Below are 72,089 nucleotides of genomic sequence, written 5' to 3'. Positions count from 1 at the left end.
GTAGGTGCAGGGTATTATATATCTGGTGTGCGGCTCTGCAGGTGGAGGTAGGTGCAGGGTATTATATATCTAGTGTGCGGCTCTGCAGGAGGAGGTAGGTGCAGGGTATTATATATCTAGTGTGCGGCTCTGCAGGTGGAGGTAGGTGCAGGGTATTATATATCTAGTGTGCGGCTCTGCAGGTGGAGGTAGGTGCAGGGTATTATATATCTAGTGTGCGGCTCTGCAGGTGGAGGTAGGTGCAGGGTATTATATATCTAGTGTGCGGCTCTGCAGGTGGAGGTAGGTGCAGGGTATTATATATCTAGTGTGCGGCTCTGCAGGTGGAGGTAGGTGCAGGTTATTATATATCTAGTGTGCGGCTCTGCAGGTGGAGGTAGGTGCAGGGTATTATATATCTAGTGTGCGGCTCTGCAGGTGGAGGTAGGTGCAGGGTATTGTATATATAGTGTGCGGCTCTGCAGGTGGAGGTAGGTGCAGGGTATTATATATCTAGTGTGCGGCTCTGCAGGTGGAGGTAGGTGCAGGGTATTATATATCTAGTGTGTGGCTCTGCAGGTGGAGGTAGGTGCAGGTTATTATATATCTGGTGTGCGGCTCTGCAGGTGGAGGTAGGTGCAGGGTCTCTGTTATTTTGGGGTCATCATTAACCCCTTCATTTCTCAACTTTAACCAGTTCAGGACCAGTTTCCCGCTATTCCTGACCGGCTCATTTACATTCAGTTTAACCCCTTAAGCACACCTCCCAACCGTCCCGGATACAGCGGGACAGTCCCTCTTTTGAGCCTTTGATCCCGTGGCTCCGCCCACCCACTGTAGCCCCGCCTCGCTGTTTCTCCCTTCTCTTCATTACAGAGTCGAGCGTGCAGCTTGAAACTCCTGTGACTGCTGCTGAGGTATGAATCACCCCCTTCAGCAGACCCACCCCCCCCTGCACCAGAGCTGCCCCCCCCCTGCACCAGAGCCGCCCCCCCTGCACCAGAGCCGCCCCCCCTGCACCAGAGCCGCCCCCCCTGCACCAGAGCCGCCCCCCCTGCACCAGAGCCGCCCCCCCCCTGCACCAGAGCCGCCCCCCCCTGCACCAGAGCCGCCCCCCCCTGCACCAGAGCCGCCCCCCCCTGCACCAGAGCCGCCCCCCCCCTGCACCAGAGCCGCCCCCCCCTGCACCAGAGCCGCCCCCCCCTGCACCAGAGCCGCCCCCCCCTGCACCAGAGCCGCCCCCCCCCTGCACCAGAGCCGCCCCCCCCAGCACCAGAGCCGCCCCCCCCCAGCACCAGAGCCGCCCCCCCCAGCACCAGAGCCGCCCCCCCCCCAGCACCAGAGCCGCCCCCCCCCCAGCACCAGAGCCGCCCCCCCCCAGCACCAGAGCCGCCCCCCCCCCAGCACCAGAGCCGCCCCCCCCCCCAGCACCAGAGCCGCCCCCCCCCAGCACCAGAGCCGCCGCCCCCCCCCAGCACCAGAGCCGCCCCCCCCCGCACCAGAGCCGCCCCCCCCCGCACCAGAGCCGCCCCCCCCCGCACCCGCAGAGCCGCCCCCCCCCCCGCACCAGAGCCGCCCCCCCCAGCACCAGAGCCGCCCCCCCCAGCAGCAGACCCGCCCCCCCCCTGCACCAGAGCCGCCCCCACCCAGCACCAGAGCGGATCCCCTGCACCAGAGCCGCCCCCCCCAGCACCAGAGCCGCCCCCCCCAGCACCAGAGCCGCCCCCCCCAGCACCAGAGCCGCCCCCCCCCCAGCACCAGAGCCGCCCCCCCCCCCAGCACCAGAGCCGCCCCCCCCCAGCACCAGAGCCGCCCCCCCCCCCAGCACCAGAGCCGCCCCCCCCCCCCCAGCACCAGAGCCGCCCCCCCCCCCAGCACCAGAGCCGCCCCCCCAGCCAGCCCCCCCCCCCAGCACCAGAGCCGCCCCCCCCCCCAGCACCAGAGCCGCCCCCCCCAGCACCAGAGCCGCCTTCCCCAGCACCAGAGCCGCCTTCCCCCAGCACCAGAGCCGCCTTCCCCAGCACCAGAGCCGCCCCCCCCAGCACCAGAGCCGCCCCCCCCAGCACCAGAGCCGCCCCCCCAGCACCAGAGCGTATATCCCCAGCCCCGGAACCTGCCTTCTCTGCAGCTATTCTCTCTGATTCTGATTTTGGGGCAGTCATTATCATTAACCCCTTCATTTCTCAACTATTTTTAACTTTAACCAGTTCAGGACCAGTTTCCCGCTATTCCTGACCGGCTCATTTACATTCAGTTTAACCCCTTAAGGACTGAGCCAGTTTTGTACTTCATGACTCGGCCATTTTTGCAATTCTGACCAGTGTCACTTTGACAGGTTTGAGAGGTAACGCCAAAAAGTGGACCCCACAGTTTATTACCCATTTTCTTATGAGCACGGTGATAGCCACATGTGGTCAGAAACCCCTGTTTAGACAAATGGGAGGAGCCGGAACAGAAGGAGCAATAATTGAATTTTGGAAAGGAAATTTGGCTGAAATAGATTGCGGGCACCATGTAGCATTTGTAGGGCCACTAAGGTACCTAAACAGCAGAAACCCCCCACAAGTGACCCCAGTTTAGAAACTAGACCCCTCAAGGATTTTATCTAGATGTTTGGTAAACACCTGGAAACCCCGGAGGCTTCACAGAATTTTATAATATTGAGCCGTGAAAATAAAAAAATACATTGTTACCACAAAAATTGTTACTTTAACCAGGTAGTTTTTATTCACAAGGGCAACAGAAAAAAATGCACCAAACAATTTATTGTGCAGATTCTCCATGAGTACACAGATACCTCATATATGGTGGAAATCAAATGTTTGGGCTTGAAAGGGAAGGAGTGCCATTTGACTGTAAAATTAGCTTGAATCATTAGCGAATGCCATATTGCGTTTAGAGAGGCCCTAACATGCCTAAACAGAGGAGCTCCCCCACAAGTGATCCTATTCTGAAAACTAGACCCCCTCAAAGATTTTATCCAGGGGTATCCAGTATTGAGCATTTTGAACCCACAGGTACTTCACAGAATTTGATAACCTTAGCTCATCATATTGAAAATTTTTAAATTTTTTTTGTTAACAAAAATGTTGCTTTAGCACCAAATTTCTCACTTTTTCAAGAGGAAACACCAGAAAGTGGACACCACAGTTTGTTATACAAATTTGTATGAGCTCAGTGATACCCCACATGTGGCCAAAAAACCCTCTGTTTGGACAAGCGGGATGGCTCGGAACAGAAGGAGCACTATGTGAATTTTGGAAAAGTTGAAATAAATTGCGGGCACCATGTCGCATTTGCAGGACCACTAAGGTACCTATAAAGCAGAAACCCCTACAAGTGACCCCATTTTGGACACTAGACCACTCAAGAATTTTATTCAGGGGTATAGTGAGCAGGTAGATCACAAAAATGTTGCTGTAGTGCCAAATTTCTCACTTTTAGGCTAGGTCCCCACGATTTGTTGACACTGCATCTAGGACACAGTGTCAGCCATTCTGCGCAGATGCCAGTGTTGTCCACACGAGAACACAGCTGCCCGTGCCCACAATCCAGGTTCGGGTCGCTGTGGATTTTATTCTCCCTGTGAAAAACATTCTCATCTCCACACCATAAACTGACATCCTGCGTCTCAGGAAGCCACGCTGTTGGTCAGTTTATGCTGCAGAGAAAAGAAGCACAGTGGGCAGGAGATTTCTAAACATCCCGCCACTGCGCTTGTACTGCATATCATCGCAGTCAAAACACTCTGCGTCCAAACCACTGCAAATCCTGATCGTGGTCACACAGCCTAATAAGCTAGGATGGATGGATGGCTAGATAAATAGATGTCAAACACATATATAATGTCCCATCCCCCTTCATGTTCTAAGCTGGCACCCTTTAGTAACTTTCATGTGGCACTAAATGGTGTTTAACCCTTGTATTTAGCCCAAAAAAAAAAAAAAAAAACACAGCTAGGGTAAAGCAGACAGCTGCAGCCTGTAGACAAGCGCTGGCAGCTTCACCTTGGCTGGTAATCCAAAATGGAGGTGTCTCCATGCTGTTTATTTTTAATTACTTATAAAAAATTAAAAAAAAAGTGGGGTCCCCCCCAAATTGGATTACCAGCCAAGGTTAAGTGGACAGCTGTGGTCTGGTATTCTCAGGGTGGAAAATTGCATGGTTATTTGGCCCTTCCCAGCCTAAAAATAACAGGCCGCAGCCACCCAGAAGTGGCGCATCCGTTAGATGCGTTAGATGCGCTAATCCTGGCGCTTCGCACGGCTCTTCCCGTTGCCCTGGTGTGGTGGCAAATGGAGTAATAAATGGGGTTGTTGGGGTTAGGGTTAATGATGTCAATGGCGTCTCTTTAGATACCCGACAGCACGAACCTAGTCAGTAGTCAAAACAAAAATTATCTCACATTCCCTCCTTCATCAATTTTTTTAAAAGAAAAAAAAATACGGTCCACCGTAATCCATTTTGGATGGTCCCACGACGACTCTGGACCTTCCACAATATGGGGGCACACTCAGAGAACATATCCCCATTTTCTGGAAGCGCAAACCCTCCATGTGAGGAGTGTGGTTGCAGAGATGCTGCACTCACACTCCCGGGTCCACGGCACGGCAGTGTGAGCTGCAGTAAGCTCAGTGTCACTACTAGCAGGGAGTCGGCTGAGAGCTGCTCTGCATATGTGGCCAGGATCTTCTGGAAGGAAGAGGAGAAGGAAGAGGAGGGATCGTGGGGGATCGTCACTGCAGGAGGTAACAGGAGCCCGGGGAATGACAGGGGGTGACCTGGCAGAACCTGGGAGAACTTTGATGTCGCATCTAACATGTCAGATGCGACAGAACTCAGAGGAGGAGGATGAGCGCAGCGTGTACGTCGGCCATTTTAGATTGAGCGGGTGGGACTGGAGGGGCACTTTGGCCACACCGGAGAACCGGGGGAGGTGACTTATCTCCCTACTGACATGATTGACTATGCTAGGTGGAAGATAAATCATTTTTTTCGGTCTCAATCGTGATCTTCAGGGTTTGTGTTATCCCCGGTAGCTGAAACCATGGAGATTTTCCGATGCTGGGGGGCGGTAAACACTTTATTTCTTGCTGCCGTTTTAAAACTGCAGATCAGAATAAGTACCTTTCTCTGCCGCCGTTTTAATCTGTAAGGCTGTCATAAAGGGGTTAAAGATCTGTGAAAATCTTATTCCTTGTTCAGATATTCAAGTAAATGTTGCATCTTTTCTTGTGATTTCCTCGGCTTCATTTTCTGTCATCGTCTTTATTGCTTTTGCTTTCATGACGAGGCTGAAGTCGGTTTCTTATTCGGCAATTTTTTTTTTTTTTATCGTTTTTTAGCAACAAAATAAAAAATGACAACAATATATCCCCTGCAGTGCGGAGCCCGGATGTGAATACACTGAGGAGCAGCAACAACAATGATAAAACTGGCACAAAAAATAGGCATCAAAGTGGCACCGAAGGGTGTTATGGCAAGGGTTAAATGACGTTGGGCCACTGATCTATATAGGTAAAGCCATAATAATGTGAGAATAGACTGAAATCAGAGAACAATGGCGGCTTTCCCTTTGTGATTACAAATTAATGCCAGAAACCCATTTACATCAGCCGGAAGTGAACTTTACAGAACACCAGTTACTCATTCACATGTGAAAATTGGCCTATTTGCCCACTTTGGTGTCAGTTCTGATGCCCAGAACTCATTTGGGCCGGGCTGGAGTGACTGAATCTGATGTGAGACATCACTATATAATGGAGGTGTCAGATTAGTAGCCCAAGGTCATTTAACCCTTTCAAAAATACCCTCCGGTGCCCACTTTGATGCCATTTTTGTGCCCGTTTTATAATTTTTGTTGCTGCTTTTTAGTGTATTCACATCCGGGCTCCTCGCTGTATTCTACTTTATAATTGGGATTATTTTACGTTGTTGTTAAACCTGTAAAAGAAGATTAAGAAAAAAATCCAAATAATAAACCATCTTCAGCCCCGAATAAGAAACTGACCAATAAGAAACTAACTTCAGCATCGAGTTTTTATTGCTGATGTCGAGTGATACTGGTGGGAAAAATAAGGGAAATGTCTGTTATTACCACATATATCCCCTGCCCCCCGCAGTGACTGACAGCCGCTCAGCATTAGAATCTGCTGTCAGTCAGTGGTGAGAGCGTATACAACCACTGATCACTGTATACTGAGCAGTGACTAAAACCACATCAGGGTCATCCCTATGACTGAAAGCCGGACACTGTCATATTATATGTTTATGACCTCATGTAAATATGTCTTAGCTATTTTGTAACACTTATTATTTTGTATATATGGCTGATTTTTACCTGGTCTGGGCTAAAAACAGAGATTTGGATTCACAATGGTATTTTCCTATTTTTCACATATTCCAATGAGGGGGGGTCAGTTACGTATTTAAGTATTTTTAATTTACTTCTTAGCAGTGACCACATGACCTCTGTGTATGGGGAGGAAGCACCGTCAGCTCTTTCCACCTTGAAAATAAGACCTACCCGGAAAATAAGCCTAGTAGGATTTCTGGGGCTTTTTTTGACTATACTGTAATTCAAATATAAACCCTACTCTAAAAATAAGCCTTAAGCTTTACATGTTTCAATTAAACGTGCGATCGCACCCACCCTCATCGTTTGTGCGGTACGGGCAATTGTTGCCTTTGTCGCACAATGCTGTATCCCCCGTCACACGTACTTACCTTCCATACGACCTCTCTGTAGGCGGCGAATATCCACTTCCTAAAGGGGGAGGGACGTTCGGCGTCACAGCGACGTCACACAGCGGCCGTCAAATAGAAGCGGAGGGCGGAGATGAGCAGGATGTAACATCCCGCCCACCTCCTTCCTTCAGCATTGCCAGCGCCGCAGGTAAACTGTGTTCATCGCTCCTGGGGGTGTCACACGGAGCCATGTGTGCTGCCTCGGGAACATTGAACAACCGGACGTTCAAATTTTAGAAAATGAACGACGTGTATGCGATCAACATTTTTGCGTACAATCGCAGTCGCACATAGGTGTCACACGCAACTACAACACTAACTATGCCGGATGTGCGTCACTTACGACGTGACCCCGCCGACACATCGTTAGATATATTGACATCGTTAGATATATTGTAGCGTGTACAGCCCGCTTTAGTAGCGTTTCCATAGGGAAGTGTCCAAGCCTCTAAAAAAGTTAAAGAATACAGCAGGGCTCGTCATCAAAGAAAGCAGACCGACCCCCCAAAACAAAAATCGAACTTACCAGACCCCAAACAATTACAGATGGTAAGTACCGATGGTGGATGGGCTCTCACACAGAGATCTGTGTCGGTGTCAGGTCCCTCCCCATTCCTGCTGCATTGCACCGCAGAGCTGCGTATACAGTGACAGAGAAAGCAGAGGCAGTAATAAACCGTCGGTGCCTTATGTAAAGATGGACGGATTTCCTCTCCTGTGCAAAATGTTTGCGTATAGATGCTCTGCTATGTAATGACATTGTAGAACATCACTGCAGAGTAGGAGTCAGATGATCCCCATGTTTAACCCCTTCACCCCCGGCCGATTTTGTTCGGGGGTTTTTATTGTTTTTTTCGCTCCCCTTCTTCTGAGAGACGTAACTTTTTTATTTTTCAGTCAATTTTGCCATGTGGGGCTTGTTTTTTTGCGGAACAAGTTTTACTCCTGAAACCATGAGTTTTACCATATAATTTACTGGGACACGGCAAAAAAATTCCAAATGCAGAAAAATTACAAAAAAAGCGTGATTGCACGATTGTTTTTGAGATATTTTATTCTCTGTGTGTTCACTACATAGAAAATCTGATGTGTCGCTGTGATGCCTGAGGTCGGTACAAGGTCGTAGACATCAAACATGGATAGGTTTACTTTTATCTAAGGGGTTAAAAAAATCAGAAGTTTCTCTAAAAAAAAAACTGGCGCACATTTTGTGCCATTTTCCGCAACCCATAGCATTCTCAGAATCTATGGCTCAGTGACGGCTTATTTTTTGTGTCTCAAGCAGAAGTTTTTAATGGTACCGTTTTTTGCGCAGATACTACAGTTTGATCGCCTGTTATCGCATTTTGCGCAAAATTTACGGCGACCAAAATATGTAATTTTAGCATTTGGCATTCTTTTGGCATTATGTTGCTTATTAATTAGGTTAATTGATTTTATATTTTGTTAGAGCAGTCATTTCTGAACGCGGCAATACCAAATGTGTGTATATTTTTAATTTTTTTAACCGTTTAATTGTCAATGGGGTGAAAGGAGCGTGATTTCAACTTAAAGGTTTTGGTTTTTTTTTAATTTTTGAAAACTTTTTTTAACTTTTTTTTTTATTTTACTAGTTGCCCTAGGGGGCTATAAGGATCAGCAGTCTGATTGCTTATTTATTTCTCCCGATCAGAGCAGCACCGGTCAGATTGGGAAAAATACTCATCTCCTGTAACCTGCAGTACTCGGCTGCTTGTTACAGGACCTAAGTCATGTGGGCTACAGGAGTCATCATATTACCCTGTACTACCCTGACAACCATCAGATCCACGTGATCAGGTCACATGACTTCCAGTGGAGGCCTATGAGTAAAGTTTTATGGCAATTGCGATTATACTGAGGCTGTCACATTTTGACAGCGCCATTTAAGGGGTTAATAGGCATGGGCAGATCGCGGATCTTCTGGTACCTGCTAGGCACTAGGCACACATCTCAGCTTTAGAAATCAGCTGAGGTGTGCGCCTATCTCTGCCGCCTGCCGGCAGCAGCGAGAGGGAATAAACACTATGACCGCTAGGACATAATTTTACTGCCCGCGGTCATTAAGGGGTTAAAGTCTACGAGCTCCAAAACCAGTTTAGAATATCTAAACTTTGCTATTTACATAATTTTTCTAGTTTAGGAGTGAAATATAATGTGGGCACATTTTGTAATTGGGATCATTTTCACTATTTTGCTGCCTTCATACAAGAAATGGGTGGTAAATTGTGCGTGAGCGAGTGCACAGATCCGTACGCCATGTGTGGGCCCCTCTTCTTCCATTAGAAACAAGAACACATCGAATCTTAATTCCACTGTCCTGTTCTTAACCGAAAAACTGGGAAATGTTTTGTTTTTGCTCTTTTGTATTTTCCTCCTCTTATTCCAGGAGCAATTACTCTTTTATTTTTCCATTCACATTGTCGTATGAAGGATTGTGGGGTTTTTTTTTTATAAAGATACCGTATTTTTCGGACCATAAGACGCACTTTTTTCCCCCCAAATGTTGGGGGAAAGTGGGGGGGGCGTCTTATGGTCTGAATATAGGGCTGCGGGTAATGAGTGGGCTGCGGTGGGAGCGTGTCATCGGGGGCACGAGCAGGCTGTAGCAGCCTGCCATGACCATGTGGACCCGCTCATTAAATATGCACGCCCATCGTCCCGCCCATCATCTCTCAGCGCTGAAGCCGGAGCTGACAGGTAGGCGGGGTGATGGGCGAGGGATAAACAGCCGGCCCGCATGATCACCCCTGGCAACTGCAGCCTGGAGTGATCATGTGCGGCTGTATTCACTGCCCCCGAACATCATCATCAGTGCGGGGGGCAGTGAATCAGTACACATTACTCACTGTTCCTCTGCAGCATCACGATCTGCTCCTGTCTGTGCCGGTCAGCTGACTTGCGTGGAGACTAGCGGCGCGCATAGCGATGACGTCATCGCTGTGCGCACATGTCCACACACAGCCGCTGGCACAGACAGGAGGAGATCGCGATGCTGCAGGGGAACGGGGACGGCTCCACTCAGCGGCGCAGCCGCTGACATAGACGGTAAGAGGAGCGGTGCTGCAGGGAGTGAGGTGAGGTAAGGTCAGTATGAACGTTTATTTTTTTTTTGCCACAGGATGCGGCCATACACCAGAATGATGGGGGTATATGAGCAGGATAGGGGTTTATTATGAGCAGCATGGGGAGTATATGAGCAGCATGGGGAGTATATGAGCAGCATGGGGAGTATATGAGCAGCATGGGGAGTATATGAGCAGCATGGGGAGTATATGAGCAGCATGGGGGAGTATATAAGCAGCATGGGGAGTATATGAGCAGGATAGGGGTTTATTATGAGCAGCATGGGGAGTATATGAGCAGCATGGGGAGTATATGAGCAGCATGGGGAGTATATAAGCAGCATGGGGAGTATATGAGCAGCATGGGGAGTATATGAGCAGCATGGGGAGTATATGAGCAGCATGGGGAGTATATGAGCAGCTTGGGGAGTATATGAGCAGCTTGGGGAGTATATGAGCAGGATGGGGAGTATATGAGCAGGATGGGGAGTATATGAGCAGCATGGGGAGTATATGAGCAGCATGGGGAGTATATGAGCAGCATGGGGAGTATATGAGCAGGATGGGGAGTATATGAGCAGGATGGGGAGTATATGAGCAGGATGGGGAGTATATGAGCAGGATGGGGAGTATATGAGCAGCATGGGGAGTATATGAGCAGCATGGGGAGTATATGAGCAGCATGGGGAGTATATGAGCAGCATGGGGAGATTATGAGCAGGCTGGGGAGTTTATGAGCAGGCTGGGGGGTATATGAGCAGGCTGGGGGGTATATGAGCAGGCTGGGGAGTATATGAGCAGGCTGGGGAGTATATGAGCAGGCTGGGGAGTATATGAGCAGGCTGGGGAGTATATGAGCAGGCTGGGGAGTATATGAGCAGCATGGGGAGTATATGAGCAGCATGGGGAGTATATGAGCAGCATGGGGAGTATATGAGCAGCATGGGGAGTATATGAGCAGCATGGGGAGTTTATGAGCAGCATGGGGAGTATATGAGCAGCATGGGGAGTATATGAGCAGCATGGGGAGTATATGAGCAGCATGGGGAGTATATGAGCAGCATGGGGAGTATATGAGCAGCTTGGGGAGTATATAAGCAGGATGGGGAGTATATGAGCAGCATGGGGAGTATATGAGCAGCATGGGGAGTATATGAGCAGGATGGGAGTATATGAGCAGCATGGGGAGTATATGAGCAGTGTAATGCTGCCACCAGGGGGAGCCAGAGCTCTGTAGCATAATACACTACACAGAGCAATGAGAACCAGGAAGTGAATTCACAGCGTTCTCATGCATTACCTCAAAGCACAGCTGAGAAGCAGAGCTGCAGAGCATGCAAGGTATAGTCACACAGGCTGGGTCAAACACCGTACGGGCAGAAGCAGGACCGGAGGGACGAGCAAAAGCGGAGTCAAAGTCAGGCCGAGGTCAGTACCGTAGGAAGCAACCGAGTGAGGAAATAGGAGAGGGGACAGAGGACAGGAGGGATGACCAGGGGACAGAACACAGACAAGGGCACGGGGGCACAGGAACAGACAGATCAGGATATCACTCACAGGACCAGCAATCACAGGCAAAGCAGTGCTAAGCTTATAGCCGGCACTGATTCACTGGAAATGCCAGCTTTTAAGGCATCCAGGGTCTGGAAGTGAGGCTCGAGAGAAGGCTCCGCCCCCTAGCCATGTGGACAGGGAGGCGAACCATGACAAGCAGTCTGGGGAGTATATGAGCAGGCTGGGGGGTATATGAGCAGCATGGGGAGTATATGAGCAGCATGGGGAGTATATGAGCAGGATGGGAGTATATGAGCAGCATGGGGAGTATATGAGCAGCATGGGGAGTATATGAGCAGCATGGGGAGTATATGAGCAGCATGGGGAGTATATGAGCAGCATGGGGAGTATATGAGCAGCATGGGGAGTTTATGAGCAGCATGGGGAGTTTATGAGCAGCATGGGGAGTTTATGAGCAGCATGGGGAGTTTATGAGCAGCATGGGGAGTTTATGAGCAGCATGGGGAGTTTATGAGCAGCATGGGGAGTTTATGAGCAGCATGGGGAGTATATGAGCAGCTTGGGGAGTATATAAGCAGGATGGGGAGTATATGAGCAGCATCGGGAGTATATGGGGAGTATATGAGCAGGACATTACCCCATAACAGTGTCAGCAGCAGATCCTCGCCCCATAAGTGTGTCATGACCACATTTTTTGCTTGAACTTTTATTTTCCTATTTTCCTCCTCTAAAACCAGGGTGCGTCTTATGGTCCGGTGTGTCTTATAGTCCGAAAAATATGGTTATGTACTACTTTTATCGGTCGGTTTTACTACTTACATATCACATTTCATGTTGAATTTTTTTCCCTACCCAAATGATATCTCACTTCCCTTATTATAATAATAATAATATTTATTCATTTATATCACTTATCTCCATTAATTTTACATATCGGCTCATCTCTTTCCCATTCAGGGCCTTATAATATCGGATCCTCTCAGTGGAGATCTTCTATATAAGAGAATTCTCCTGATTGCCCCGTGAAGGATGGATATGGACAGGGACAAGATGGCGGAGAGGATATTACACCTCACCCTAGAGATCCTCTTCCGGCTTACTGGAGAGGTGAGAGATTCTGATGATGTCACATTACATCATTCTTATCTATGGGAATAACAGATGGACAGAACTGGAGAGGTGAGGACTCTGGAAATGTCTGGAGTGAGATTTATTACTGTGTCTCTCCATAACCAGGATTACACAGTAGTGAAGAAGACCTCTAGTGAGCGCTGTTAGGCCCCTGTGTCTGAGGGATGGGGAAGACCCCTGAGCCCAATCACGGGGCCTCCACCTCACCCCCCGATACATGAGGACATCAATGACCAGAAGATCCTAGAACTCACCTACAAGATGATTGAGCTGCTGACTGGAGAGGTGACACCGCTGGGAATGCTGGGACATTATACAGTAACGCTATGAAGGGATCGGGGGTGACGGTATCATTGTATGTGTCAGGTTCCTATAAGGTGTCAGGACGTCACCGTCTATTTCTCCATGGAGGAGTGGGAGTATTTAGAAGGACACAAAGATCTGTACAAGGACGTCATGATGGAGGATCCCCAGCCCCTCACATCACCAGGTAATAGACAGGACTAAATACACACGGCCTATAATTATCTGTATGTAAGGAATGAATTCAGTCCCTGTATGTGTCTCCTCCAGGTCTATCCAGTAAGAGGACAACACCAGAGAGATGTCCCCGTCCTCTTCTCCCACAGGACTGTAAACAAGAAGATCCCGATGTTCCTCAGGATCATCAGGTAGATGGAGAGAAGGAGCCATGAAATCTCCCTATGATGTGTAGACGGCTGTGAAGGTCTTGTGCTCAGTCTTGTTTTATCCTCCAGTATTATATGTGTTATACTTGTGTAATGAGAGCGGTGGAGATGGCAGGATTAGAGCTGATCATAGATGGGACTTCTCCTCTGTCTTTGACTTTTACAATATTTGTTTCAGGGGGAAGATCTGCCCCATATTAATACTACAGAGACATATGTGAGGGGTGATGAGCGGAGGAAAGAGGAGATTCCTACAGATAACCGCCCAGGTGAGTAGTGACCACTAAATGCAGAGAAGTCACAGATTCTTCTCCGTCACCGGCTGTGGCTGCTTTATCAGGGTTGTAGTCCGGCCATATCAAATGGCCACCATTCTTCTGCTAGACCACCACATGCTCCTCCACCCAAAACTGTCCCCATTAGTTTGGGCATTGGACGTTCTTCTGTTGTAGTGAGATCTGTATCAGCCAGATCTTACAGGTAGGATCCATCCTATCACCTGAAATTAGAAGACATTGACCCTTAGCTGCTCAGATCTCTAATCTGTAAAGCCAAATGACAGCGTACGTAGAATGTGCAGACAAGTTAGAAAATCATGGGAAGAATCTAATCTGTATGGTGGACCCCTAAGAGAAAGCGGAGGGTAATGATGCTGGTGACCTCCTAGATTCTTAGTTTGGTGCCGTGTTCACCAGGTGAATATAGATTGATTGCTCTCAGTGGGAGAAACAGAATAATAATCTTGTAGTTGATGAAGAGACGTCAGTAGTCTGGAAAGCTTGCTTTGTAACATCATTTATTTTATTTTTGTTCTCCATTAATAAGTATCATAACTACAAGATTCCTATTGTTTCTACCACTGAGAGCAATGACTCCATATACCTAGAATCTCGGCATCTTATTGATGGATCTTCCTTCTCTCCCTTCTGATGAATGTGCTGATAGGGGCTTTTATATCCAAAGTTGGGCACAGGGTAACTGTAACATATGAGGGAGGTTAGAATTACCCCACAGTGGGTACATAGAGACCGGGCAGCCCACACACAGGTTTTCTAAAATTTAACACCTTCACCTCTGGGGAATTTTAGTTTTTCACCCTTTAACTTCCAAGAAGCATAGCTTTTTTATTTTTCCGTCAACATAGACATATGAGGGATTTTTTTTTTGCCTGATGAGTTGTACTTTTGAACTACACTATTCATTTTATCAGATAGTGTACTGAAAAATGGGGAAAAATTCCAAGTGCAGTGAAATTGCAAAAAAAAGTGCAATTACACGATTGTTTTTTATTTACCATGTTCATTATAAGTTCACATGTTCAGCCTCTAATGGTGAGAATAGGCCTGTGCTGAGAGGTAGCCACCAGATGCTATGCCAAACAGTCTTTGTACTGTGTTGGCTGACCGCAGGGTTCTACGATTGGATACTTACAGTCACAGATGTGGTCGGGTGCAGACGGGATGGCTGGTGTAAGCAGGTGCAGCAGATATAGTAGGCAGAGCTGGTATAGATAGATGCAGCAGGTATGGCAGACACAGCTGGTATAGATAGATGCAGCATCTAGAGTGGATGCTAGGAAACAAACACGTGTTAACACACACAGCAGACGACTCAGCAAGCAGCACGGTAACTGACAACTATCAACACATCTCTAAGGATAGACCACATTGCCCAAGCACGTTCCATAGGGGGGAGGATGCCTTAAATACCTATTACCTCTTAACCATAGGTTGGGAGGAACTTCCGGGTTAGGTGCACGCTGGCCCTTTAAGAATATATGAGCGTGAGCTAAGCGCAGTCCTAGGAGACATACCCCGGGAAAAGGTGCAGGACAGTGCGGGGACGCTGGTAACAGCGTTACAACCTATTTTATAAAATATATCTTTAAATTTGTATGTATTATTGAAGATAACTTTTATTCTTGACAGATGACTGTACCAGGAGATTAGAGGCACAAGTGACATCTTCAATTTTTAAATCATATGATCTTGATATCACACAAGATATAACTGAAATGAATGCCTCTATTCCAGATATACCATCATCCCTTTACAACAAAGATTTATCATCTGCTTTTATTAAACAAATCCTACCCTCTGATTCATCACAGACTATTAAGAAAAATAAATGTCACAAAAGCAGCATTAAAACTCAAAGTGCTTTTACAGCAAAGAAGCCATTTTCAACTTCAGAATATCAAAAAATTAATAAACAAATTCACACAGAGGAGAAAATATTTTCTTCAGAATCTGTTAGTTACCAGACAACTCACACAGAGGAGAAGCCATTTTCATGTTCAGAATGTGGGAAATATTTTAACCAAAAATTCAATCTTGTTACACATCAGAGAACTCACACAGGGGAGAAGCCTTTTTCATGTGCAGAATGTGGGAGATGTTTTAACCGAAAATCACATCTTGTTGAACATCAGAGAACTCACACAGGGGAGAAGCCATTTTCATGTTCAGAATGTGGGAAATGTTTTAACCAAAAATCATATCTTGTTATACATCAGAGAACTCACACAGGGGAGAAGCGTTTTTCATGTGCAGAATGTGGGAGATGTTTTAACCGAAAATCACATCTTGTTACACATCAGAGAACTCACACCGGGGAGAAACCTTTTTCATGTTCAGCATGTGGGAGTTGTTTTAGCCGAAAATCAAAGCTTGTTGCACACCAGAGAACTCACACAGGGGAGAAGCCTTTTTCATGTTCAGAATGTTGGAAATGTTTTGCAGATCAATTATATCTTGTTAGACATCAAAGAACTCACATAGCAGAAAAGCCTTTTTCATGTTCAGAATGTGGGAAATGTTTTAACCAAAAATCAAAGCTTGTTACACACCAGAGAACTCACACAGGGGAGAAGCCTTTTTCATGTTCAGAATGTGGGAAATGTTTTGCAGATCAATCGAGTTTTGTTAGACATCAGAGAACTCACAGAGGGGAAAAGCCTTTTCCATGTTCAGAATGTGGGACATGTTTTAACCAGAAATCAAATCTTGTTGCACACCAAAGAACTCACACAGGGGAGAAGCCTTTTTTATGTTTAGAATGTGGGAGATGTTTTAACCAAAAATCAAATCTTGCAAAACACCAAAGAATTCACACAGGGGAGAAACCTTTGACATGTTTAGAATAAGGGAAAGGTTTTACACCCAAATGTGTTATTTTCAAACATCACAAATTTACAAGGGTATAGATGCCATTATTATATGTAGAAATAGAGAAATGTTTTACTTAAAAATTATAATTTGTTGACCACTAAGAAAAATTCACATGGGCTACTTGAAGGCCATGTGCCCACAGGACCTTGTACCTGCTGATTTTGCAGCGGAAAACCTGCGGATTTATCTGGATTTTCCAGATAAATCCGCAGGTTTTAGCAAGTACAGACACTCCCCATGTTACCCTATGGGGACATGGGGAGTGCTGTGTCCATGCTGCGGAATGTGCTGCTGCGGAATATGCTGCGGATGTCTCGCAGCCGCACATAACTGCATGTCAATTATTCATGCGGATTTAACTGCGGAAATCCCGGCTCTCCACTATGGAGATAGAGGCCAGGACTTCCGCAGGTAAATCGCATTAATGTCCGCAGGTTTTCCGCAGCTATTTTGCTGGAATCCCGCAGCAATCGATAGCTGTGGATTCCGGTGAGCAGCTGCCGGAAACCTGCGGCCATACCTGCGGATATATCCTCAGGTACAAGCTCCTGTGAGCCCATGGCCTAAGCCTTTTGAAAGTAGTTAATACTATCTGCTCCTTTGTATTGGTGGAGGAGGTGGGGTGAAGGGAATCTTTGTTTTGTTTTATTGGATATTTCTATTTGATTGTTAGAAACCCATATCCCTTATTTAAGTCTTTCTAATAGGGAAGAGAGTGACATTTCTAAATTTGCGGCTATTTATAGAGATTCTCAGTTAATGTCCTTTTTGGAGATAGTTGACAATTTTCAATTACATCAAAACTGTTTTTATCAATATCTCCAAGTGAGACATCTCCTAAGTACAGTATCTGACATTGGGTACAATTCACCTCCTCTCTCTCTACATAGACTTTTCAAAAGGGGAATATAATATTAAAGGTGTCTCAATTTTATATAGTTTTTAAACTCCTCGTTGGAAGATGTGAAGTTGTCATACGTGATAAAATGGGAGCAAGAGCTATCTTTTACATTCTTCCCTCAACAATGGTGGGCCGCCTCGGAATAGACTTAGAGGACCTCAGCTTGTATTAATCACCTAGGACATATTATATAAAATATACAAGGTGGTATCTGTTTCCAGGGAAATTGGCTCACATGATCCCTGATTATTCCCCTTCCTGTTGGCGAGGTTGTCTTCAGAAAGGCACGCTGAGGCATGTATGGTGGTCCTGTCCTAAAGTTATGGTATTTTGGGAGCAGGTGATTTATCTAATTTCATCTGTAACTGGTCTTCATTTAAAAATGGAAGCTCCACTGGCAATCCTGAATATAGGACTTGATAACTTCCCTGAAAATGTGAAACCTGTTATTGCTGATATACTTACCTGGGCCAGACGATGTCAGGCTATAAAGTGGAAACTCCCTTTAGTTCCCTCGGTTGAGGAGCTTGTCAGGAAAATTAATATTCATTTATTATGAATTTGTACTTGTCCATAATATAGAAAGGAGAAAACAAATTCAGAAAAATTTGGACATTTGGGTATTTTCTTCATATTCTATTTGTCCTATGGGGTTTTGATCTATATGTATTTGTATTATTGATTCCCATGTGTAGAATTGACCGGATTGATGTTCTTTCCCTTCCCCTTTTATACCTCTTTTTCTTTTATTTTCTTTAGTGGTGGTTAATATTATTGTAGTGTTACACCGATTGTGATATGTATTGATTTCTATTATATGAACAATTGAAATTAAATATATTCTGGGGAAAAAAAAATCACATGGGAAGAAACTATACATTTGAAAAATTGAACAAAAAAACACGAGACAGTGAAAGTAAAGACAAGTATGTACGAAAGAAAGGGAAAGCATGTTAGAAGTTACATTAGAATTAAAATATATACAGTAACTAATAGACGTCTGTTTTCTAAAAATCCAATAAAGAACAATATTCCATGTGCATTGAACATTTTACATTGTTATATATTTACCGTGTTTTTCCAAAAATAAGACCTCCCCCAAAAATAAGCCCTAACAGGGATTTTCAGCATTTTCGGAGCAAGGCTTAAATGTAAGCCCTCCCCCAAAAATAAGCCCTAGTTGCGCTTCAATAATTAAGTGTCCGTGCAGCTAAAAAAGTTACTGATACACTTCATTATAGACAGCGGTCACCCCACAATTACACAGACGCCGAGCAGAGGACCTGCAGTAATTGCACACCCGCACACATCCGCTCTCACACACACACATCCAAACACACACACACACACAATCAGATCGCACACACACACATCCGATCTCACACACAATCAGATCACACACACAAACATCAGATCACACACACATCGCATCACACACATACCACATCCAGCAACACCGTTTTTTTTTTTTTCTGGCCGGCAGAATCCTGGGAGGCAGTGCAGTGGAGTGTAAGAATGGTTGCTTACAGGACCTGCGGGCCGGACACGTGACTTCTTCCCATCATTCCCTGTGGCCAGAAGTATTCTGTAACGCTGGATGAAGAAAGTGTGTGTGTGTGTCAGTGTGTGTGTGTGTCAGTGTGTGTGTGTCAGCATCAGTCAGTGTGTGTGTGTGCCAGTCAGTGTGTGTGTCAGTCAGCGTCAGTCAGCCATCCAGCCAGAAGCAGGGGAGGACGGTGTGCAGTACCCACCGGAGATCACATGGAGGACCTGGGAGCCACGCAGACGTCCGGGTCTGGTAAGTATGAGTCTCCTGGGAAGTGGGGGGTCTGCTTTTTTGGGGGGGTAAACTTACACCCAACCATGTTTCTCCAAAAATAAGACCTCAAAAAAAAGCCCTAGTCCTTTTTTGGGGGAAAAAAAGTATAGATAGTGTCTTATTTTTGCAAAAACATGGTTTATATTCACTATAAGAAAAGGAGTATTACAACCCTGCCCCAAAAATACCCAATATTCCGCCTCCCTCTTCTTCCTAACTCCCAATCTCAGCGATCTGCCATTCAGTTACTTTCAGCGCACAATCTCCATGTCTGAACAATGTCTGTAACTTCTCTATACTACAATAATAAACATGTTCATATTACAAATTACTATTTCCATCTACGATCCATTCCTTCTTTGTGGGAACATCTGGTGTGATCGAGTTTCTAAAATAATCACTGATTATCTACAGAGATGTCATGTACAGAAATATTAGGGCTACAGCGACATCACATATGTTATACAGAAGAATAGCGCTGTCTCCATAGCTCTTTATACAATGACTTATAGATCAGACAAGCTCCTCATATTTAGGCAGTTTCTATGTTACTCAGACACTTTTTATATGAATAAGGGGTACTTTGCACGCTGCGACATCGCTAGCTGATTGTAGCGATGCCGAGCGCGATAGTCCCCGCCCCCGTCGCAGATGCGATATCTTGTGATAGCTGCCGTAGCGAACATTATCGCTACGGCAGCTTCACACGCACTTACCTGCCCTGCGACGTCGCTCTGGCCGGCTACCCGCCTCCTTCCTAAGGGGGCGGGTCGTGCGGCGTCACAGCGACGTCACGTGGCAGGCGGCCAATAGAAGCGGAGGGGCGGAGATGAGCAGGATGTAAACATCCCGCCCACCTCCTTCCTTCATTACAGGCGGTATGCAGGTATGGCGATGTTCATCGCTCCTGCGGCTTCATACACAGCGATGTGTGCTGCCGCAGGAACGAGGAACAACATCGTACCTGTCGCTGCAGCCAAATTATGGAAATGACCGACACTACACAGATCACCGATTTACGACGCTTTTGCGATCGTTTATTGGTGCTTCTAGGCTTTACACGTTGCGACGTCGTTACCGGCGCCGGATGTGCGTCACTTTCGATTTGACACCGACAAGATCGCAGTAGCGATGTCGCAACGTGCAAAGTACCCCTAAGATCAGTGAGTCTCATTATACCGAGAAGCTCCAGGGACAAAGACCCTGCCTTGTACCGACACGCGGGAAGCCCGAAGTCTCCAGCCCCGGGGCCCAGATTCTCTCATTTTTGGCTCCAGTGTTTCCTTTAGAATAAATCCCCTTCTCATACCGTCCTGTAGTAATGACTTTGTTAATCACGTTTTGTCGGAGAATCGTCTGAATCCATCTAAATGTTATCAATTTATGTGTAAGAAACAATAATCGTCCTACCGCAGTTTTCCCGCGTGTCCAGTGTCAGTTCTTCTATATTCCCTTATATAAAACCTTGGTGTCTCCGACCAAATCTGCTGATTAGGAATTTACAATTGTAATAACTTTACTCCAAAAAAATAGTTATAATACTGGTCTACAAATAAAAAACAGTTTTAGACTAATTTGAGGGTGCTGAATTCAAATCTGATCTTATAATTTCTCTATCACATCACGTTTTTGCGCTATAGGTACTGTACATATCCCATTTTCATGAATTCCATGAAAAATATAAGTAGTGTCTCAAAAGTGCCGGTTTATACGGTTCACTAAGGTAAATTTTGTTTTCATTTAGTCTCCCAATAAATGTGAGAATATCTTTGTTTTCTTTGAACATGCATAATTCCCATTTATTATGATAAGAAAGTAAACAAACCGTTTTCAACGTACACAACAGTCGTGTGCAGGTACTATTTTATTTATTGAAATTTTCAATGAATTTTGATATTAATTGTTTTTATCCTGCTATTTTTCTGTTTTTTTGTTTGTGAATCAATACCTGTGGTGTGGGGGGTGGGGCAGAAATTCAATGAACAACTGAGGTAGCTAACAACTTTTATCTTGTATTTCTCTGCAGGATGTTTTGCTGATCTAACAATGGCCTCTACATCTCGCAGAAGACAGTGCTCAAATGATCCAAATATTTTTCGTTACATCTGTGGAAACATTAGTGTGAAGACTCAGAGGCGCAACATTACTGACTTTGTTAAGACCCGCAACACACATCCGTGTACTTTGTACGTGTGCGGTACGTATTTGCACGTACCGGAGACACGTACACACGGAGACCCATGTTATTCAATTCAAGCTGGCACATGTACGTAAAATCACACTGAACGTGTGTCCGTGTCGTAAGTACGTGTGTGCGCTTTTCTACACGGACAACATGTCCGTTTTTGGCTGGCAACACGCAGGCACGGATCCGCTTTAGTCTATAGATCCGTGCCTGCACGGACCGCACACGGAGTATGTCCGTGTTCAGCACGTATCGTCCGTGTCCGTTTTTCATCACAAAATCTGAAACACTTGTTACCAATCTATCAGGTCAATTGTAGGCCATTAATTCTGGCGCCAAACAGACATTTCCTGTCTCATTTGCACGCCAGACAGCAGCTGGGCACCTGTCCTCTCACTGCAGGGGAACTTTGAGCACAGAGAACAACACAGGTACTGAGCATGGCGCCCAGAATCGATACAGAGAGGCTGATTGGAGAAGTAGAGAGGCATCCAGAGCTGTGGGACACACGTGTTGATGGCTATCATGACAGGTTAATGGTGGAACGAGCATGGATGTCTGTGGCAGAGATAGTCTACCCCAGAAATGGATGGTCTCAATGCACCCCTGGAAACAAAAATAGATATGGTGAGTACAGATATTTGCATTGCTCCTGTCTTTACCTACATGTGCACATTCTGTAGGCAGATTAGAAACATATCTGTATAGTTTGTTTGGCATTTATTAATGGCCCTGACTCATTTTGAGATACACTGGAGACTCACAAACAGGAGAGTGTATTTATTTGGCCTTTTGAAGTATTCATTGCAGTTTTCTAGTAATGTCAGCATGTGTATGTGTGGTCTGCAAAGCATTTTATGCATGTACAAAAGGCATTTCAGGGTGGTTAAGCCACTATTAAACATGTTTGGGGTTTGTTTTGGTTTGCATTTCTGTGCTTTTTCTATTGCTAATGTGCAGAGATTTCTCTATACATTTTGGGCCTAAAATACACTTCCGCAAAAAAAACGTCCGTATGACATGGTCCGTTTTTCGGGTCCGTGTTCCGTATTTTTGGGGCGTTTCTCCGGTATGTGTGGCACCCGTGTGATGGCGTATGCGAGCCGTGTGTACGTGTGGTATATCCGTATTGACGCAAAATACGTACGTGTGCAGTCCGTGTGCCGTCCGTTTTTTCAGATCCGTATTTTCACACAAATAACCTTGTTAGCCCATCTAAATGTGCTCCTGGTGTGTTAAATTGGTCAATTAACTACCCAATTTGTTTATTGTGCTTAAAACACCTTAAACAACATGGCTTCAGAGCTCATTCTCACATTAGACACACTCCAAAATGTCTCTCTCCAATGAAGCAACCATGTATTTTCTCTGGTTGATATCTAGGAGATTTGGGGTTAGGCGACATATGAAGAAGAGCCACCACTGGAGAGAAGGATGTGGATTCACCCCCTTGTGAAGCTCAGGAAAACACATAGGCATTTTAATATTTTACATGGAGAAATGCGGAAATTCCCACCTAAATTCCAAGCCTACTGCCATTTCACCATGGATTCATTTGACAACATCCTTGGCCTTGTGTACCATCGTTTAAAGCATCAGGACACCTCTATGCGCCTCAGCATCTCCCCTGAGGAACGACTGTTGGTGACTTTACGGTAGGTGTTGTCATGTATACTCATGCTTTATCGGTTATATTGAAATACATGTAAAGTCACTAAGGCATCATTTTGTAGAAATTAAGTAATTTAAAATTATGGTCTTTGAAAACTTATATTGATCACTTAACCACAGTGCAATTTAAAATTAAGATCTGAGAAGTCACATCTACCATTCTATCTACCAAAATTGAAGAAACAAGAGGCTTAACTCAAACAAGCTTGTTTATTAAACACAAAATTAAATATTTTTCCAATATGGAAAGTAAAGATCACATATGCTTTTACCAACCAAAGAAATTATAAAAAAACATACACAGTATCTCACCAGTCATTGGATGATACAAATATTTGGTGTGAAATACAAATTACATGAATAGTCAAAGTAATGTCATGTTTTTATTCTATTTCAGTTACCTAGCAACTGGGCAATCCATCAGCAGTCTACATTTCGAATTCTTATTGGGAAGGTCCACAATTGGCAAGATTATCCTGCATACCTGCACTGTGCTTTGGGAGACCCTTAGGCATCATGTCACGCAGCTGCCTTCAACACAGGAATGGATGCACATTTCAGAAGATTTTTTTGAGAAAACAGCTTTCCCAAATTGTATTGGTGCCATTGATGGAAAACACATTAGAGTGAAGAAACCACCTAACTCTGCATCAAGATATTTTAATTATCGTAAGTTTTTTTCTGTAGTTATTTTGGCCATGGTAGATACAAACTACTGCTTTTTATTTGCTGATATTGGGGCCTATGGCAGTGCCTCAGATGCACGCATTTTCAGCAGTTCACGTTTAGCAAGACAATTAATGTCTGATAGTTTAAGTTTGCCTGCACCAAGACCATGTACAGAGGATAACCTGGAAGATAGTGAGGATGCCCAGTCAGCAGTATTAACAGCGACCTCTGCTTCTGAGATGGAGCCAACCTCATATCAACCTCCACCAATCCACAACACCAGCCAGCCAGACGCAGAAGAAATGTCCTCTGATTTGGGTTTGGGTACAAGTCAATCCACTAATGTAATTGCAGGCCAGTCTACAGGGCAACAAAGTGGCCCTTCACCAGTTCTTGCAGAGAGTTGTCCACAGCAACATGCAGGCACACAGCCAAGAATATCAACTAATACCATGCGCACAATAGCCCAATCTATCCGTGGTCACAGTAGAAAAAACTGTAGAAAAGAGAAGCGCAAATAGTACTTTCCTCACCCCTTCCTTGTGTTCGGGCTTTACACTTGCTACAGACCTAATCGAGACATGCGCGGTTCTATTTTTTCTCACGCTCTTGACCTGACATAAACTTTCCTGATACCCAACAGTACGTTTACTCACTTGCACCAATATACACTTTTAGTGGTGGGCAGCTATAATCTGAGGGAAATAACTGCCCGTATTATACACACAATCCCCTTCTCTTGCTTTTGTTTCTAGTTTATCCCGTTGAGAGGTGATAGCGCTCCGGGTTTACACACAGAGATGTTTCATCTCCTTATGATTTTCCTTCACGGTGTAGTTCGGGTTCCCCTCTAGTAAAATCCTTTTATTAAATTGTTATTTTATGGAGAGGGGTCTTTTTCCTTCTCTTGGTACTTATCCTTATCTCTTCTGGGAGAGATCGGTGACTTTTTTTCCTTGACTTAAATAGACAAGGCACACCATTATATAGCCGGCTGTAGCTTCAGACATCCAATAAATAACCTCACGGTGGCTCCTGCCGCTAATGGAATAGTTACCGGACAACCTTGATCGAATGTCATAACACTACATGGTGTTCGGAACGAGGTTGTGACACATTACACGCTTTCACTTTATATAGAGATACATATATACAGACATATATATAGGCTTTTTTCTTAGAGAGACAGATAAAAATAAATAAAAAAAGAGACTCCTTTGACACATATTTTGCACGTTTTTAATTTTTGTTTTTTATGTTTTCATGTTTACCTCCTTCCTTTGGGATGGGGAAAAAAATGGTTAGAAACACTTTAATCATGATACTTGATGATTATAAGACACTGCGTCATTAGAAGTTTAAATGTATAGATTCCCGCCGATTTTTTTGAAAAGTGGGTGGATCATGACGTCATCAGTGGGGTATATAGTGCGGTAATGATTCCCTGTACAGCAGATTTGATGTATTCTTGCCTGTTGGTCCTGAAGAAGGAAGGGGTACCTTCCGAAACGCGTTGACCTGTATATGGAATAAAAAGCAACATTAATCTACTACCTTAAATTGGCTGGTCTTTGGCGCGGCTGGGAAACCCTCCATCTACTGCTCTCTGTTATCTATCCGTGGTCACAGATATAGGCGTTATGAAGATTTACGTTCCCTGCCAGATATCATTGATACCAGAATTATACACATGATGAATTCACTGATACCAGAGAGTGATGGAGAGAGATTTTGCCGCTCCCTTTCTCCCTCTCTTGCATTGGTTGCACCTGATAGGCAGGACAGATTGAGGGCGTCCTTAATAACACTAATATCTGCTACCCAACGTGAGCCAGAACCCATTTATTGATTTGAAATGATAGAACAATGGAGAGCCAATCCACGTGGCCCACACACAAACACAACTCAACAAACTGTGGAAAGCCAAACAGATGAACATTTCTCTAATTTTCAACTAAATCCTGTAGTGCAACAAACACATATACAGTCTCCATCTTCTATGGTAACTGATGTACAAATTAGGCCAACAGTTGTCCCACACCAAACAAGTACATTAATGGCACAAAGGCCATCTCAACAGCCATCATTTGTCCCACAAGTACCCCAACAGACACCAATGCAAACCTCTTTTAACTATCCTAGTATTGGTAGTAATGTTCATAGACTACCTCTAATGATTCAACAACCAACAGCATACCATGTTCCTAATAATCCACAACAACAGTACTTTCAACAACAGACTTACCCAACTAACTTCACATACACACATACTCAGCCTCTTCCAACACATCATTATGTACCACCTACACTTGGTCTTCCATCTGCTCAAACAACTGCCTCATTATTTGTTCCAAGTACAACAACTGTTACTAGTGGAAACACTGATCAGTCACTCACTACAACATCTACTGTTGTGCAGCAAACATATTCTGTAGATGTCAATGCAATGGAGCCTACACAGGAAAACATCACTAGCCTAGAAGATTTAGTTGAATCATAATGTGATATTGTATGTATTATATTACATTTTGGTATGTTTTCTAGGGTATTGCTGGTGGGGAAACATATCAAAATGTAACACATTACTTACTATATATACATGTGGTCATATTTTTTGTTTTCATTTACAAAAATTCAATACAAATTACTCTTTCACTTAAAAAACAATACCTGTATGTTAGAATGATGCCTTGCTCTGGACATGTTGTTTGGACCATCCATTAGAATAAACAGGGTTTACGGAAAAAATGCACGCACATAAACTACTACACTAACATTCAGACACATTTTATTATTAAAAATCCACCCACTATGCAGTATCTGCATATGGTCTGGTCCCATACTTGTATTCCAATAGTGTCAAACAAATTATGTTTGCGTGACATTATTGCATAATAAAGTATGGTGTTTTGTATGGGCTAATGTCCCTGACAAAACTGTATTTTAAAAAAAAAAATACAGGGTGTCTTGCAAAAGATAACATACATACATAGGTAAAATAATAATTCTGGACTAACTTTTTCAAATCAAAATTGCCATAATTGTATTAGTCATGTACATTCAGTAGTACTGTTTTTAGATTAACAATAATTTCTGATGTTAAAACAATATAGTTATATCACAATAGCTTATGGGGACCATAAACACAACCATCTGTATAATATAGAATTACCTATATGTAAAAATTTGCGCTGAACCACAACAATGCATTGAGAAATAATGTTTTATTCTGTTTTATTCTCCACTCACACCAAAAAATATATAGAACCTCTACTAAAACATCACATAACATAAAAAACAAATATACAAGTACTTGATTATGATTTAAAACTACTGAATATAAATCTCAAGAAAGGGTTTTATATGAATCTTTACAAAATACACAAAAGCCCATAATATAGATGAATAATAATTTGTGTTACTACACCAGAGTCCTCAAATGTCACTTTGAGTCACGCACTTCACATAAGCTGCAGTTGCCTTTATAGGGTTAAATATTAACACCACATCTAGCGCATTAACAAGGCTCCAGCACTGAAGAAACAAACATATAGTGCAGAGACTTTCATTGCCTGCTGAATTGTTACATTTTGGACACATCTGGCGTTAATGCGCTAGATGTGGTGTTAATATTTAACCCTATAAAGGCAACTGCAGCTTATGTGAAGTGCGTGACTCAAAGTGACATTTGAGGACTCTGGTGTAGTAACACAAATTATTATTCATCTATATTATGGGCTTTTGTGTATTTTGTAAAGATTCATATAAAACCCTTTCTTGAGATTTATATTCAGTAGTTTTAAATCATAATCAAGTACTTGTATATTTGTTTTTTATGTTATGTGATGTTTTAGTAGAGGTTCTATATATTTTTTGGTGTGAGTGGAGAATAAAACAGAATAAAACATTATTTCTCAATGCATTGTTGTGGTTCAGCGCAAATTTTTACATATAGGTAATTCTATATTATACAGATGAATTTATTTCTGGGCATTAAAGGGTTTTTAGCCTAGTAAAATTAGCTGCAGAATCATTGCAACATTGGGTCTAGCGCTGACCCTTATTTTATTGTTACATAAACACAACCAACCAACAAAAAAACATCAAATTTATACCTATGTATGGTCATTTTCTCTTTTGTATTACATATGTGTTTGTGCTTATGTAACCAAGTGATACAAAACTATAACAATGCCAAAATTATACATGACTATGGCGATTTAAACTAAAATAATCTTTAAACTGATTCCTCACTTGTAGACCAGAAGTGGACACAGTGGTTCTAACACTACCATTCTCTACAAATGGTGCATTTAAAGCAGGCAACTCCTCAATGTCTTCGTCATTGCTTTCATGTAATCTACAGCAATTATGTAGCACTACTGTCGATTTAATGACAGCCTTGACGGTGGTTGGTTGGTTGGAGTTGGATGGTGGTATGATAAATGCGCCATCTTGAGGCCAAAATGCCAAAGGCACGTTCAACATAGCAACGTGCTCTTGCCAATTTGCTATTAAATAGGGCTTTTGATCTGTCCAGCCCCCTTCTGGGATATGGACGCATCAAATGCCTAAACAATGCAAACCCCTGATCTGCAACCATTACAAAAAGGACAATTGGGCCATTAGTACCAGGCAATGGTCTTGGTGCAGGCAAACTAAAACTATCAGACATTAATCGTCTTGCTAAACGTGAGTTTCTGAAAATGCGTGCATCTGATGCACTGCCATAGGCCCCAATATCAGCAAATAAAAAGCAGTAGTTTGTATCTACCATGGCCAAAATAACTACAGAAAAAAACTTAAACTTTAAAATATCTTGATGCAGAGTTCGGTGGTTTCTTCACTCTAATGTGTTTTCCATCAATGGCACCAATACAATTTGGAAAAGCTGTTTTCTCCAAAAATTCATCTGAAATGTGCATCCATTCCTGTGTTGAAGGCAGCTGCGTGACATGATGCCTAAGGGTCTCCCAAAGCACAGTACAGGTATGCACGATAATCTTGCCAATTGTGGACCTTCCCAATAAGAATTCGAAGTGTAGACTGCTGATGGATTGGCCAGTTGCTAGGTAGCTGAAATAGAATAAAAACATGACATTACTTTGACTATTCATGTAATTTGTATTTCACACCAAATATTTGTATCATCCAATGACTGGCGAGATACTGTGTATGTTTTTTTATAATTTCTTTGGTTGGGAAAAGCATATGTGATCTTTACTTTCCATATTGGAAAATTATCTAATTTTGTGTTTAATAAACAAGTTTGTTTCAGTTAAGTCTCTTGATTCTTTAATCTTGGTAAATATAGAATGGAAGAAGTGACTTCTCAGTTTTTAATTTGATTTTGCAATGTGGTTAAGTGATCAATATAAGGTTTCCACAAATTCGATATTTTTAAATTTAAATATATCTACAAAATGATGCTTAAGCAACTTAACATGTATTTCAATATGACACATAAAGCATGAGTATACATGTCAACGCCTACCGTAAAGTCACCAACAGTCGTTCCTCAGGGGAGATGCTGAGGCGCATAGAGGTGTCCTGATGCTTCAAACGTTGGTACACAAGGCCAAGGATGTTGTCAAATGAATTCATGGTGAGATGGCAGTAGGCTTGGAATTTTGGTGGAAATTTCCGCATTTCGCCATAGAGAATATTAAAATGCCCATGTGTTTTCCTGAGCTTCACAAGGGGGTGAATCCACATCCTTTTCTCCAGTGGTGGCTCCTCTTCAATCATATGTCGCCTAACTCCAAATCTCCTAGATATCAACCAGAGCAAATACATGGTTGCTTCATTGGAGAGAGACATTTTGGAGTGTGTATAATGTGAGAATGAGCTCAGAAGCCATGTTTTTTAAGGTTTTTTTAAGCAAACTAACCAAATTGGGTAGTTAATTGACCAATTTAACACTCCATGAGCACATTATGATGGGCTAACAAGGTTATTTGTGTGAAAATACGGATCTTACAAAACGGACGGCACACGGACTGCACACGTGCGTATTTTATGTCAATATGGACATTCCACACGCACACACGGCTCGCATACGCCATCACACGGATGCCATACGTACCGGAGAAACGCCCCAAAAAAACGGAACACGGACCCGAAAAACAGACCGTGTCACACGGACGTTTTTTTTGCGGAAGTGTGTTTTAGGCCTTAAGTAAAGGCTGCTAGTTGTTTCATGTATAAGCTTGGTTCTATCACTCAGCACTTTGTATATCAGAGACACAGTATATGAATTACCCTGCATGTAGCCTGTCATTGTCACATCCTGTCCTGTGTGTTTTATTATATTCTATACCCCATGTACCTTGTGTCTAATAAAACTTTTTATGTGCACTATAGCGTTTATTATCGCTAATTATTGACCATGGGATATACAGATACTTAGGCAAATTTAAAGACTTCTGTTTCTTCTTATTTCTGCAGCACACCAAGTAGTCCTGTAATGATAACTACTGCTGATTAAACAGTGATGTTATCAAAACTACACTAAGCAGCCCAGTAAGTGACAACACTGGAATAAGGATCTCTGCCCCTACATTATGCTTCTCTCAAATTAGGTGGCAAAAACCTGGTGACAGACTCATAATTCTCCTCACTAAAGAGTAACCACCCTAAGTAAGCCCAAGGCTGTGCCCAAGAATAAATAATTGCCCATCACTGAGCTCACTTCACAAAAAATGACCTCACACCATCTCACTTATAGTATACGGCCTCCACATTATCTCCTATAACATTTCCACTACACTGCCCCCTCAAATGAAAACCCCCATTGTCCTCACCACTGAATTATACCCTCCAGACCTTCCTCACTTATGAACTATGACTTCCACTGTCCCCACCTCTCCATGCAGCCCCCACTTCACTGTCCCCCTCATGCTGTCCCCACTCTATAATGAACCTTCTGCTTCGCATTCTGTATACCGAGCCCTCCCAGGCTCCTAACTGAGTGCTCCCCATGCTGCCCCTTCTCCATATCAAGCCCCCTCCATCAGGGCCGGCTCCAGGTTTTTGTGGGCCCTGGGCGAAAGAGTCTCAGTGGGCCCCATCCACACATAGACATGCACAGATACATACACATGCAGGCATACGTACGCATACTTATTTAAAGAGAAATTCACAAAAACACATAAATAGACATAAATCTAGACACAGTCATATACACTGACATACATAGATACACATCATACATACACACACACACACATATTATTTTTATATATTTATCCTGTATATATATTTCTAATATTGGGAAGCCAGCAACAGCCTCACTCACCTCCCGGCTTGTCTAACAGACATGGCCGCACATAGAGCACACTAACACTGCTGTATATACATCACAAGAGAGGCTGGGGAAAAACACATTACTGGGGGAATATATATTACTGAGGAAAGGGGTTGTGATACCAATGTGATATGACTGAAAGAATGTGTGATTAGATAGGAATCAAATCATAATCATAAGATAGGAGTGATCCCAGATATTATTTGATCCATCAATAATTCAGTATCAAAGAAGATGTCCTTTGGATAATATTTCACTAATACCAAGGAATACATGTCACACAGGTTTCTGAAGCAGTTTTGAAGATAAAGGAAGTAACATTTACAGTTCCACTTGCCGGAAACTTGTGGTTAGCTTAAAGACAGGTTTAAGGAAGCTTGCATATGAAATTTACGGCTCATTGCAATATTTCACTAACACTGGTCAAACTGTGGTCGGACAGTTGACCACTGGCTAAATGTGCAGGAAATGTGCAGGAAGCTACTGGTGCCCACAGCAGCTTGTGGTCAAGTTACATGAACATGACTCAGCTGTCATATGCTGGTGACCATGTAAACCCAACCTACAATATTTTCCTATAAAAAATACACCGAACTCGCTTAATGTTAGGGAAATACCTTCCAGGACATTGAAGTGTACGTACGCACTGTTCCTGTGATGCCATGCCAAGATGCCATGTTGATTCCTTATCATTAACTCGAGTCCCTCCGATGTGAAAGGATTGCTACAGCATAACGGTAATGTTGATGCATATTTCTGTTATTGTATAAGTTTCTATGACTATAGTTCTTATGCCTATGTACCATTGACTATATATATATTCATGTGCTATTAAAATAAATAGTATCTTGCTATAAAGAATATTAGTATTCGTGCCTGATTAGGATATCAGTGAGCGCTTCGTAAGTACGGGCTTTCAGCCCCCTTTTTAGTAGAATTTAGCAAGACATAAATTGGCGTAGTCGGCAGGATTACTTCTATAAGAAGTAATTAAACTAATTTTTGTAATTTAGAAATTAAAAACATATATTTGCCAAATTTCCAGATATTTTTTCAATCTTTTTGCATAGTGTCAAAATGTTCAGAAAACATAAGGATAATGTTAAGGAGGTTGTTGTGGAGATCCCGAGCTGGATTGAGGCTCCCTACAATCTTATAGCACATGAATTGGTCAATTGTGGATTGGCAGAACAATGGCAGAATAAGCTTAAGGGTTGTGTACCTACTGATGTTGTGAATGTACTCAGTGGTGCTCCTGTGAAAACAGGTGATGTAGTGTCTTGTGGATTGGCAGAACAATGGCAGGACAAGCTTATGGGTAGTGAAGCTACTGATGTTGTGACTGTACTCAGTGGTGCCCCTGTGAAAACAGGTGATGTAGCGTCTTTAGCACGGCGCAAACAATGGCAGGATAAGCTTAAGGGTAGTGAAGCTACTGATGTTCTGAATGTACTCAGTGGTGCCCCTGTGAAAGCAGGTGATGTAGTGTCTTTAGGACGGCGCATCTGGATTTTGGCAAGTGCATATAGTGTAATGCATGAGCGTAATCTAAAGATGCAGAAGAAAAGTTCCCAGATGGAACAAAAGATGATAGAATTAGGTTGCCTGAAAACAGTTCTGGAATATAATACCCGACTGTTGAAGGATAAATTGGAACATTATCAGAATGTGGCAGAAAAAGCTGCCATAAAAATTGCTCAAAATAAGTACAAGAAAAGAAGAGGAAAGGTAAATAAAATCAAAATTGCTCAAAATAAGTACAAGAAAAGAAGAGGAAAAGTAAATAAAACCAAAGTACATAAAAGTATCGTCTCAGCTTCTATAAACTGGGATCCCGATACTTGGGATGGGGATGTGTGGGATTCATCTTCATCATCTGATGAGGAGGATTACCATAAAGGGAAGATTCAGGCTAATCCCATAAGGAGGCGCCTAGAGAGGACAGAGAATGAGATCATCCGGGAACATGTCCGGGATGGTCAGGGGAATCTGCAATATGACGAAGATGGTAATGCCATCATAAATGAGAGAACGATTCCTCATGTAAAAAATCGAGTAACCATTGAAGATTACTCTCAGGGAGAAGTTGATAGCATTTTAACACAGTTTAGACAAAAACCAGGAGAAGGAGAAATTCCCTGGTTGGTCAGGGTGCACGATCTCTGAGGAGGTGGAGTGCACTTTGACGCCGGAGACGTGGCAAAATTTTTTACCATATCTCAGGACCCAGTAATTCAGAGATCAATAAAAAATTATTTTGTTGATCATAATGAGCATGGTACTCAAAACTTAATCATGATCCTAGCCCATGCTTTTCTGGACAAATACCCATCAGAAGCAGACTTTCCTATCAATGGTAAACCTTGGTATACCTTAAAAGATGGTATGGAAAGGCTGAAGGAAGAAGCAATGAGGAATGCTCTTCCTCTTTTGGGAATGGATGATGATTATCTCCAGTACCCATTGACAGCCAGCATAAGTAATAGGCTGGTTAAACATGCTCCTCCAGCATATAAAACAGTTATTTTAACCTTAACTGTAGCGCTGACTGGAGAATCAATCGGTGTAGTTCTGGGGAGGATGAGGGAGTTACAGGATATGGGACAGTGGGATAAACCATCCCCTGGAGGCCATGTTGGTAACAGTAAGCCAAACAATCCTGATTGGAAAGAGAAATCAGTAGAGGAGGCCTCACGGGTGTCTCGCAAAGACATGTTCCAGGCTTTGCTTAAAGCCGGGATCAATAAGGAAAGGATTGATGGAAAGGAGACAGGAGAATTATGGAGGTTGGACAAACAGAAAGTTCTATCCACAAAGAAAGTGACCACTACAAATGTGGAAGGGGGTTCAAAAACCCCCAAGGTAAAGAAATCAGAGGGAAAAGGGGAAAACCCCCCAAAGAAAGTGTCTTGGGAAGATTTTCAGTCAGTTTATCCATGGGAAGAACTGTCTGCAGCCGTGGCCACAAAGGTCACGGAAGGAAGGGCTAATACACAGACTGAAGTCTGTGTAAATGAAAGTTCAGAAGGAAGTGATTTACCATAGGTAGCCAGCCAAGCCCCCCTATTGATAAAAAGGGACGAACGTCCCTACGTCAATCTTAGCATACATTGGAAAGGGGGAAATGTTCAAAGAGTCCCAGCTTTGATTGACACGGGGGTGGAGGCTACTTTAATTCATGGAAACCCAGAAAAAATAAAAGGACCTCGAGTAAAAATTGCTGAACTAGGTGGTCAAGTGATCACTGGGGTTCAGACACAGGTAGCTTTGAAGATAGGTAATTTACCTATCAAGGAGTATACGGTACTGGTAGTACCTATACCAGAATATATTTTGGGAATTGATATCCTAAAATGGATGACTCTTAATCTAACCGAAGGAAAATTCTCCTTTGTGGTTATGTCTTGTCATAAGGAAATGCAGATCTCACATTATATCAATGATATAATGATACAAGGACAAGATGAGCAAAGTGTGAAAGATCAATTGACAAAACTGGTTGCTCATATGTGGAGTAAAGGATGGGAAATCAGTGATGCCAAGGTTAAAGGACCGTCTCAGGTGGTAACATGTCTAGGGATTCAGTGGAACAAGGGGCACAGAGAGATCTTGCCCAATGCCAGACAGAAAATTATTAATTTTCCGGTCCCTAAATCCAAACAGGAGACTCAGTCTTATATTGGATTGTTTGATTTTTGGAGACAACATATTCCTCATTTGGGACAAATGTTGGCTCATTTGTACAAAGTAACGAGGAAAAAATATGAGTTCCACTGGGGAGAGGAACAGCAAAATGTGTTTGAGATTGTCAGGGAAGTGTGGCAAGACATTGAAGGGATTATTCAATCTACCAAGACCACTGTATTTCATGTCGATGCTCATGTCCCTACTAACTCACTTGAACGTTTGTTTAATTCAGAAGCAGATAAAGCAGCAGCCATCAGACAAGTCAGTCCAACAGTTGACAAGGCAAGGTACAGCTGTTTGGGCACACCCGAAAGAGCGACACCTTATTCAGCAGGTTTAGACCTCAGTACATTGGAAACTGTCGTGGTACCCCCAGGTAAGGTAAAACCAATTTCAACAGGATTGGGTTGCCAGATACCAAAGGATCATTATGGTCAAATAGCCACTCCTAGTTTAGTGTTAAAAGGAACCATAGTGGTGGGAGGGGTAATAGAGGCAGATTATCAGGGAGAAATCAAGGTACTGATGCTAAATTTGGGAAATGAACCTTTGATATTGATGAAACACCAGAAGGTGGCTCAGATGTTAATAATTCCAATAAACTTGTCTGAAATAAAAGAAGGAACTGCCCCAGCAGAATTAACAATACGGGGTACTAAAGGTTTTGGATACTCTAATATTACAAATGTGGGAGCAAAAATATGGATTCAAAACATCCAAGGACCGCCCTCAGAGGCAGAGGTAATAGCGGTCAGAAAAGATCGTACTCTCCTGATAATGAGACCAGGAGTGGGGAAGTGGGAATATGTCCCACAAGAAAAATGTTATTTACGAGAATAATAGTGTATCTTTATTTGCAGATGGTGTTGTAAATAAGCGGAATCCATGGTATCGGTTACTGGGAAGAGCTCGATAGTGATGAGATGGAGAAATTCCTGTGTTTGATGTTTGCCTCTCTGGTTGTTGGATGGACAAGTCTACATCAGGAGGAACCTGTGGCGAATGAATTTCTGATGCACCATCACATTTTCAACACACAGATTGCTGGATCTGTACACATTCTTCGCTTACAGCCACCAGTATCCCTTATCTGGATGTCCCGGTATCGATGGAGGAAATCTTAAAGTAGAAAAGTTGTTCTGATCATCTTGCTGATAAAGACACTCGAAGTGTTCGTCTATAGAATACTACAGTACCCATTTCCGTAGTGGGATGGATCAATCTTCCATGGTGGCAAGGCAATTTGAATGCAACAGTCACCAATTTGCAATATCTGGCTTTTAAGGGAGGAATTTGGGTACTAAGAAATAAGACTGGACTGACTAACCTGGGATTCATCCCTATGGGGAATATAAAAATAAGTTTTGGGACAGCTATAAATACTGTAGATGCTTTTAAACCCAGCTTAGTGGAAAGGACAATTCATGATATGTTATGGCCTTATGCCAATATGTTCATAAATGGGACTAGTGAAACTTGTAGTAACATATCGGGAAATGTAATGTGTAATGATTCCTTTGAATATCGAGCAAATGCCAAAACACATGATATTCAAGGGAGCTTTTCAGATAATATTGCTTTTAGTTTTAATATACTGTACAAAAGTAGTGAAACTGATTATATTTGTGATTCAACGTTTATCTAAACAAACCAAGAAAACAAAATTTGTGGCAAACAATATTTCTTGGTCATGGTATGGTATATTCCGAGTGATCTTCTTCTAGTGGAATACTGATGATGGAAAATAATCCCTGGGATCAAGGACCGATTGTGATACCAATGTGATATGACTGAAAGAATGTGTGATTAGATAGGAATCAAATCATAATCATAAGATAGGAGTGATCCCAGATATTATTTGATCCATCAATAATTCAGTATCAAAGAAGATGTCCTTTGGATAATATTTCACTAATACCAAGGAATACATGTCACACAGGTTTCTGAAGCAGTTTTGAAGATAAAGGAAGTAACATTTACAGTTCCACTTGCCGGAAACTTGTGGTTAGCTTAAAGACAGGTTTAAGGAAGCTTGCATATGAAATTTACGGCTCATTGCAATATTTCACTAACACTATGGTCAAACTGTGGTCGGTCAGTTGACCACTGGCTAAATGTGCAGGAAATGTGCAGGAAGCTACTGGTGCCCACAGCAGCTTGTGGTCAAGTTACATGAACATGACTCAGCTGTCATATGCTGGTGACCATTTAAACCCAACCTACAAAGTTTTCCTATAAAAAATACACCGAACTCGTTTAATGTTAGGGAAATACCTTCCAGGACATTGAAGTGTACGTACGCACTGTTCCTGTGATGCCATGCCAAGATGCCATGTTGATTCCTTATCATTAACTCGAGTCCCTCCGATGTGAAAGGATTGCTACAACATAACGGTAATGTTGATGCATATTTCTGTTATTGTATAAGTTTCTATGACTATAGTTCTTATGCCTATGTACCATTGACTATATATATATTCATGTGCTATTAAAATAAATAGTATCTTGCTATAAAGAATATTAGTATTCGTGCCTGATTAGGATATCAGTGAGCGCTTCGTAAGTACGGGCTTTCAGCCCCCTTTTTAGTAGAATTTAGCAAGACAGGGGTATACAGCAATGGGGGGCATACAGCTCTAGAGGAGGGCAGTGACTGAGGTGGGGGGGACAAACAGCTGTGAGGTGGGGGGTGACATGCAGCTCTGGGGGTATACAGCTCTGGGGTGGGGGGGACATACAGCTCTGAGGGGGTATACAGCACCTGGGTGGAGGGAACATACAGCTCTGAGGGGGTATACAGCACCTGGGTGGAGAGAACATACAGCTCGGAGGGGGTATACAGCACTTGGGTGGAGGGGACATACAACTCTGGGGGTATAGTAGTTTGCAGCCCCCATATTGTGTTATGAAGCCCCCATTGTCCTCCATATAGTATTATGTAGCCCCCATATGCACTATGCAGCCCCCATATAGCACAATGCAGACCTAGATAGCATTAGGCACCTTCATGTAGTATACAGCCCACATATAGCATAATGCAGACACATATAGCATTAGGCACCTTCATGTAGTATACAGCCTGTATATAGCACAATGCAGACCCAGATAGCAATAGGCACCCTCATGTAGTATACAGCCTGTATATAGCACAATGCAGACACATATAGCATTAGGCACCCTCATGTAGTATACAGCCCCTAAATACCACAGTGCAGAGCCAGATAGCATTAGGCACCCTCATGTAGTATATAGCCCCTATATACCACAGTGCAGAGCCAGATAGCATTAAGCACCCTCATGTAGTGCAGAGCCCCTATATAGTACATTGCAGAGTCAGATAGCATTAGGCACCCTCATGTAGTATACAGACCTATATAGTACAGTGCAGACCCAGACAGCACAGTGCAGAGCCAGATAGCAATAGGCACCCTCATGTAGCATACAGCTTGTATATAGGCTATATACAAGCTGTATGCTACATGAGGGTGCCTATTGCTATCTGGCTCTGCACTGTGCTATATACAGGCTGTGCTATATAACATAGCACAGCCTGTATACAGCACAGTGCAGAGCCAGATAGCAGTAGGCACCCTCATGTAGAATACAGTGATTAATACTCAGTGGCGTAACTAGAGTTTGATGGGCCCTTGTGCAAAATTTGGACCGGGGCCCCCCTCCACGTACACCGAGACTTAGGGTACGGAATAATGACACTGACACTTGGGGTACAGGATAATGACGCTGACACTTGGCTCTTACTCTCAGCACCCAGGTTTCCCATGATCTGAAATCCCTCTATCAGTACCCTGCTTTCCCATGTTCTGATATCCATCTTGTCCTCAGCACCCAGCTTCCCCATGCTCTGCTATACATCTTTCCCTCAGCATCCAGCTTTCCCATATCAGAGCATGGGAAAGCTGGGTGCTGAGAGATGTACAGCAGAGCATGGGAAAGCTGGGTGCTGAAGGAAAGAGCCTTTTTCCCTCAGGACAAAACATTTCCATCCCATACTTATATCTTTGTCCCCCCTTGTATATAGATCTCCAAATACTATAATGGCCCCCACATAGCCTTCCGTATAATATAAAGGGTCCCACATAACCCTTGATATATTAGAATGCACCCCCATAGTTCTCCATGTATTACAATGCATTTCCCCAAAGTTCTCCATGTATTATAATTCACCCCATAGTTCTCCATATATTATACTGCACCACATAGTCCTCCATATATTATACTGCACCACATAGGCCTCCATATATTATACTGCACCACATAGGCCTCCAGTTTTATAACGCACACCCATAGTCCATGTATAAGGTAGCCTCCATATTCCTCCATATATTATAATGTAGCCCCCATAGTCCTATATGTATTATAATGTAGCGCCATAAATCATCATATTGTATTATGCAGCCCCATACTCCTCCATGTATAATGCACCTCTAGTCCATGTATAAGGTGTCCATGTTTATTATGTAGTCCCATAGACCTCCATGTATCATGCAGCCAGCACCCCCAGGCCGCCATGTGTCATGCAGCCAGCAAAATAAAAAAACAAGTACCTCTCTTCTCCTTCCGACCCCTGCGACCGCGGTAGTTACTCCCCTGCCCCCATATCTCACACACCCTGCTCCCCATACAGCCTGCACCCCCCAGATCACACACACTACACCCCCATATCTCACACACCCTGCTCCCCATACAGCCTGCACCCCCATATCATACACACTACACCCCCACATCTCACACAGCCTGCACCCCCCAGATCACACACACTACACCCCCATATCTTACACACCCTGCCCACATATCTCACCCTGCCTGTACCCCAACTTACCCTTCTCAAACACTCTGCACCCCTTCACATGCCACTCACCCTGCAGCTGCCCCCTTTCCCCTCATGTCCCCTCTTTTCTTATTACCAGTCATGTGTCCAAATCTCCTTCAAATCTCCTGCAAATCTCCTCTTGCTTTCTGCCCGGCATCCTGTGTCTCCTCCCACATAGTCACATGGGTGTGACGTCATCGCAGGTCCTGCAGGATGGCTTATTCCGTCTTCTGTGCAGGTCAGGAGCACTCCTGCAGCTCAGAAACGGCTGGTGGCCTCTCCAGGTCAGGGGCCCCTCTACTGACACTGGGCTCTCCTGACTCACAGGCCGGCCCCCTGACGGTCGCATTGTCGGCCACTACACAGCGGCACTACACATAGGGGCCCGGCAGCCGGCTCTGCAGAGCGGCTGCCGGGCCCCTATGTGTACTAGTGCCGCTGTGTAGTGGCCGGCCTGTGAGTCAGGGGAGCCCAGTGTCAGTAGAGGGGCGGCTCACTTCTCCTCGTTCCCCCGCTGATCCGGTCTCCTCGGCGCGTCGTCCATTGCTGTCGCTCGCTCTGACCTCTCAGCAGGCGCGCAGTGATGACGTCACCGCGGTCCTCTGCAGAGCTGTCAGAACGCCGACAGTCACAGCGGGGAGAATGATGCGCGCTGCTCACTCTCTCATCATTGCTCTCAATTGTATCGGCACCTGCGATGCCAAAGCAATTGAAAGCGCGATCCTCGGCGGGGGGGCGGTGACAGCGCGGCCACCGGGCCCCCCTGAGTAGCGGTGCGCCACTCCTGCCACCGCGAGTGGGCCCCCCAGGCAGCTCATGGCCCCGGCATTTGACCGGGTTTGCCGGGTGCTGGCGCCGGCCCTGCCCTCCATAACCAAGCCCACCATGGTTCCCATTCCACACCGAGCACCCCCATGCTTCCCCATTCTTCATACCATGCCTCCCATTCTCAATACTGCAATTCCCATTCGTTAAACTGTCCACCACCCCCCCTCATTTTCCCTCCCACCCCATTTTCCCATTCTGCTCCATCCCCCATGCTGCGCACCCCCATCATGCTCCATCCTCCGCCCCCACATCATGCTTCATCCTCCATGTTGCACCCCCACATCATGATTCATCCCCCCATCCTCCATGTTGCACCCCCACATCATGCTCCATCCCCCCATCCTCCATGTTGCACCCCCACATCATGATTCATCCCCCCCATCCGCCATGTTGCACCCCCACATCATGCTTCATCCCCCCATCCTCCATGTTGCACCCCCACATCATGCTTCATCCCCCCCATCCTCCATGTTGTGCCCCCACATCATGCTTCATCCCCCCCATCCTCCATGTTGCGCCCCATCATGCTTCATCCCCCCCATCCTCCATGTTGTGCCCCCACATCATGCTTCATCCCCCCCATCCTTCATGTTTCACCCCCACATCATGCTTCATCCCCCCCATCCTCCATGTTGTGTCCCCACATCATGCTTGATCCCCCCATCCTCCATGTTGTGCCCCCACATCATGCTTCATCCCCCCCATCCTCCATGTTGTGCCCCCACATCATGCTTCATCCCCCCATCCTCCATGTTGTGCTCCCACATCATGCTTGATCCCCCCATCCTCCATGTTGTGCCCCCACATCATGCTCCATCCCCCATCCTCCATGTTGTGCCCCCACATCAGGTTCCATCCCCCCATCCTCCATGTTGCGCCCCCACATCATGTTCCATCCCCCCATCCTCCATGTTGCGCCCCCACATCATGTTCCATCCCCCCATCCTCCATGTTGCGCCCCCACATCATGTTCCATCCCCCCATCCTCCATGTTACGCCCCCACATCATGTTCCATCCCCCCATCCTCCATGTTACGCCCCCACATCATGTTCCATCCCCCCATCCTCCATGTTACGCCCCCACATCATGTTCCATCTCTCCATCCTCCATGTTGCGCCCCCACATCATGCTTCATCCCCCCCATCCTCCATGTTGCGCCCCCACATCATGATTCATCCCCCCATCTTCCATGTTTCACCCCCACATCATGCTTCATCCCCCCCATACTCCATGTTGTGCCCCCACATCATGCTTCATCCCCCCATCCTCCATGTTCTGCCCCCACATCATGTTCCATACCCCCCATCCTCCATGTTGTGCCCTCACATCATGTATCATCCCCCCATCCTCCATGTTGCGCCCCCATATCATGTTCCATCCCCCCATCCTCCATGTTGCGCCCCCACATCATGTTGTATCCCCCTCATCCTCCATGTTGCGCACGACCACCCCCCCCATCCCCCCGGGTTGCTTGTTTGGCGCTGTCTTCGGCTGTAAAGTGCTTACCTGCTCCAGGCTGCATCTCCGGTCCTCTGCGGCGGCTGCACCTCCCGTTCTCCGCGGCGGTGGCCGGATGTCACATCTTCCTCGGCGGCGGCTCCATCTCCCGTCCTCCTCTGCGCGGCGCTGCTGTGACCTCTGCACAGTGAGCGCACGGCAGCACGTCGGGGCGGGGTGCTGATTGCAGCTCCTCTGAACCCGGAAGTGCCGGCACGCTCACCGTTTCATTTATATTCGCATGTTATAGACTGCGGCGCCCCCTCCCTCCTCCAAAAAGGCGCCGGATTTAATAAAGAGTTTGGAGGAGGGAGGAAGATTTAAAAATTTTTTTTTTTTTTTAAGTTTTGGTCTGGGCGCCGCCCCCCTGGAAGGCGCCGCCCCAGGCACGTGCCCTCAAGTGCCTAATGGCAAATATGGCCCTGTCAACCACTGAGGACTTCAGTTCTTTTAAACCATTTTTTTAGACATATGGCAGAGGCTAAATCCCAGTGGCCAGAGGGACCTCTGCTGACGTCACGCCCATGTGACCGGCCTCTTGTGTGGGAGGAGCCTGTAGTTCCCGGCAGTCAGTGCACAGTTGCTGTTTCCAGCCCTGGGTGTGTGATGTAACAGGAGGTAATTTCTGATGGAGATTATCATGTATGAGCCTCAGGGGGACATAAAAAGGGATTGTAGGTCACCGTCTCTGGGTGCAATAGTGTGTAGCAGTAGGTGCAATGCGCTGTCTGTGGGGGGTGCGATGCTCTGACCTTGGGGGGAGAGGGGGTGTGATGCTCTGCCTGGGGGAAGGTGGGGGGGAGTGAGGGGGTGCAATGCTCTGCCTGGGTGAAGGGGGGAAAGAGAGGGTGCGATACTCTGCCTGGGGGAAGGGGGGAGAGAGAGGGGGTGCGATGCTCTGCCTGGGGGAAGGGGGGGGGAGAGAGGGGGTGTGATGCTCTGCCTGGGTGAAGGGGGGAAAGAGAGGGTTCGACACTCTGCCTGGGGGAAGGGGGGGGAGAGAGAGGGGGTGCGATGCTCTGCCTGGGGGAAGGGGGGGAGAGAGAGGGGGTGCGATGCTGTGCCTGGGGCAAGGTGGGGGGAGAAGAGAGAGGGGGTGCGATGTTCTGCCTGGGGGAAGGTGGGGGGGAGAGAGGGGGTGCGATGCTCTGCCTGGGGGAAGGTGGGGGGGTGGAGAGAGGGGGGGCGATGCTCTGCCTGGGGGAAGGGGGGGTGGAGAGAGGGGGTGAGATGCTCTGCCTGGGGGAAGGTGGGGGGGGTGGAGAGAGGGGGGCGATGCTCTGCCTGGGGGAAGGGGGGGTGGAGAGAGGGAGTGCGATGCTCTGCCTGGGGGAAGGGGGGGAAGAGAGAGGGGGGTGCGATGCTCTGCCTGGGGTAAGGGGGGGAAGAGAGAGGGGGTGCGATGCTCTGCCTGGGGTAAGCGGGGGAGAGAGAGGGGGTGCGATGCTCTGCCTGGGGGAAGGGGGGGAGAGAGAGGGGGTGCAATGCTCTGCCTGGGGGAAGGGGGGGAGAGAGAGGGGGTGTGATGCTCTGCCTGGGGGAAGGGGGGAGAGAGAGGGGGTGCAATGCTCTGCCTGGGGGAAGGGGGGGTGGAGAAAAGAGGTGCGATGCTCTGCCTGGGGGAAGGGGGGGGGGAGAGAGGGGGTGTGATGCTGTGCCTGGGGGAAGGTGGGGGGGAAGAGAGAGGGGGTGCGATGCTATGCCTGGGGGAAGGTGGGGGGGAAGAGAGAGGGGGTGCAATGTTCTGCCTGGGGGACGGTGGGGAGGGAGAGAGAGGGGGTGCGGTGCTCTGCCTGGGGGAAGGTGGGGGGGAGAGAGAGTGGGTGTGATGCTCTGCCTGGGGGAAGGGAAAGTGGAGAGAGGGGGTGCGATGCTCTGCCTGGGGGAAGGGGGGGAGAGAGAGGGGGTGCGATGCTGTGCCTGGGGGAAGGTGGGGGGGGGGAAGAGAGAGAGGGTGCGATGTTCTGCCTGGTGGAAGGTGGGGAGCGAGAGAGGGGGGTGCGATGCTCTGCCTGGGGGAAGTGGGGGGGAGAGAGAGGGGTGCGATGCTCTGCCTGGGGGAAGGTGGGGGAGGGAGAGAGAGGGGGTGCGATGCTCTGTCTGGGGGAAGGTGGGGGAGGGAGAGAGGGGGTGCGATGCTCTGTCTGGGGGAAGGTGGGGGAGGGAGAGAGAGGGGGTGCGATGCTCTGTCTGGGGGAAGGTGGGGGGGAGAGAGGGGGTACGATGCTCTGCCGAGGGGGGGGGGGGGCAGTGGCCATGTTCACTTTGATATTGTCATGATTAAGACCAGTAATCTGTGTGAAACGCGGTGACGGACAGGGTGTCCTTTTTTTTTCACATCATGCTTTTTCACTGTCTTTAATAAAGTTTTTTTAATTAAACGGTTGCTGGATTTCCTCTCTTCTATGTGGTCTGATAGACGCTGCCATCACTAATCTAGGACTTAGTGGCAGCTATAGGCTGCTATTAACTCCTTATTACCCCGATTGCCACCACACCAGGGCAATCAAGATGATCCAGGTAAAGTGCTGGGATTGTCACATCTAATGGATGCAGCAATCCGGGAGGCTGCAGGCTGATATTTGTAGGCGGTGGGGGGGGGCAGCCTAATAACCATAGGCCTCCCCAGTCTGAGAATAGCAGCCCCCAGTTGTGAGGCTTTATCTTGGCTGGGTATCAAAATTAAGGGGACTGCACACTGTTATTTATTTTACTGTACAATATAGGCCCACCCACCGGCGTCTGATTGGTTGCAGTCAGACAGCTGTCATTCAGCGTCGGGGCGCGTCTGAGAACCAGTCACAGGCACCAGTGAGCAGGGGAAGCAGTGAATATGTATGAGCCTAATGAGCGGCCCGGGAAGAAGAATGAGAGGCTGTGGGAGCAGTGTGACAGCCGCGCCGGTGATCGGTGAGTATGAAGTGCTTGCTCCTACCACTTTGTGCCGTATTCTGGTCCCCATAGACTTTATATGGCGACCAGAATCTGACCAGACACCGGGGATCAATCCCTCACTGACCTGGAGTTAGTGGGGGATTGATCTGCCAGTCCTCCGAAACGCAGGGACAAAATGCAGAAAGAAGTGACATGCTGATGCTTTTTCCTTCCACAAAAACTGCAAGGAACAAAGAAGCAACGTACGCAGCCTGTCTGAATTCTCATAGACTTTGCCTGGGAAGGCAATGCATGCAGTTTTGGTCAACAAACCACCCAAAAACGTGGCAAAATATGCAGCGTGTGCACAGGGCCTAAAGATGGAATTGCTGCTAGACAACTTGCCAGACCTGTCACAGTGGCCGGTGCATAATGTGTGGCAGGCGGACAGGAGGTTGAGAACGGCCTCTGACCACACCACAGCCTTAGCTCTTCATTTTATTACCTGGCCGGTGTGTAATGTGTGGCAGATGGACAGGAGGTATGAGAACGGCCTCTGACCGCACCACAGCCTTAGCTTTTCATTGTATTACCTGGCCGGTGTGTAATGTGTGGCAGGTGGACAGGAGGTATGAGAACAGGCCTCTACCGCACCACATCCTTAGCTCTTCATGTTATTACCTGGCCGGTGTGTAATGTGTAGCAGACGGACAGGAGGTGTGAGAACGGCCTCTACCGCACCACATCCTTAGCTCTTCATGTTATTACCTGGCCGGTGTGTAATGTGTAGCAGACGGACAGGAGGTGTGAGAACGGCCTCTGACCGCACCACGTCCTCAGCTCTTCATTGTATTACCTGGCCGGTGTGTAATGTGTGGCAGATGGACAGGAGGTGTGAGAACGGCCTCTGACCGCACCACATCCTTAGCTCTTCATTGTATTACCTGGCCGGTGTGTAATGTGTGGCAGACGGACAGGAGGTATGAGAACGGCCTCTGACCGCACCACAGCCTTAGCTCTTCATTGTATTACCTGGCCGGTGTGTAATGTGTGGCAGACGGACAGGAGGTGTGAGAACGGCCTCTGACCGCACCACATCCTTAGCTCTTCATTTTATTACCTGGCCGGTGTGTAATGTGTGGCAGACGGACAGGAGGTGTGAGAACGGCCTCTGACCGCACCACAGCCTTAGCTCTTCATTGTATTACCTGGCTGGTGTGTAATGTGTGGCAGACGGACAGGAGGTGTGAGAACGGCCTCTGACCGCACCACAGCCTTAGCTCTTCATTTTATTACCTGGCCGGTGTGTAATGTGTGGCAGATGGACAGGAGGTATGAGAGCGGCCTCTGACCGCACCACATCCTTAGCTCTTCATTATATTACCTGGCCGGTGTGTAATGTGTGGCAGACGGACAGGAGGTGTGAGAGCGGCCTCTGACTGGACCACATCCTTAGCTCTTCATTATATTACCTGGCCGGTGTGCAATGTGTGGCAGACGGACAGGAGGTATGAGAACGGCCTCTACCGCACCAAATCCTTAGATCTTCATTTTATTACCTGGCCGGTGTGTAATGTGTGGCAGACGGACAGGAGGTATGAGAACGGCCTCTGACCGCACCACAGCCTTAGCTCTTCATTATATTACCTGGCCGGTGTGTAATGTGTGGCAGATGGACAGGAGGTGTGAGAACGGCCTCTGACCGCACCACATCCTTAGCTCTTCATTGTATTACCTGGCCGGTGTGTAATGTGCGGCAGATGGACAGGAGGTGTGAGAACGGCCTCTGAGCGCACCACATCCTCAGCTCCTCATTATATTACCTGGCCGGTGTGTAATGTGTGGCAGACGGACAGGAGGTATGAGAACGGCTTCTGACCGCACCACATCCTTAGCTCTTCATTGTATTACCTGGACGGTGTGTAATGTGTGGCAGACGGACAGGAGGTATGAGAACGGCCTCTGACCGCACCACAGCCTTAGCTCTTCATTGTATTACCTGGCCGGTGTGTAATGTGTGGCAGATGGACAGGAGGTATGAGAACGGCCTCTGACCGCACCACATCCTTAGCTCTTCATTGTATTACCTGGCCGGTGTGTAATGTGTGGCAGACGGACAGGAGGTATGAGAACGGCCTCTGACCGCACCACATCCTTAGCTCTTCATTATATTACCTGGCCGGTGTGTAATGTGTGGCAGACGGACAGGAGGGGTGAGAACGGCCTGTGACCGCACCACAGCCTTAGCTCTTCATTATATTACCTGGCCAGTGTGTAATGTGTGGCAGACGGACAGGAGGTATGAGAACGGCCTCTGACCGCACCACAGCCTTAGCTCTTCATTGTATTACCTGGCCGGTGTGTAATGTGTGGCAGACGGACAGGAGGTATGAGAACGGCCTCTGACCGCACCACATTCTTAGCTCTTCATTATATTACCTGGCCAGTGTGTAATGTGTGGCAGACGGACAGGAGGTATGAGAACGGCCTCTGACCGCACCACAGCCTTAGCTCTTCATTGTATTACCTGGCCGGTGTGTAATGTGTGGCAGACGGACAGGAGGTATGAGAACGGCCTCTGACCGCACAACAGCCTTAGCTCTTCATTGTATTACCTGGCCGGTGTGTAATGTGTGGCAGACGGACAGGAGGTATGAGAACGGCCTCTGACCGCACCACATCCTTAGCTCTTCATTGTATTACCTGGCCGGTGTGTAATGTGTGGCAGACGGACAGGAGGTATGAGAACGGCCTCTGACCGCACCACATCCTTAGCTCTTCATTGTATTACCTGGCCGGTGTGTAATGTGCGGCAGATGGAAAGGAGGTGTGAGAACGGCCTCTGAGCGCACCACATCCTCAGCTCCTCATTATATTACCTGGCCGGTGTGTAATGTGTGGCAGACGGACAGGAGGTATGAGAACGGCCTCTGACCGCACCACATCCTTAGCTCTTCATTGTATTACCTGGCCGGTGTGTAATGTGTGGCAGACGGACAGGAGGTATGAGAACGGCCTCCGACCGCACCACAGCCTTAGCTCTTCATTGTATTACCTGGCCGGTGTGTAATGTGTGGCAGATGGACAGGAGGTATGAGAACGGCCTCTGACCGCACCACATCCTTAGCTCTTCATTGTATTACCTGGCCAGTGTGTAATGTGTGGCAGATGGACAGGAGGTATGAGAATGGCCTCTGACCGCACCACATCCTTAGCTCTTCATTATATTACATGGCCGGTGTGTAATGTGTGGCAGACAGACAGGAGGTATGAGAACGGCCTCTACCGCACCACATCCTTAGCTCTTCATTATATTACCTGGCCGGTGTGTAATGTGAGGCAGACGGACAGGAGGTATGAGAACGGCCTCTGACCGCAAAACATCCTTAGCTCTTCATTGTATTACCTGGCCAGTGTGTAATGTGTGGCAGACGGACAGGAGGTATGAGAACGGCCTCTACCGCACCACATCCTTAGCTCTTCATTTTATTACCTGGCCGGTGTGTAATGTGTGGCAGACGGACAGGAGGTATGAGAACGGCCTCTGACCGCACCACAGCCTTAGCTCTTCATTATATTACCTGGCCGGTGTGTAATGTGTGGCAGATGGACAGGAGGTGTGAGAACGGCCTCTGACCGCACCACATCCTTAGCTCTTCATTGTATTACCTGGCCGGTGTGTAATGTGCGGCAGATGGACAGGAGGTGTGAGAACGGCCTCTGAGCGCACCACATCCTCAGCTCCTCATTATATTACCTGGCCGGTGTGTAATGTGTGGCAGATGGACAGGAGGTATGAGAACGGCCTCTGACCGCACCACATCCTTAGCTCTTCATTGTATTACCTGGCCGGTGTGTAATGTGTGGCAGACGGACAGGAGGTATGAGAACGGCCTCTGACCGCAAAACATCCTTAGCTCTTCATTGTATTACCTGGCCAGTGTGTAATGTGTGGCAGACGGACAGGAGGTATGAGAACGGCCTCTGACCGCACCACAGCCTTAGCTCTTCATTGTATTACCTGGCCGGTGTGTAATGTGTGGCAGACGGACAGGAGGTATGAGAACGGCCTCTAACCGCACCACATTCTTAGCTCTTCATTATATTACCTGGCCAGTGTGTAATGTGTGGCAGACGGACAGGAGGTATGAGAACGGCCTCTGACCGCACCACAGCCTTAGCTCTTCATTGTATTACCTGGCCGGTGTGTAATGTGTGGCAGACGGACAGGAGGTATGAGAACGGCCTCTGACCGCACAACAGCCTTAGCTCTTCATTGTATTATCTGGCCGGTGTGTAATGTGTGGCAGACGGACAGGAGGTATGAGAACGGCCTCTGACCGCACCACATCCTTAGCTCTTCATTGTATTACCTGGCCGGTGTGTAATGTGTGGCAGACGGACAGGAGGTATGAGAACGGCTTCTGACCGCACCACATCCTTAGCTCTTCATTGTATTACCTGGCCGGTGTGTAATGTGCGGCAGATGGACAGGAGGTGTGAGAACGGCCTCTGAGCGCACCACATCCTCAGCTCCTCATTATATTACCTGGCCGGTGTGTAATGTGTGGCAGACGGACAGGAGGTATGAGAACGGCCTCTGACCGCACCACATCCTTAGCTCTTCATTGTATTACCTGGCCGGTGTGTAATGTGTGGCAGACGGACAGGAGGTATGAGAACGGCATCTGACCGCACCACATCCTTAGCTCTTCATTGTATTACCTGGCCGGTGTGTAATGTGTGGCAGACGGACAGGAGGTATGAGAACAACCTCTGACCGCACCAGAGCCTTAGCTCTTCATTGTATTACCTGGCCAGTGTGTAATGTGTGGCAGATGGACAGGAGGTATGAGAATGGCCTCTGACCGCACCACATCCTTAGCTCTTCATTATATTACCTGGCCGGTGTCTAATGTGTGGCAGACAGACAGGAGGTATGAGAACGGCCTCTACCGCACCACATCCTTAGCTCTTCATTATATTACCTGGCCGGTGTGTAATGTGAGGCAGACGGACAGGAGGTATGAGAACGGCCTCTGACCGCAAAACATCCTTAGCTCTTCATTGTATTACCTGGCCAGTGTGTAATGTGTGGCAGACGGACAGGAGGTATGAGAACGGCCTCTACCGCACCACATCCTTAGCTCTTCATTTTATTACCTGGCCGGTGTGTAATGTGTGGCAGACGGACAGGAGGTATGAGAACGGCCTCTGACCGCACCACAGCCTTAGCTCTTCATTATATTACCTGGCCGGTGTGTAATGTGTGGCAGATGGACAGGAGGTGTGAGAACGGCCTCTGACCGCACCACATCCTTAGCTCTTCATTGTATTACCTGGCCGGTGTGTAATGTGTGGCAGACGGACAGGAGGTATGAGAACGGCCTCTGACCGCACCACAGCCTTAGCTCTTCATTATATTACCTGGCCGGTGTGTAATGTGCGGCAGATGGACAGGAGGTGTGAGAACGGCCTCTGAGCGCACCACATCCTCAGCTCCTCATTATATTACCTGGCCGGTGTGTAATGTGTGGCAGACGGACAGGAGGTATGAGAACGGCCTCTGACCGCACCACATCCTTAGCTCTTCATTGTATTACCTGGCCGGTGTGTAATGTGTGGCAGATGGACAGGAGGTATGAGAACGGCCTCTGACCGCACCACATCCTTAGCTCTTCATTATATTACCTGGCCGGTGTGTAATGTGTGGCAGACGGACAGGAGGTATGAGAACGGCCTCTGACAGCACAACAGCCTTAGCTCTTCATTGTATTACCTGGCCGGTGTGTAATGTGTGGCAGACAGACAGGAGGTATGAGAACGGCCTCTACCGCACCACAGCCTTAGCTCTTCATTATATTACCTGGCCGGTGTGTAATGTGAGGCAGACGGACAGGAGGTATGAGAACGGCCTCTGACCGCAAAACATCCTTAGCTCTTCATTGTATTACCTGGCCAGTGTGTAATGTGTGGCAGACGGACAGGAGGTATGAGAACGGCCTCTGACCGCACCACATCCTTAGCTCTTCATTATATTACCTGGCCGGTGTGTAATGTGTGGCAGATGGACAGGAGGTGTGAGAACGGCCTCTGACCGCACCACATCCTCAGCTCCTCATTATATTACCTGGCCGGTGTGTAATGTGTGGCAGACGGACAGGAGGTATGAGAACGGCCTCTGACCGCACCACATCCTTAGCTCTTCATTGTATTACCTGGCCGGTGTGTAATGTGTGGCAGACGGACAGGAGGTATGAGAACGGCCTCTGACCGCACCACAGCCTTAGCTCTTCATTGTATTACCTGGCCGGTGTGTAATGTGTGGCAGATGGACAGGAGGTATGAGAACGGCCTCTGACCGCACCACATCCTTAGCTCTTCATTGTATTACCTGGCCGGTGTGTAATGTGTGGCAGACGGACAGGAGGTATGAGAACGGCCTCTGACCGCACCACAGCCTTAGCTCCTCATTATATTACCTGGCCGGTGTGTAATGTGTGGCAGATGGACAGGAGGTATGAGAACGGCCTCTGACCGCACCACAGCCTTAGCTCTTCATTATATTACCTGGCCGGTGTGTAATGTGTGGCAGACGGACAGGAGGTATGAGAACGGCCTCTGACCGCACCACATCCTTAGCTCTTCATTGTATTACCTGGCCGGTGTGTAATGTGTGGCAGACGGACAGGAGGTATGAGAACGGCCTCTGACCGCACCACATCCTTAGCTCTTCATTTTATTACCTGGCCAGTGTGTAATGTGTGGCAGATGGACAGGAGGTATGAGAATGGCCTCTGACCGCACCACATCCTTAGCTCTTCATTATATTACCTGGCCGGTGTGTAATGTGTGGCAGACGGACAGGAGGTATGAGAACGGCCTCTGACCGCACCACAGCCTTAGCTCTTCATTGTATTACCTGGCCGGTGTGTAATGTGTGGCAGACGGACAGGAGGTATGAGAACGGCCTCTACCGCACCACATCCTTAGCTCTTCATTGTATTACCTGGCCGGTGTGTAATGTGTGGCAGACGGACAGGAGGTGTGAGAACGGCCTCTGACCGCACAACAGCCTTAGCTCTTCATTGTATTACCTGGCCGGTGTGTAATGTGTGGCAGACGGACAGGAGGTATGAGAACGGCCTCTGACCGCACCACATCCTTAGCTCTTCATTGTATTACCTGGCCGGTGTGTAATGTGTGGCAGACGGACAGGAGGTATGAGAACGGCCTCTGACCGCACCACAGCCTTAGCTCTTCATTATATTACCTGGCCGGTGTGTAATGTGTGGCAGACGGACAGGAGGTATGAGAACGGCCTCTGACCGCACCACATCCTTAGCTCTTCATTGTATTACCTGGCCGGTGTGTAATGTGTGGCAGACGGACAGGAGGTGTGAGAACAGCCTCTGACCGCACCACAGCCTTAGCTCTTCATGTTATTACCTGGCCGGTGTGTAATGTGTGGCAGACGGACAGGAGGTGTGAGAACGGCCTCTGACCGCACCACAGCCTTAGCTCTTCATTATATTACCTGGCCGGTGTGTAATGTGTGGCAGATGGACAGGAGGTGTGAGAACGGCCTCTGACCGCACCACATCCTTAGCTCTTCATTATATTACCTGGCCGGTGTGTAATGTGTGGCAGACGGACAGGAGGTGTGAGAACGGCCTCTGACCGCACCACATCCTTAGCTCTTCATTGTATTACCTGGCCGGTGTGTAATGTGTGGCAGATGGACAGGAGGTATGAGAGCGGCCTCTGACCGCACCACATCCTTAGCTCTTCATTGTATTACCTGGCCGGTGTGTAATGTGTGGCAGATGGACAGGAGGTATGAGAACGGCCTCTACCGCACCACAGCCTTAGCTCTTCATTATATTACCTGGCCGGTGTGTAATGTGTGGCAGATGGACAGGAGGTATGAGAACGGCCTCTACCGCACCACATCCTTAGCTCTTCATTATATTACCTGGCCGGTGTGTAATGTGTGGCAGACGGACAGGAGGTGTGAGAGCGGCCTCTGACTGGACCACAGCCTCAGCTCTTCATTATATTACCTGGCCGGTGTGTAATGTGTGGCAGACGGACAGGAGGTATGAGAACGGCCTCTGACCGCACCACAGCCTCAGCTCTTCATTGTATTACCTGGCCGGTGTGTAATGTGCGGCAGATGGACAGGAGGTGTCAGAACGGCCTCTGAGCGCACCACATCCTCAGCTCCTCATTATATTACCTGGCCGGTGTGTAATGTGTGGCAGACGGACAGGAGGTATGAGAACGGCCTCTGACCGCAAAACATCCTTAGCTCTTCATTGTATTACCTGGCCAGTGTGTAATGTGTGGCAGACGGACAGGAGGTATGAGAACGGCCTCTGACAGCACCACATTCTTAGCTCTTCATTATATTACCTGGCCAGTGTGTAATGTGTGGCAGACGGACAGGAGGTATGAGAACGGCCTCTGACCGCACCACATCCTTAGCTCTTCATTGTATTACCTGGCCGGTGTGTAATGTGTGGCAGACGGACAGGAGGTATGAGAACGGCCTCTGACCGCACCACAGCCTTAGCTCTTCATTATATTACCTGGCCGGTGTGTAATGTGTGGCAGACGGACAGGAGGTATGAGAACGGCCTCTGACCGCACCACATCCTTAGCTCTTCATTGTATTTCCTGGCCGGTGTGTAATGTGTGGCAGACGGACAGGAGGTGTGAGAACAGCCTCTGACCGCACCACAGCCTTAGCTCTTCATGTTATTACCTGGCCGGTGTGTAATGTGTGGCAGACGGACAGGAGGTATGAGAACGGCCTCTGACCGCACCACATCCTTAGCTCTTCATTGTATTACCTGGCCGGTGTGTAATGTGTGGCAGACGGACAGGAGGTGTGAGAACAGCCTCTGACCGCACCACAGCCTTAGCTCTTCATGTTATTACCTGGCCGGTGTGTAATGTGCGGCAGATGGACAGGAGGTGTCAGAACGGCCTCTGAGCGCACCACATCCTCAGCTCCTCATTATATTACCTGGCCGGTGTGTAATGTGTGGCAGACGGACAGGAGGTATGAGAACGGCCTCTGACCGCAAAACATCCTTAGCTCTTCATTGTATTACCTGGCCAGTGTGTAATGTGTGGCAGACGGACAGGAGGTATGAGAACGGCCTCTGACAGCACCACATTCTTAGCTCTTCATTATATTACCTGGCCAGTGTGTAATGTGTGGCAGACGGACAGGAGGTATGAGAACGGCCTCTGACCGCACCACATCCTTAGCTCTTCATTGTATTACCTGGCCGGTGTGTAATGTGTGACAGACGGACAGGAGGTATGAGAACGGCCTCTGACCGCACCACATCCTTAGCTCTTCATTGTATTACCTGGCCGGTGTGTAATGTGTGGCAGACGGACAGGAGGTGTGAGAACAGCCTCTGACCGCACCACAGCCTTAGCTCTTCATGTTATTACCTGGCCGGTGTGTAATGTGTGGCAGATGGACAGGAGGTATGAGAACGGCCTCTGACCGCACCACATCCTCAGCTCTTCATTATATTACCTGGCCGGTGTGTAATGTGTGGCAGACGGACAGGAGGTATGAGAACGGCCTCTGACCGCACCACATCCTTAGCTCTTCATTTTATTACCTGGCCGGTGTGTAATGTGTGGCAGACGGACAGGAGGTATGAGAACGGCCTCTGACCGCACCACATCCTTAGCTCTTCATTATATTACCTGTCCGGTGTGTAATGTGTGGCAGATGGAATGGAGGTATGAGAACGGCCTCTGACCGCACCACATCCTTAGCTCTTCATTATATTACCTGGCCGGTGTGTAATGTGTGGCAGACGGACAGGAGGTGTGAGAACGGCTTCTGACCGCATCACATCCTCAGCTCTTCATTATATTACCTGGCCGGTGTGTAATGTGTGGTAGATGGACAGGAGGTATGAGAACGGCCTCTACCGCACCACATCCTTAGCTCTTCATTATATTACCTGGCCGGTGTGTAATGTGAGGCAGACGGACAGGAGGTATGAGAACGGCCTCTGACCGCAAAACATCCTTAGCTCTTCAATGTATTACCTGGCCAGTGTGTAATGTGTGGCAGACGGACAGGAGGTATGAGAACGGCCTCTGACCGCACCACATCCTTAGCTCTTCATTATATTACCTGGCCGGTGTGTAATGTGTGGCAGATGGACAGGAGGTGTGAGAACGGCCTCTGACCGCACCACAGCCTAAGCTCTTCATTATATTACCTGGCCAGTGTGTAATGTGTGGCAGACGGACAGGAGGTATGAGAACGGCCTCTGACCGCACCACAGCCTTAGCTCTTCATTGTATTACCTGGCCGGTGTGTAATGTGTGGCAGACGGACAGGAGGTATGAGAACGGCCTCTGACAGCACCACATTCTTAGCTCTTCATTATATTACCTGGCCAGTGTGTAATGTGTGGCAGACGGACAGGAGGTATGAGAACGGCCTCTGACCGCACCACAGCCTTAGCTCTTCATTGTATTACCTGGCCGGTGTGTAATGTGTGGCAGACGGACAGGAGGTATGAGAACGGCCTCTGACCGCACAACAGCCTTAGCTCTTCATTTTATTACCTGGCCGGTGTGTAATGTGTGGCAGACAGACAGGAGGTATGAGAACGGCCTCTACCGCACCACATCCTTAGCTCTTCATTATATTACCTGGCCGGTGTGTAATGTGAGGCAGACGGACAGGAGGTATGAGAACGGCCTCTGACCGCAAAACATCCTTAGCTCTTCATTGTATTACCTGGCCAGTGTGTAATGTGTGGCAGACGGACAGGAGGTATGAGAACGGCCTCTGACCGCACCACATCCTTAGCTCTTCATTATATTACCTGGCCGGTGTGTAATGTGTGGCAGATGGACAGGAGGTGTGAGAACGGCCTCTGACCGCACCACAGCCTTAGCTCTTCATTATATTACCTGGCCAGTGTGTAATGTGTGGCAGACGGACAGGAGGTGTGAGAACGGCCTCTACCGCACCACAGCCTTAGCTCTTCATTGTATTACCTGGCCGGTGTGTAATGTGTGGCAGACGGACAGGAGGTATGAGAACGGCCTCTGACCGCACCACATTCTTAGCTCTTCATTATATTACCTGGCCAGTGTGTAATGTGTGGCAGACGGACAGGAGGTATGAGAACGGCCTCTGTCCGCACCACAGCCTTAGCTCTTCATTGTATTACCTGGCCGGTGTGTAATGTGTGGCAGACGGACAGGAGGTATGAGAACGGCCACTGACCGCACAACAGCCTTAGCTCTTCATTGTATTACCTGGCCGGTGTGTAATGTGTGGCAGACGGACAGGAGGTATGAGAACGGCCTCTGACCGCACCACATCCTTAGCTCTTCATTGTATTACCTGGCCGGTGTGTAATGTGTGGCAGACGGACAGGAGGTATGAGAACGGCCTCTGACCGCACCACATCCTTAGCTCTTCATTGTATTACCTGGCCGGTGTGTAATGTGCGGCAGATGGACAGGAGGTGTGAGAACGGCCTCTGAGCGCACCACATCCTCAGCTCCTCATTATATTACCTGGCCGGTGTGTAATGTGTGGCAGACGGACAGGAGGTATGAGAACGGCCTCTGACCGCACCACAGCCTTAGCTCTTCATTGTATTACCTGGCCGGTGTGTAATGTGTGGCAGATGGACAGGAGGTATGAGAACGGCCTCTGACCGCACCACATCCTTAGCTCTTCATTGTATTACCTGGCCGGTGTGTAATGTGTGGCAGACGGACAGGAGGTATGAGAACGGCCTCTGACCGCACCACAGCCTTAGCTCCTCATTATATTACCTGGCCGGTGTGTAATGTGTGGCAGATGGAAAGGAGGTATGAGAACGGCCTCTACCGCACCACATCCTTAGCTCTTCATTTTATTACCTGGCCAGTGTGTAATGTGTGGCAGATGGACAGGAGGTATGAGAATGGCCTCTGACCGCACCACATCCTTAGCTCTTCATTATATTACCTGGCCGGTGTGTAATGTGTGGCAGACAGACAGGAGGTATGAGAACGGCCTCTACCGCACCACATCCTTAGCTCTTCATTATATTACCTGGCCGGTGTGTAATGTGAGGCAGACGGACAGGAGGTATGAGAACGGCCTCTGACCGCAAAACATCCTTACCTCTTCATTGTATTACCTGGCCAGTGTGTAATGTGTGGCAGACGGACAGGAGGTATGAGAACGGCCTCTGACCGCACCACAGCCTTAGCTCTTCATTGTATTACCTGGCCGGTGTGTAATGTGTGGCAGACGGACAGGAGGTATGAGAACGGCCTCTGACCGCACCACATCCTTAGCTCTTCATTGTATTACCTGGCCGGTGTGTAATGTGTGGCAGACGGACAGGAGGTATGAGAACGGCCTCTGACCGCACCACATCCTTAGCTCTTCATTGTATTACCTGGCCGGTGTGTAATGTGTGGCAGACGGACAGGAGGTATGAGAACGGCCTCTGACCGCACCACAGCCTTAGCTCTTCATTATATTACCTGGCCGGTGTGTAATGTGTGGCAGACGGACAGGAGGTAAGAGAACGGCCTCTGGCCGCATCACATCCTTAGCTTTTCATTGTATTACCTGGCCGGTGTGTAATGTGTGGCAGACGGACAGGCGGTGTGAGAACGGCCTCTGACCGCACCACATCCTTAGCTCTTCATTTTATTACCTGGCCGGTGTGTAATGTGTGGTAGATGGACAGGAGGTATGAGAACGGCCTCTGACCGCACCACATCCTCAGCTCTTCATTGTATTACCTGGCCGGTGTGTAATGTGTGGCAGACGGACAGGAGGTGTGAGAACGGCCTCTGACCGCACCACATCCTTAGCTCTTCATTGTATTACCTGGCCGGTGTGTAATGTGTGGCAGATGGACAGGAGGTATGAGAGCGGCCTCTGACCGCACCACATCCTTAGCTCTTCATTATATTACCTGGCCGGTGTGTAATGTGTGGCAGACGGACAGGAGGTGTGAGAGCGGCCTCTGACTGGACCACAGCCTTAGCTCTTCATTATATTACCTGGCCGGTGTGTAATGTGTGGCAGACGGACAGGAGGTATGAGAACGGCCTCTGACCGCACCAAAGCCTCAGCTCTTCATTGTATTACCTGGCCGGTGTGTAATGTGCGGCAGATGGACAGGAGGTGTCAGAACGGCCTCTGAGCGCACCACATCCTCAGCTCCTCATTATATTACCTGGCCGGTGTGTAATGTGTGGCAGACGGACAGGAGGTATGAGAACGGCCTCTGACCGCACCACAGCCTTAGCTCTTCATTGTATTACCTGGCCGGTGTGTAATGTGTGGCAGATGGAAAGGAGGTATGAGAACGGCCTCTACCGCACCACATCCTTAGCTCTTCATTTTATTACCTGGCCAGTGTGTAATGTGTGGCAGATGGACAGGAGGTATGAGAATGGCCTCTGACCGCACCACATCCTTAGCTCTTCATTATATTACCTGGCCGGTGTGTAATGTGTGGCAGATGGACAGGAGGTATGAGAACGGCCTCTACCGCACCACATCCTTAGCTCTTCATTATATTACCTGGCCGGTGTGTAATGTGTGGCAGATGGACAGGAGGTGTGAGAACGGCCTCTGACCGCACCACATCCTTAGCTCCTCATTGTATTACCTGGCCGGTGTGTAATGTGTGGCAGATGGACAGGAGGTATGAGAACGGCCTCTGACCGCACCACATCCTTAGCTCTTCATTGTATTACCTGGCCGGTGTGTAATGTGTGGCAGACGGACAGGAGGTGTGAGAACGGCCTTTGACCGCACCACATCCTTAGCTCTTCATTTTATTACCTGGCCAGTGTGTAATGTGTGGCAGATGGACAGGAGGTATGAGAATGGCCTCTGACCGCACCACATCCTCAGCTTTTCATTATATTACCTGGCCGGTGTGTAATGTGTGGCAGACAGACAGGAGGTATGAGAACGGCCTCTACCGCACCACATCCTCAGCTCTTCATTATATTACCTGGCCGGTGTGTAATGTGAGGCAGACGGACAGGAGGTATGAGAACGGCCTCTACCGCACCACATCCTTAGCTCTTCATTATATTACCTGGCCGGTGTGTAATGTGAGGCAGACGGACAGGAGGTATGAGAACGGCCTCTGACCGCAAAACATCCTTAGCTCTTCATTGTATTACCAGGCCAGTGTGTAATGTGTGGCAGACGGACAGGAGGTATGAGAACGGCCTCTGACAGCACCACATTCTTAGCTCTTCATTATATTACCTGGCCGGTGTGTAATGTGTGGCAGACTGACAGGAGGTATGAGAACGGCCTCTGACCGCACCACATCCTTAGCTCTTCATTGTATTACCTGGCCGGTGTGTAATGTGTGGCAGACGGACAGGAGGTATGAGAATGGCCTCTACCGCACCACATCCTTAGCTCTTCATTATATTACCTGGCCGGTGTGTAATGTGAGGCAGACGGACAGGAGGTATGAGAACGGCCTCTGACCGCAAAACATCCTTAGCTCTTCATTGTATTACCTGGCCAGTGTGTAATGTGTGGCAGACGGACAGGAGGTATGAGAACGGCCTCTGACCGCACCACATCCTTAGCTCTTCATTATATTACCTGGCCGGAGTGTAATGTGTGGCAGATGGACAGGAGGTGTGAGAACGGCCTCTGACCGCACCACAGCCTTAGCTCTTCATTATATTACCTGGCCAGTGTGTAATGTGTGGCAGACGGACAGGAGGTATGAGAACGGCCTCTGACCGCACCACAGCCTTAGCTCTTCATTGTATTACCTGGCCGGTGTGTAATGTGTGGCAGACGGACAGGAGGTATGAGAACGGCCTCTGACCGCACCACATTCTTAGCTCTTCATTATATTACCTGGCCAGTGTGTAATGTGTGGCAGACGGACAGGAGGTATGAGAACGGCCTCTGACCGCACCACAGCCTTAGCTCTTCATTGTATTACCTGGCCGGTGTGTAATGTGTGGCAGACGGACAGGAGGTATGAGAACGGCCACTGACCGCACAACAGCCTTAGCTCTTCATTGTATTACCTGGCCGGTGTGTAATGTGTGGCAGACGGACAGGAGGTATGAGAACGGCCTCTGACCGCACCACATCCTTAGCTCTTCATTGTATTACCTGGCCGGTGTGTAATGTGTGGCAGACGGACAGGAGGTATGAGAACGGCCTCTGACCGCACCACATCCTTAGCTCTTCATTGTATTACCTGGCCGGTGTGTAATGTGCGGCAGATGGACAGGAGGTGTGAGAACGGCCTCTGAGCGCACCACATCCTCAGCTCCTCATTATATTACCTGGCCGGTGTGTAATGTGTGGCAGACGGACAGGAGGTATGAGAACGGCCTCTGACCGCACCACAGCCTTAGCTCTTCATTGTATTACCTGGCCGGTGTGTAATGTGTGGCAGATGGACAGGAGGTATGAGAACGGCCTCTGACCGCACCACATCCTTAGCTCTTCATTGTATTACCTGGCCGGTGTGTAATGTGTGGCAGACGGACAGGAGGTATGAGAACGGCCTCTGACCGCACCACAGCCTTAGCTCCTCATTATATTACCTGGCCGGTGTGTAATGTGTGGCAGATGGACAGGAGGTGTGAGAACGGCCTCTGACCGCACCACATCCTTAGCTCCTCATTGTATTACCTGGCCGGTGTGTAATGTGTGGCAGATGGACAGGAGGTATGAGAACGGCCTCTGACCGCACCACATCCTTAGCTCTTCATTGTATTACCTGGCCGGTGTGTAATGTGTGGCAGACGGACAGGAGGTGTGAGAACGGCCTTTGACCGCACCACATCCTTAGCTCTTCATTTTATTACCTGGCCAGTGTGTAATGTGTGGCAGATGGACAGGAGGTATGAGAATGGCCTCTGACCGCACCACATCCTCAGCTTTTCATTATATTACCTGGCCGGTGTGTAATGTGTGGCAGACAGACAGGAGGTATGAGAACGGCCTCTACCGCACCACATCCTCAGCTCTTCATTATATTACCTGGCCGGTGTGTAATGTGAGGCAGACGGACAGGAGGTATGAGAACGGCCTCTACCGCACCACATCCTTAGCTCTTCATTATATTACCTGGCCGGTGTGTAATGTGAGGCAGACGGACAGGAGGTATGAGAACGGCCTCTGACCGCAAAACATCCTTAGCTCTTCATTGTATTACCAGGCCAGTGTGTAATGTGTGGCAGACGGACAGGAGGTATGAGAACGGCCTCTGACAGCACCACATTCTTAGCTCTTCATTATATTACCTGGCCGGTGTGTAATGTGTGGCAGACTGACAGGAGGTATGAGAACGGCCTCTGACCGCACCACATCCTTAGCTCTTCATTGTATTACCTGGCCGGTGTGTAATGTGTGGCAGACGGACAGGAGGTATGAGAATGGCCTCTACCGCACCACATCCTTAGCTCTTCATTATATTACCTGGCCGGTGTGTAATGTGAGGCAGACGGACAGGAGGTATGAGAACGGCCTCTGACCGCAAAACATCCTTAGCTCTTCATTGTATTACCTGGCCAGTGTGTAATGTGTGGCAGACGGACAGGAGGTATGAGAACGGCCTCTGACCGCACCACATCCTTAGCTCTTCATTATATTACCTGGCCGGAGTGTAATGTGTGGCAGATGGACAGGAGGTGTGAGAACGGCCTCTGACCGCACCACAGCCTTAGCTCTTCATTATATTACCTGGCCAGTGTGTAATGTGTGGCAGACGGACAGGAGGTATGAGAACGGCCTCTGACCGCACCACAGCCTTAGCTCTTCATTGTATTACCTGGCCGGTGTGTAATGTGTGGCAGACGGACAGGAGGTATGAGAACGGCCTCTGACCGCACCACATTCTTAGCTCTTCATTATATTACCTGGCCAGTGTGTAATGTGTGGCAGACGGACAGGAGGTATGAGAACGGCCTCTGACCGCACCACAGCCTTAGCTCTTCATTGTATTACCTGGCCGGTGTGTAATGTGTGGCAGACGGACAGGAGGTATGAGAACGGCCACTGACCGCACAACAGCCTTAGCTCTTCATTGTATTACCTGGCCGGTGTGTAATGTGTGGCAGACGGACAGGAGGTATGAGAACGGCCTCTGACCGCACCACATCCTTAGCTCTTCATTGTATTACCTGGCCGGTGTGTAATGTGTGGCAGACGGACAGGAGGTATGAGAACGGCCTCTGACCGCACCACATCCTTAGCTCTTCATTGTATTACCTGGCCGGTGTGTAATGTGCGGCAGATGGACAGGAGGTGTGAGAACGGCCTCTGAGCGCACCACATCCTCAGCTCCTCATTATATTACCTGGCCGGTGTGTAATGTGTGGCAGACGGACAGGAGGTATGAGAACGGCCTCTGACCGCACCACAGCCTTAGCTCTTCATTGTATTACCTGGCCGGTGTGTAATGTGTGGCAGATGGACAGGAGGTATGAGAACGGCCTCTGACCGCACCACATCCTTAGCTCTTCATTGTATTACCTGGCCGGTGTGTAATGTGTGGCAGACGGACAGGAGGTATGAGAACGGCCTCTGACCGCACCACAGCCTTAGCTCCTCATTATATTACCTGGCCGGTGTGTAATGTGTGGCAGATGGACAGGAGGTATGAGAACGGCCTCTGACCGCACCACATCCTTAGCTCTTCATTGTATTACCTGGCCGGTGTGTAATGTGTGGCAGACGGACAGGAGGTATGAGAACGGCCTCTGACCGCACCACATCCTTAGCTCTTCATTTTATTACCTGGCCAGTGTGTAATGTGTGGCAGATGGACAGGAGGTATGAGAATGGCCTCTGACCGCACCACATCCTTAGCTCTTCATTATATTACCTGGCCGGTGTGTAATGTGTGGCAGACAGACAGGAGGTATGAGAACGGCCTCTACCGCACCACATCCTTATCTCTTCATTATATTACCTGGCCGGTGTGTAATGTGAGGCAGACGGACAGGAGGTATGAGAACAGCTTCTGACCGCAAAACATCCTTACCTCTTCATTGTATTACCTGGCCAGTGTGTAATGTGTGGCAGACGGACAGGAGGTATGAGAACGGCCTCTGACCGCACCACAGCCTTAGCTCTTCATTGTATTACCTGGCCGGTGTGTAATGTGTGGCAGACGGACAGGAGGTATGAGAACGGCCTCTGACCGCACCACATCCTTAGCTCTTCATTGTATTACCTGGCCGGTGTGTAATGTGTGGCAGACGGACAGGAGGTATGAGAACAGACTCTGACCGCACCACATCCTTAGCTCTTCATTGTATTACCTGGCCGGTGTGTAATGTGTGGCAGACGGACAGGAGGTATGAGAACGGCCTCTGACCGCACCACAGCCTTAGCTCTTCATTATATTACCTGGCCGGTGTGTAATGTGTGGCAGACGGACAGGAGGTAAGAGAACGGCCTCTGACCGCATCACATCCTTAGCTTTTCATTGTATTACCTGGCCGGTGTGTAATGTGTGGCAGACGGACAGGCGGTGTGAGAACGGCCTCTGACCGCACCACATCCTTAGCTCTTCATTTTATTACCTGGCCGGTGTGTAATGTGTGGTAGATGGACAGGAGGTATGAGAACGGCCTCTGACCGCACCACATCCTCAGCTCTTCATTGTATTACCTGGCCGGTGTGTAATGTGTGGCAGACGGACAGGAGGTGTGAGAACGGCCTCTGACCGCACCACATCCTTAGCTCTTCATTGTATTACCTGGCCGGTGTGTAATGTGTGGCAGATGGACAGGAGGTATGAGAGCGGCCTCTGACCGCACCACATCCTTAGCTCTTCATTATATTACCTGGCCGGTGTGTAATGTGTGGCAGACGGACAGGAGGTGTGAGAGCGGCCTCTGACTGGACCACAGCCTTAGCTCTTCATTATATTACCTGGCCGGTGTGTAATGTGTGGCAGACGGACAGGAGGTATGAGAACGGCCTCTGACCGCACCAAAGCCTCAGCTCTTCATTGTATTACCTGGCCGGTGTGTAATGTGCGGCAGATGGACAGGAGGTGTCAGAACGGCCTCTGAGCGCACCACATCCTCAGCTCCTCATTATATTACCTGGCCGGTGTGTAATGTGTGGCAGACGGACAGGAGGTATGAGAACGGCCTCTGACCGCACCACAGCCTTAGCTCTTCATTGTATTACCTGGCCGGTGTGTAATGTGTGGCAGATGGACAGGAGGTATGAGAACGGCCTCTACCGCACCACATCCTTAGCTCTTCATTATATTACCTGGCCGGTGTGTAATGTGTGGCAGATGGACATGAGGTGTGAGAACGGCCTCTGACCGCACCACATCCTTAGCTCCTCATTGTATTACCTGGCCGGTGTGTAATGTGTGGCAGATGGACAGGAGGTATGAGAACGGCCTCTGACCGCACCACATCCTTAGCTCTTCATTGTATTACCTGGCCGGTGTGTAATGTGTGGCAGATGGACAGGAGGTATGAGAACGGCCTCTGACCGCACCACATCCTTAGCTCTTCATTGTATTACCTGGCCGGTGTGTAATGTGTGGCAGACGGACAGGAGGTGTGAGAACGGCCTTTGACCGCACCACATCCTTAGCTCTTCATTTTATTACCTGGCCAGTGTGTAATGTGTGGCAGATGGACAGGAGGTATGAGAATGGCCTCTGACCGCACCACATCCTCAGCTTTTCATTATATTACCTGGCCAGTGTGTAATGTGTGGCAGACAGACAGGAGGTATGAGAACGGCCTCTACCGCACCACATCCTTAGCTCTTCATTATATTACCTGGCCGGTGTGTAATGTGAGGCAGACGGACAGGAGGTATGAGAACGGCCTCTGACCGCAAAACATCCTTAGCTCTTCATTGTATTACCAGGCCAGTGTGTAATGTGTGGCAGACGGACAGGAGGTATGAGAACGGCCTCTGACCGCACCACATCCTTAGCTCTTCATTATATTACCTGGCCAGTGTGTAATGTGTGGCAGACGGACAGGAGGTGTGAGAACGGCCTCTGACAGCACCACATTCTTAGCTCTTCATTATATTACCTGGCCAGTGTGTAATGTGTGGCAGACGGACAGGAGGTATGAGAACGGTTTCTGACCGCACCACATCCTTAGCTCTTCATTGTATTACCTGGCCGGTGTGTAATGTGTGGCAGACGGACAGGAGGTATGAGAATGGCCTCTACCGCACCACATCCTTAGCTCTTCATTATATTACCTGGCCGGTGTGTAATGTGAGGCAGACGGACAGGAGGTATGAGAACGGCCTCTGACCGCAAAACATCCTTAGCTCTTCATTGTATTACCTGGCCAGTGTGTAATGTGTGGCAGACGGACAGGAGGTATGAGAACGGCCTCTGACCGCACCACATCCTTAGCTCTTCATTATATTACCTGGCCGGTGTGTAATGTGTGGCAGATGGACAGGAGGTGTGAGAACGGCCTCTGACCGCACCACAGCCTTAGCTCTTCATTATATTACCTGGCCAGTGTGTAATGTGTGGCAGACGGACAGGAGGTATGAGAACGGCCTCTGACCGCACCACAGCCTTAGCTCTTCATTGTATTACCTGGCCGGTGTGTAATGTGTGGCAGACGGACAGGAGGTATGAGAACGGCCTCTGACCGCACCACATTCTTAGCTCTTCATTATATTACCTGGCCAGTGTGTAATGTGTGGCAGACGGACAGGAGGTATGAGAACGGCCTCTACCGCACCACATCCTTAGCTCTTCATTATATTACCTGGCCGGTGTGTAATGTGAGGCAGACGGACAGGAGGTATGAGAACGGCCTCTGACCGCAAAACATCCTTAGCTCTTCATTGTATTACCTGGCCAGTGTGTAATGTGTGGCAGACGGACAGGAGGTATGAGAACGGCCTCTGACCGCACCACATCCTTAGCTCTTCATTATATTACCTGGCCGGTGTGTAATGTGTGGCAGATGGACAGGAGGTGTGAGAACGGCCTCTGACCGCACCACATCCTCAGCTCCTCATTATATTACCTGGCCGGTGTGTAATGTGTGGCAGACGGACAGGAGGTATGAGAACGGCCTCTGACCGCACCACAGCCTTAGCTCTTCATTGTATTACCTGGCCGGTGTGTAATGTGTGGCAGATGGACAGGAGGTATGAGAACGGCCTCTGACCGCACCACAGCCTTAGCTCTTCATTGTATTACCTGGCCGGTGTGTAATGTGTGGCAGACGGACAGGAGGTATGAGAACGGCCTCTGACCGCACCACATCCTTAGCTCTTCATTGTATTACCTGGCCGGTGTGTAATGTGTGGCAGACGGACAGGAGGTGTGAGAACAGCCTCTGACCGCACCACAGCCTTAGCTCTTCATGTTATTACCTGGCCGGTGTGTAATGTGTGGCAGACGGACAGGAGGTGTGAGAACGGCCTCTGACCGCACCACAGCCTCAGCTCTTCATTATATTACCTGGCCGGTGTGTAATGTGTGGCAGATGGACAGGAGGTGTGAGAACGGCCTCTGACCGCACCACAGCCTTAGCTCTTCATTATATTACCTGGCCGGTGTGTAATGTGTGGCAGACGGACAGGAGGTAAGAGAACTGCCTCTACCGCACCACATCCTTAGCTCTTCATTGTATTACCTGGCCGGTGTGTAATGTGTGGCAGACGGACAGGAGGTATGAGAACGGCCTCTGACCGCACCACATCCTTAGCTCTTCATTGTATTACCTGGCCGGTGTGTAATGTGTGGCAGACGGACAGGAGGTATGAGTGTGGCGCCCCAGGACCTGGTCGCCACAACAGCATTGCCCTCCCAAAAGGGTTAATGCTGAGCCTGGAGGTAATTGGGAGATCTATTGGCCAGTAAGTTAACACTCAACACAGTTCTCCCTCCGGCCAGCAGGGGGAGCTCTGAACCTGGAACTTCAGGGAGCATTCCTTAAGTCTGGCTGGAAGGAGGAAGTGGTGGTTAGTCTGGAGACAGGAGTGAAAGAGTGCAGACGCAGAGTAGTGCTGCCTTGTAAACTGGGGCCTAGAGCTGGGATAGCTTGGCCCAGTGAAGCAAGGGGAGCAGAGAGGCACAGCAGGGACTCGGACATCGGAGTCTGTAGTTGTCAGGGCATAAAATCCATCCCTGGTAGCTGAATCCGGAGGGCAGGAGAGCTGCAAGCCCCCTGGCCCAGAAGCAATCTGAAGGTACAGCTGCATCCCAAGGGCCCGGTGTAGACTCCAGCAGAGAAGCACCAGAGAGGGCCTGCGCAGTCTACCACACAGAAAAGGGGACGAACAACAAGTCCCAGCAGCAAGAGGGCAATTGCGAACCCAAAGTGCAGTGTCCTAACACAGCAGAGAAAGATTAAGGAGTAGGCCTCATACTCAACTGGCCAAAGATCACCCCAGGCACTTCCAGGCCGGCCGGATCATCTTTACCATCTGTGACGGTCTCCCTGGACTAAGTTTCTGCCGAGTAAAAGAGGAGAAGGTAAAGAGACTACTGTTTGTGCCTGTTTCTTTCATTGCTGGTCGGCCCTGCACCGTGTTAGTCACGCAGCACCATAGACTTCCACAAACACCAACCGTGCCCCGGGCATTGCTCCACCTGTGGGGAGCAGTACTACCATTGCTGCCATAACATCATCCCGGAGGCCTCACACAGCAACGGCGGCTTAGTAGCCGCATACCACAGGTGGCGTCACGAACACAAACTTTAATTCAAGCCACATATTCAACTGACACCCACCAGGGCCACGGAGCCGGGCCCAGCCACCACTGACTACCACCGGACTAGTCCGGCACCGGGTGTCCCATAGCCCTGGGGTGGGCGAGTCAACTTTGGCGTCACGAACAGGATTTCGTGCCCGGTCACACCGGGTACTGTGCGCCTGAAGAACTGTGTAAAAGACTGTGTACTGGTTGTAAATTGCCGCCGCCATTAGCCGCGCCGAGCGCAGGAAGAAGGGGGGCGTGCCTGACAAAGAGCGCGAAGGGAGCGCGCCATCAGAGCAGAGCGCTGTTAACCCCGCGCGACCCGGAAGAAAATTTGAAAAGTGAACGGAGCCTGGTAAGGTTCACTAAGGGGGAGGAAGATGTCCGACTCCGAGGGAGAGCAGGTGGCTGCCATCGCCCAGGGCGCCGCAGCACCGACCGAAGTAGTCCCAGTCGCCGTCGCCCCAGCCCCCACTGTAGCGCCGGTAATGCCGATCACCATGCCGTACATACCAGGAGCAGAATGGCTGCCGCAGTACTCCGGGGAGTCCCATACCTTGAGTGACTTCAGAGAAAGCCTGCACAGCTTGTTCCGGGTGTATCCTCTGACTGAGAGCCAGAAGGTGGGCATAGTAATGGGACAGCTAGCCGGCGCAGCCCAGCGTGAAGCGAAGTCCTGGCCTGATACAGATAAAGGGACAGCAGCCCAGATACTGGCCAAGCTAAAGAGTACTTTTGACACCCGCACCGCAGCAGAGATAAAGATGAGATTCTTTGGGTGCAAGCAACGGGCCACGGACAGCATAAGGGACTATGCCTTAAACTTGCAGGAGGCCCTGAAAGCAGTTAAACAGGTGGACCCAGAGAGTGTACGTGAAGAAGACAAACTCCTAACTGAGCAGTTCATAGAGGGGCTCCTGTCAGATGCCCACAGGACCCAGCTGCGTATCCTGGTCCTGCAGAACCCTGCTCTGGACTTTGCCAAGTTTAAGGACCAGGCCATCAGGGTACTGAGAGAATCTACACCGAATGACCCAGTACCCCTCCGGCCTCTTGCTATCACGTACCCCGGGGTGGTGCCTGCAACACGAGCTACTGCAGGGGCTGAGGCGCAGTCCCTGGATAAGGATCCCACTGCAGAGCTCAGACAGCAGTTCCAGGAGCTGACCAAGACTGTGGCTGCCCTTGCCAAGACCGTGCAGTCTCTACAAATGACCCCCTCGCCTGCAAAAATCGAGTTGGCCTCCAGCCCAGAAGACGTCCCATGGATGCGACAGAGGAGGATTCCGCCGACCCGAGGCAGAGACACAGACCGGTATGATTCAACAGGACAACCGATCTGCCGCCACTGCAACCAGGCGGGCCACATTGCACGACGCTGTCCTTTAAACGGGCCGAGCCTGGGGCCAGGAGCCAACCCCCAGGTGTGAGGAAGCCCGGCTCAAACCCCAGCCGCAGCAAGTATGTGGGAGGACGACCGGTCCTTCCCATTGTGCTGGATGGGATCCCTTTGAATGCCCTCCTGGATACGGGGTCCCAGGTAACAACCATCCCCCACAAACTGTACAAAAGATATTGGGCTGATTCAGACATTGACCATGGCCCAGATGATGATTTAACGATTGTGGCCAGTAATGGTCAGCCCTTACCTCAAATTGGGTACAAAGAAGTAACCATTAAAGTGGGGCGGGTGGAATTGCCATGTCAGGGGATGATAATTGTAGATATAGATCGCAAAGAATCTGACCCACTGCTAACCCTTGGTACAAATGTGATAGAAAATTGTATTGCCGAAGTGATAATTTTGTTGCAACAGGCGTCTGAAACTGCCAGCTCCGGGCAGCAGCGTGTCCTACAGAGGGAGATCAGAGCCCTGATGAGGAGGCAGCAGGTAGAGCTGGCCGGAGGAGAAATTGGCAGTGTGAGGGTAAGTGACCCCCTCCCCATTGTAATACCCCCAAGAAGTGAAATGTTGATATGGTGTCGGGCAGCAATAGGCCTCAAGGGTCAGGATTACCATGCCTTGGTAGAACCAGTGTATTCAGACAGTAGGCCTGGAGTCCTGATAGCCAGAGGGGTAGCGGACGTCCGCAAGGGGAGAGTGCCCGTCCGTGTCCTGAATTGTGGGGAGGAGGAGGCCAAATTGCCCCGGTACGCCACTGTAGCAAAACTGTACACTGTCAGTAACAATACCATTAAAGCAGTGGAACCCTTGATCCCGTCCGACCAGGCGGAAGACAATGGCTCCAAGGGGCAGCCGGAAGACTGGTGCCAAAAATTACATGTAGGCACCGACTCCACCCCCTCGCACCAAAAGCATGGGGTTTACCGGGTGGTACAGGAGTACGAGCGGGTCTTCAGCAAACACCCCCTAGATTTTGGGCAGGTGAAAGGGGTTAAACATCAAATCCCCACGGGTGATCATCATCCCATTAAAGAGAGATACCGCCCTGTACCCCCCGCACAGTATCAGTGTGCCAAGGAAATGTTACGGGAAATGAAGGAGGCTGGGGTTATCAGAGATAGTTGTAGCCCCTGGGCAGCTCCACTAGTGCTCGTAAAGAAAAAAGATGGTACAATGAGAATGTGTGTAGATTACAGGCAAATTAACCGCATTACACATAAAGATGCTTATCCACTGCCCAGAATAGAGGAGTCACTAACAGCCTTAAAGTCAGCTAACTATTTCTCCACCTTGGATCTCACCAGTGGGTATTGGCAGGTTCCCGTGGCAGAGGCGGACAAGGAGAAGACTGCATTCACGACACCAATGGGCCTCTGTGAGTTCAATTGTATGCCATTCGGGCTCTGCAACGCCCCAGGGACATTCCAAAGGTTGATGGAGTGCTGCTTGGGCCACCACAACTTTGAAACCGTGCTGTTGTACCTGGATGACGTAATAGTCTACTCCAAGACTTATGAGGACCACCTGAAGCACTTAGCAGAAGTGTTTGAATCCTTGTCGAAATATGGCCTGAAGATCAAGCCGTCCAAATGTCACCTCTTGAAGCCAAAGGTACAGTACCTGGGTCATGTGGTCAGCGCAGAAGGTGTGGCACCTGATCCGGAGAAAGTCACTGTAATCAAGGACTGGCCAAGACCCACCACAGTGAAGGAGGTGCGGCAGTTCCTTGGACTGGTGGGCTACTACCGAAGGTTCATTGATGGTTTCACCAAGATAGCAGCGCCCCTTCAAGATCTCCTGGTGGGCCAGCCAAAGCAGGCTAAGAAGCAGAGCCCTCCATTTGAATGGAGCAGCCAACTGGAAACATCCTTTGTCCGGCTGAAAGGGGCTCTCACGGGAGAAGAAATTCTGGCATACCCTGACTACAGCCAACCGTTTGTACTGTATACAGACGCCAGCAACGTGGGACTGGGAGCAGTTCTGTCCCAGGTGCAGGGAGGCAGAGAGAGGGTGATAGCGTACGCCAGTAGGAAGCTTCGGCCCACAGAAAGGAATCCAGAAAACTACAGTTCCTTCAAGCTGGAGTTCCTCGCTATTGTTTGGGCAGTGACTGAACGCTTCAAGCACTATCTGGCATCGGCCAAGTTCACCATCTTCACGGACAACAATCCGTTGACACACCTGGCAACAGCCAAGTTAGGTGCGATGGAACAGCGATGGATGGCCCGGCTGTCTAACTTTGACTTTACCATCAAGTATCGGGCTGGCAAGAAGAATAACAATGCTGATGCGCTGTCCAGAATGCCTCACTTGCCCGAGTCTGGAGAAGACATGGATGAACTCGAAGAGATAGAGTTACCGGCTTTCCATCACCAAGGTGTGTCCCAGTGTGAGCATGCTGTGGGAGTGAAGCGCTCAAGCCAGCACGGGGTCTCGGTCAACCCCTTACTCCACCATAATTGGGAAGAAACACAGAACGGTGACCCGGCCGTGCGATTGGTCAAAGAGAAGCTAGCGCAAGCTGAGACCCATCTTGGCCCAGACGCTCCAGAGGAAGCCCAGCAGCTGTGGAAGGAGAGGGGACGACTGTTCACCTACCAAGGCAAGCTCTGCAAGAGATATGTCAACTATCGAACAAATGAACTTGTCTGGCAGATAGTGGTTCCGCAGAGAGATGCTCCAATGGTCCTAGCAGCGTATCATGATAACGCAGGACACTTCGGGTGGAAGAAGTTGGAGGCCCTACTCCGTGATCGGTTCTATTGGGTGCACATGAGAAAGATGATCGAGAAGTGGTGCCGAGACTGTGGCCCGTGTAACCTGAGGCGGAAAGACGATGCCAGCCAAAGGTCTCCCTTGCAGCCAATTGTCACAAAGCAGCCCCTGGAGTTGGTGGCCCTGGACCACGTGAAGTTAACACCAAGCCGGTCAGGCTATGTGTACGCCCTCACCATTGTGGACCATTACTCTCGTTTCCTGGTAGTAGTGCCTGTGAAGGACCAGACAGCCAGGACAGCAGCTAGAGCGTTCCAGGCATCCTTTTGCCGACCTCACGGCTATCCGGAAAGGGTACTGACTGATCAGGGTCCTGCATTCGAGGCTGAAGTGTTCCAAGAGTTCTGTAACATGTACGGTTGTAAGAAAATCCGAACCACACCGTACCACCCCCAAACCAATGGACTGTGCGAGAAAATGAACCATGTGGTTATTGATATGCTGAAGACCCTACCGCTGGAGGAAAGGAACCAATGGCCAGAAAAGTTGCCAGATCTGGTAGACCTGTACAACCACATCCCAGTGAATTCGACCAACTGCAGCCCCGCTTACCTGATGCGAGCCAGACCAGGCAAG

This window comes from Anomaloglossus baeobatrachus (assembly GCF_048569485.1).
Source record: "Anomaloglossus baeobatrachus isolate aAnoBae1 chromosome 5 unlocalized genomic scaffold, aAnoBae1.hap1 SUPER_5_unloc_24, whole genome shotgun sequence".
Classification (NCBI taxonomy): Eukaryota; Metazoa; Chordata; class Amphibia; order Anura; family Aromobatidae; genus Anomaloglossus; species Anomaloglossus baeobatrachus.
Note: the sequence above shows the minus strand (reverse complement) of the source record.